The sequence below is a fragment of the Micromesistius poutassou genome, assembly GCF_964030765.1.
Source record: "Micromesistius poutassou genome assembly, chromosome: 16".
NCBI classification, from domain to species: Eukaryota; Metazoa; Chordata; class Actinopteri; order Gadiformes; family Gadidae; genus Micromesistius; species Micromesistius poutassou.
The window spans coordinates 1498176-1567981 of NC_140286.1; the positions used below are offsets into that span (position 1 = coordinate 1498176).

At 46.5% G+C, this 69806-nt stretch overlaps 7 protein-coding genes and 1 pseudogene across 11 annotated transcripts in view; 2 read left to right on the forward strand and 6 right to left on the reverse strand.

The window, feature by feature from the left end:
* The first annotated feature begins 11501 nt into the window (after positions 1–11501).
* LOC311361223 (relaxin-3 receptor 1 pseudogene) lies at positions 11502–13217 on the forward strand (annotated as a pseudogene). The gene is made up of 3 exons: positions 11502–11696; positions 11934–12371; positions 12561–13217. The product of its transcript is annotated as a relaxin-3 receptor 1 pseudogene (transcript).
* Positions 13218–17188: 3971 nt separating this feature from the next.
* On the reverse strand, positions 17189–25435 carry sirt6 (sirtuin 6). The gene is made up of 8 exons (XM_084481539.1): positions 25258–25435; positions 24865–24992; positions 22745–22927; positions 21673–21732; positions 21263–21358; positions 19600–19680; positions 18972–19095; positions 17189–18233 (listed from the first exon to the last, which is right to left on the reverse strand). Exons 1-8 carry the CDS (start codon positions 25321–25323, stop codon positions 17850–17852), a joined length of 1122 nt encoding a protein of 373 aa, XP_084337665.1. The 5' UTR covers positions 25324–25435; the 3' UTR covers positions 17189–17849.
* Positions 25436–25744: 309 nt separating this feature from the next.
* Positions 25745–29678, reverse strand: LOC311360421 (ubiquitin-conjugating enzyme E2 R1-like). The gene is made up of 5 exons (XM_084480498.1): positions 28966–29678; positions 28765–28851; positions 28489–28586; positions 28262–28396; positions 25745–27545 (listed from the first exon to the last, which is right to left on the reverse strand). Exons 1-5 carry the CDS (start codon positions 29149–29151, stop codon positions 27335–27337), a joined length of 717 nt encoding a protein of 238 aa, XP_084336624.1. The 5' UTR covers positions 29152–29678; the 3' UTR covers positions 25745–27334.
* A 585-nt stretch (positions 29679–30263) lies between these two features.
* cactin lies at positions 30264–37464 on the forward strand. The gene is made up of 10 exons (XM_084481597.1): positions 30264–30673; positions 30818–31445; positions 31564–31659; positions 32233–32378; positions 33060–33222; positions 33583–33697; positions 34178–34370; positions 34842–34970; positions 35536–35936; positions 36777–37464. Exons 1-10 carry the CDS (start codon positions 30357–30359, stop codon positions 37265–37267), a joined length of 2679 nt encoding a protein of 892 aa, XP_084337723.1. The 5' UTR covers positions 30264–30356; the 3' UTR covers positions 37268–37464.
* A 74-nt stretch (positions 37465–37538) lies between these two features.
* sema4e (semaphorin 4e) lies at positions 37539–46417 on the reverse strand. Of its 2 annotated transcripts, XM_084480408.1 has the most exons (16): positions 46101–46191; positions 44873–44926; positions 44602–44741; positions 43954–44099; positions 43039–43101; positions 42441–42539; positions 42216–42315; positions 41963–42073; positions 41345–41496; positions 40615–40793; positions 39975–40131; positions 39501–39723; positions 39280–39395; positions 38980–39140; positions 38705–38757; positions 37539–38598 (listed from the first exon to the last, which is right to left on the reverse strand). In XM_084480408.1, exons 3-16 carry the CDS (start codon positions 44711–44713, stop codon positions 38006–38008), a joined length of 2265 nt encoding a protein of 754 aa, XP_084336534.1. In that variant the 5' UTR covers positions 44714–44741; positions 44873–44926; positions 46101–46191; the 3' UTR covers positions 37539–38005. The 2 variants fall into 2 exon arrangements, with proteins under 2 accessions (XP_084336534.1, XP_084336533.1); XM_084480407.1 differs by lacking the exon at positions 46101–46191 and adding an exon at positions 46279–46417 and having other exon boundaries at positions 44602–44926.
* Positions 46418–47641: 1224 nt separating this feature from the next.
* On the reverse strand, positions 47642–52808 carry stap2a (signal transducing adaptor family member 2a; the record flags this gene model as incomplete). Of its 2 annotated transcripts, none has more annotated exons than XM_084480903.1 (11): positions 47642–48227; positions 48629–48760; positions 48905–49000; positions 49382–49484; positions 49785–49854; positions 49989–50120; positions 50805–50956; positions 51385–51441; positions 51609–51728; positions 51820–51891; positions 52686–52808. In XM_084480903.1, 11 exons carry the CDS (start codon positions 52791–52793, stop codon positions 48172–48174), a joined length of 1098 nt encoding a protein of 365 aa, XP_084337029.1. In that variant the 3' UTR covers positions 47642–48171. The 2 variants fall into 2 exon arrangements, with proteins under 2 accessions (XP_084337029.1, XP_084337028.1); XM_084480902.1 differs by having other exon boundaries at positions 47642–48253; positions 48625–48760; positions 52686–52793.
* Positions 52809–53232: 424 nt separating this feature from the next.
* LOC311360986 (endophilin-A2-like) lies at positions 53233–65883 on the reverse strand. Of its 2 annotated transcripts, XR_014638529.1 has the most exons (9): positions 65694–65883; positions 62070–62138; positions 61436–61652; positions 60580–60713; positions 59172–59330; positions 57962–58065; positions 57442–57575; positions 55785–56058; positions 53233–53654 (listed from the first exon to the last, which is right to left on the reverse strand). XR_014638529.1 is itself a non-coding variant. In XM_084481150.1 (8 exons), the coding sequence occupies exons 1-8, from the start codon at positions 65736–65738 to the stop codon at positions 55871–55873; spliced, it is 1050 nt and encodes a 349-aa protein (XP_084337276.1). In that variant the 5' UTR covers positions 65739–65883; the 3' UTR covers positions 55651–55870. The 2 variants fall into 2 exon arrangements, 1 of the variants encoding a protein (XP_084337276.1); XM_084481150.1 differs by lacking the exon at positions 53233–53654 and having other exon boundaries at positions 55651–56058.
* A 2097-nt stretch (positions 65884–67980) lies between these two features.
* LOC311361061 (nuclear receptor ROR-beta-like) overlaps positions 67981–69806 on the reverse strand; it is a 9709-nt gene continuing 7883 nt past the window's right edge. The window contains exon 10 of the mRNA XM_084481237.1: positions 67981–69311. Coding sequence (XP_084337363.1) covers positions 69129–69311 — 183 coding nt within the window. The 3' untranslated portion in view covers positions 67981–69128. The remainder of the gene's footprint in view (positions 69312–69806) is intronic.

The following is a 69806-nucleotide window of genomic DNA, read 5'->3' on the forward strand; positions in this document are numbered from 1 at the left end:
TGGCCGATTACCCAAATTTGAATATGCTATGCGTCAACATTGATGTCGCAGATTGCCTCTCATGTCTAGATGCTGCAGGCTGGAGTGAAGTCGTCCCATGTTGACTGTGAGCTCTACAGACCTTTCGGCTCTGTAGGTGAACCACAGCGGGACGAGGAAGGGTCGGTGATGGCCTTGAAGCCGGTCAGCACGAGGTGCTCAAAGGTCTCCATAACCACGGCGGTCAGGGCGGCTCTAAGGCTCTTGACCCACGGCCTTTGGGAGAGCGGATGGGGGTAGATGTTGTGAGGCCGGCAGGTATCCCTGCATTCAACCAGGGAGTTGTTACAGGCGTCCGTCGACACTGGAGACAGCCGGTCCAGCTAGGTTAGACGTCTTGAAGGATTTTTAAACGTCTACGTCGACAATGTCAGTGTTTCCGTTTTAATTTGCGCTCTATTAAACAATTTAGTCAACAAAACAAAACTATTAAGAGGTGTTTACAGGAATACACGCCAGCCTCATGCCTACATGAACTAGACAACAGTTTCATTTAGGGAAACCTTGCGGTGTGCTTAACATAGGCCTAAAGATAGTCATAGGGCCTATATCTTGTTGCACTTTGGAATTTCGAATCTTTCGAAATAACAATATAGATAGCATAGGTCAACTCCCAAGCAATTAAGCCTATTACAATGACAATAATATTGTGCTTCCTGATGCAGATAAGCGTTTTACTGCGTCCCCAAATCAGTGAACAGAAAAAGAACACTGAATAATGAAACTGTAACTGAGTTCCAGGAATTCCTGGCGCAGCCATTTTGGAATATGAAAAAATGAAATAATAACACAAAATATGTAATTAGCCTATGTTTATTTTATTTTATTGTTATTATTTGATGTATTCTTTTATTTGTGTAAGCTCTCGACGCTAATCACATCCTATGGTCAAATGCTTCACAAACCTTGCGTCCGCCATCCATTACAATTGCTTTAGGCCTACACCAAACAAATAAAGTGAATGTAAATAAAGTTAATAACATAATGTATATGTTATTTTAAGAGTGGAGCTAGAGTAAAATGGGGTGCTACTAAACTAGAATAATAATCCTTTGGTGTAATAATTGTGTGCATTAGTGCACGCGTAGCCCAAAGTGCTGCTGCTGCTGATGATGATGATGACTTTCCGACCTTTCCAATTTCCTGTAATGCGAGGTTGATGTCAGTGCAGGGGTGGAAACAGATTTAAGTGTATCGGGGTAATTGTTAGGTTTATTTCCGAAGGGTCCTGCTTTCCTTGGAAAAGAGCTCAGTGATTGGTGGCGATGTGATGATGATAGCAGTGTGTTTCCTTTCTCCAACAGCAACTAGAACAGAGCTGTGATTCACACTTTTGTTTTTCTGCTCTGTTCTTTTCTGTTGAATGGCTTAATTTTTGCAGGATCGATGAGTACTGATTATATGTTTGAGAACATGACATAATGGCTCGCTCTTTATGGTGCATGAATGGCGCCCTGATGGTTTGGATAAGGTCCTGACTGATAAGGCGTGATACAGCACGTTCCCTCGAGTCAGGGGAATACGGCTGGGACACTTTATTCTGTTATTATTGCACGTGTTATGTTACGGTTTGCTGAGAATTGTAATCGCAAATTGATTTTTAATATTTGTATGATTGTGTGTTGTTGTTTGCTCTGGTTTTGAATTATTGACCCACCAAAGGGTCGATGGTCATTGTGTTATGTTTTCTATTCCAATTTATTTTTTTAAGTGAAATTATTAGCTACAAATTGTGAAAACTTCCTTACCTTATATTTGCAAGGTACAATATGTTATCATATGAGTGATATATACAAACATATAAATAATATGATGTGTCATACTTTTTATGTATTCCAATCTACATCCTGTGAATAAACAAATCGTAAAGCACGTAGGATGCATCATCCAGTATCTGTTGTCTGATTGAGCCATAAAGCTGATTGCTGAACGCCATTGGACGGACATCAGCAGGGTTGAGTTGACAATAATGTGATAATGAATTTCAACTTTGTCCCTTGAAGCAAACCTTGGTGTGCCCGGACATGTTCACATGTGCATCGCCTGGACTAAAGACTCACACAGGAATACCTACGCTCCACTTGGGAATCTGTACGAACAAACCATTGGTTGGATTCTTTCAGACTTTTTACTCTTTTTTTTTTGTTGTTGTTGTGATACTGGAATAATGACACAGGCCACAGACATGGTAGGCTAACTTTTGCTATTGGAATTGTTAATAAATAAATCAAGTTATTCAAAGTATCGTTATTTTTCGTCCGCTCTAAACGATTGATTGTCACGTAGCGGAACCTGAAGACGGCATTATGAGAGAGCTTACCGTTACCTGGGGCGCTGCTCTGTGCGTCCCCACTCTCTCTCTCTCTGTTCCAGGTGACCGAGGAGGCTGACCTGATGAACCTGCTGCTTAGCAATACACACCAAACCCCCGGTTGCCACAGCAACCACCCATGGACAATTACGGCCCACGAGGTTTGTACATTTTTGATTTGGGAGCCGCACGAACACACACTCACAGCTATGTCACTCACGGGAGTTGTCAAAGCCATTACAGTGCTGCAATCAGTGGCCGTTTCATGGCCTACATATCATAATGACCTGACCTTGACTTGATCGGTCATTTTTCCCCCCCCAAATGATTGTGTTTGAAAATGGATTGTGTGTCGTCTGAGATTATCTTGGCTTTGACATTGTATCCATGGAAACAACTGCTCTGACTGAGAGAGGCCTAGGACAAATGGGGGTTGAACCCAAGTAATAGAGGACCGGACTCAGTAGTCATTATTTCCCTAAAGGTGACATATTATACCACCAGGTGTGAGTGTGATTAGCCGTTACAAGCCGTTTTTGAAAATCTGCCCCTTCTGACATCACAAGTGGGCGTGTCCACCTAGATGTGTGCTGGGATAGACCGGCCTACCAGCCTACCCGGTGGACCGTAGCAAACGGTGCTCATCTATCCGTCACACGTCACAGGTGGACGTAATTCTTCTGCATCGAGTCGGAATCGTTCTAGAGAGAATCGCGATGCATCGAAGAATCGATTATTTTTCCCACCCCTAGCAAGCATGCAGTGTTTACTAATGACATCCACCCCCCACCCCCCCCCCACCTCCAACCCCCCCACCAGCACCTGCACCCCGGCGATGACTTCCTGGAGTCCCTGCTGGGCAGCTGCGGCGGCGGCTGCGGCGGCGGCTGCGGCGGCGGCGGTGGCGGCGGCGGTGGCGGCTGCGGCGGCGGCGGCGGTGGCGGCGGCGGTGGTGGCGGCGGCGGCGGCGGCAGTGAGGGCGTGTCCTCAGCCCCAGCCTCCCCGCTGTGGTCCCCCTCCGCCAGCGACAGCGGCATCAGCGACAGCCACCCCTGGGACCTGCTGGACAGCAGCCCCCGCCCGCCCTCCAGCCCGCTGGGCTTCACCACCTCTTACCAGACCGGGCTGCCCCCCCCCCACCACCAGGCCCCCCGCATGGCTGTCCCCGCCCCCCCCATCTGGGGGGGCGGGGCCCCAGATGTCTCTATCGATCTAGGTGAGAGAGAGAGAGAGAGAGAGAGAGAGAGAGAGAGAGAGAGAACTCATTTGAGCCTTTTTGTTTTTTTGTTCTCACGGTGCAAAACTTCCAGACAAAAAAGGGCTTTGAGGATGTGTTGAATAGCAAGATACAAAATCCATCAGCCAACAGCCATGGACATCCATTCACAGGGTATTCACAGGGTATTCACAGGGTTCATGAGGCAGGCCTTGGTGTAAACTTGATGAATGCTTGATTAAAAGCAGGGCTTTATAGTGAACTGACTTCCGCTGCTAAAAACCTGTTTTAAGGTCCCTATTATTCGCTGTTTCACAGAATTTCTGAAAGGAAGTTTTCCAAGTGGCATTCTAGAAAGGTTTCCATTGATACAGGCTTTTGAAATCAGCCCATTCTCAAGGGGATAGTTATTGGCGGACAGGATGTTATGTGTGTTTACAGAATAAAAACTAACTGCAGGGATAGTATAGCTGGCATATATAGCATATAGCATACATTCATAGTATAGTTTATCCCAGTGGGAGCGCAACCATACCCCCTGCAGTGTTAATGCCAGGCTCTGAAGCTACCAGCTGAGTTAATGACAGAGACTCCTTACTAAGACCCACTAAGAAAACGTTATTTTCTTACAGGGTGCATGGAACCAGATGACCTCAGAGAGAAGTTTGGGATCGCCTACTATCTCACTGCTCCTCCCGCCTCAATGCAGCCCACCAACCACACGCCTACCGTCAAAGATCTGCTGCTCACTAACCTCGGACAGAGGGTAATGAGAGAGAGAGAGAGAGAGAGAGAGAGAGAGAGAGAGAGAGAGAGAGAGAAATAGGTTATTACTCTATATTACATTTTAATATAGAGAGAGAGAGCGAGCACGTGAGAGAGTGCATGTGGGAGAGTGCATGTGAAAGAGAGAGAAAGTGCACGTGTGAGAGAGATAAAGGGATAACGGCGGTTTGTTATGTTCATCTGGTCCAACAGTCTCAGCAGGACTCCCAGCATTCCTTGCAGGGGTTAGTTCTTGATGACGATGAGAAGAAGCTCCTGGCCAAAGAAGGAGTCAACCTTTCCAACAAGCTCCCCCTGTCCAAGGTAAGGCTCACCCACACACCTGTAAACACCCCCCCCCCCCCCCCCCCCACTAACACATAAACACACATACAAACATGCACGCAAAAATATACACACGCGCACGGAGGCACGCATGCACACATGCGCACACACACACACACACACACACACACACACATACACAAAGACACACACACTCACCCACCGACGCATACACACACCCACAAACACACACAGACACCTGAAAACATACACACACACACCCACACACACACACACACACGTAAACACACGCACACACACACACAAACATTAACAGAAGTGCATGCAGGCACTCATGCACACACACACACACACACACACACACACACACACACACACACACACACACACACACACAGTCACAGTCATACTCCTTTTTTTGATAGCTAATCTTTCATCTCTCCCCCCCCCACTCCTCCTCCTACCCTGTCCTCCTACGTTGAAGCTGGAGGAGAGGGTGTTGAAGAAGATCCGGAGGAAGATTCGTAACAAGCGCTCGGCTCAGGAGAGTCGGCAGAAGAAGAGGGAGTACATCGACAGCCTGGAGGGAAGGTAGGAGTCTGGCCGCGCTGACGTCTGACGTCGTACCCGCTCTCAGCTCACGGCAAAGGGGTCTTTCCACAGCCGTGTTTCAATAGGCCATGTGACCCGAGGTAGACTTAAAGGGCTTTGAAGTTGCATGATGACATGATGAGTTCAATCAAGACAGAGACTTCTGTGCCATTGCTGATTGGTTTTGTGAGGCCAGCTTTGGCTCATATGAACGTATCATATGAGTAGGTAATGTAGTGAATACCGATTCATAATTCGTCATCATGCAATCAATTTTAACGATATTACGACACAAAATCAAAATGATGTTTATGATATATCTACAGATATATAGATATCTATAGATATACAGCGCAGTCCATTCAAAGTGCTACAGAAGACGACAAATAAAGATACATCAAATATGCATCGTCTGAATACTTACAAGGACCACACCTCATCAAGTTATGTTCATCTTCCCAAGGACGTCCCTGAAGTGCACCACCAGACACCAGACACTTTAAAGCCAAGGATAAAACACTGTAGTACAAAAAAACAAACTAGTAGTCGTCTACTGAAAAGCAGGAAGACAAAAGACCTGAGAGAAGTGGGAAACAATACAGGAGCCGCGGGCCGCACCCATGCAGGAACTGTGCAGAAATCATCCATAGGAGCAGAACAATGCCGGCTGTCTCTGGGGTTATACAGAGGGGTTATACGGCTGGGGGGCTGGGGGCTGGCGGCTGGGGGCTGGGGGCTTGGGAGCTGGGGAGCTGGGGGCTGGGGAGCTGGGGGCTGGGGGCTAGGGGGCTGGAGGCTGGGGGGCTGGGGGCTAGGGGGCTAGGGGGCTGGGAGGCTGGGGGGCTGGGGGGCTGGGGGGGCTGGAGGGCTGGGGGCTGGAGTGATGTACTCAGAGCTGTTGAGTGAGAACACTCTTGACCGCCCAGTGACATGGGCTTTATAGAACAATGTGTGCACTGACACTTGTACTGACACTGAAACAGCCCTCAATTGACTCCACCGGTCAAGGACGGAGCCACCTGCTTCGAGTTCAGGTTGAGCCCCTCAGCGTGTGGCCAAAGTGGCAGGTTGTTAGTGGCCTCTTAGAAAACAACTTCATAGCTCACAACAACAACAACAACAACAACAACAACAACAACAACAACAACAACAACAACAACTCAAAACCCACAAGTGCCAAGTTCTAATGATGTGTCCTTGGTTCTCCCTTGGTTACCCCCCCCCCCCCCTCTCTCTCTCTCTCTCTCTCTCTCTCTCTCTCTCTCTCTCTCTCTCTCTCTCTCTCTCTCTCTCTCTCTCTCTCTCTCTCTCTCTCTCTCTCTCTCTCTCTCTCTCTCCCCGTCTGTGTATCCAGGATGTCAGCCTGCAGTGAATACAACTTGGATCTCCAGAGGAAGATCCGTCAACTGGAGCATAGCAACAAGTAAGACTTTGGCCATAGCAACCACGGTAGCCAGACATAGTACTGCCTCTGTGTAAGGTCACGCAGTAGAGAAAACTATAATAAAGCAGAGCTGACATCCATGACTTCCACGTCCAGATATGGGACGTACAGGAGAAGACGTCAGGCATTTTGATCAAGGACGCCTACAAGAAGGCTGCATTAATTTGGGGATTTGAACCGAGAACCTTTTGGGCCAGATGTGGAACACTGTCCACTAAACCTTCCTATTCCTCGTCTTGCCGTTGGACTCACTTTAATATTCGTTTTCACATATTTTGCAGTTTAGTGTGAATAGTGTCGTGGTTTGTCCCTTTTTTGTAAGTTGAAGAAGAAAAAGAGGAAATAAAAGGCAATGCAAATCACGTAGTTACCAAAGACACCTGCAACTCATGTCTTTCCTGTGCTTTGCGTCACGCCATTAAAACTGCATATTCCCGGGGACGACCGCGCTCCACTGAAGTGGAGCAGGTTGTGAAGACGGGGCTTCCAGCAAAGCCCGGCAGGCTTTGAGACATTTTTTTTTTCGTTGTGTTCCTTAAAAATAATGAGATGGTAACAAAGGGACTCCAAAAAAAAATCCTTATTCTGACTCAAACCCCCCCCCTCTCCCAAAAAATAAAGTCTCTGAACTATCTCCACCTGTTTGTTCCTCCCTGTGCCGGCCGGCTGACAGCGCCCTACTGGATCAGCTCAGCAGGCTCCAGGACCTGGTAGGAACCAGTAGTCCTAGGAGAGGACCTCTGACAGGCACCTGCCTCCTGGTGAGGCCTTCACACGCTTCCAGACAATTCCGTTAATGCGATTTGCGCTCCCGGACGGGGCAGGGCATGCGTCATCGTTTTTCGACCGCAGCGTATGAATTATAACGGAGCCTCTTGATATCAAATCCAATTTTCCCCTTTCTGCCCACTACCACCTTGTGGGGGACTAGGTGCTGCTTCTCTCCTTCTCCCTCCTCCTGTCTGTGAGTCTGCAGCCCTACAGCTCCAGCCAACGCAGAGTCTACGCAGACGTCAAAGGTCTGGATGCATAGATAAACTCCTTTAATGAGACAGCTGATGGACACACGCAGAGGCACTGTGGCCTATAGGCCTCTCATAGGCATGCTCGTATCACACGTACACACATACACTGGTGTGCATACACACACACACACTCACACACACACACACCGGCATGCATTCACACACGCATGCACACGCACACACACTCACATATATATATATATATATATATATATATATATATATATGCAGCCAGACACACACAGACCACACACGCATACACAAACACACACCAACACACGTGCATTCAAACACACACACACACACACACACAGACCACACACACACACACACGATAAGACACACACACACACACACACCAGGCAGGCACGATAAGACACACACACACACTCTCTCTCACACACACACACACACACACACACACACACACACACACACACACACACACACACACACACACACACACACACACGGTCTAACTCTCCCCTCCCACCCTCTCCCCAGTGCCCTCTCGCACCCTGCTGTCGGCGGCTGACTCAGTGGAGGGCTATCTGTCCACGGGGGTGGAGGCTCCGGCCAGCCTGATGGAGAAGCTGTGGGGGCGGCCAGACATCTTGTCAAACCATGATCAGGAAGACAATCACAAAGCCGCCCCCTGATCTCGGTGTCTGTCGTCGTCCCGTCCCCCCCTCCTTGTGAACGTGAACAGAGAGGACAGTGTGTCTGAGGACGGTGAATCTGAGAGGACGGTGAATCTGAGGACGCTGTCAGGAGCGGAGGTGACGAGACGAGACGGCCCCGGGCATCCCATTGAGAGATTAACAGGGTACCACAGACACAGCTGACGCAACAACCGCTCACTGACTCACAGAGTGGATATCGTTTGAAATCACTGGATATAATTTGGCATTAACATGCACAGATGTAATATCTGAACGATTTGGGTTGGGTTGGGTGATACTCGACTGCAAAGAAAGAAAAAAAAAAAAAAACCATCGCTGCCTTAATGTGAACGCCGCTTTGCGCGAATGTAAGTTGCCCGGTTACCAGATGCATGCAAGGTCACGGCCCGGATGCTGGCAGGCTTTCTGATGAAGGTCACCGGACTCATCCCCCCTGCAGGTTGGCCTAACGCACACGGTGACCTGACTGGGTGAGCTTCAGCTTTCCTCGATATGTCAACGAAGCCACAGTGAAAAAAAGAATTCACCGGAGACTTTCCCCATTTGATTCACATTCAGGTCAAACCGAATTGACTACGATAAATAGACACATAGGCATTTTGATGTTTCATTTTGATGTGCCTTGTTTTGGTGAACCATTCTGCATTCATTTACAATTCCACAAATTAAAACTAAACAGATGATGATATATGTGATGAATGATGATGGTTAATGCGGTGGATTTTGTTGTGGTTATCGCCATGGTTATTGTTATCGCATGAGCGTGTACCAGCATGAAGGAACGTGAAAGGGGGCACAGCTAGAACCAAACCTTTCAGAAGAGCGCTTTGTGTCTGTTTACCTCTGTCACCAACTCCATCCTGTGTTTCAAACAAGAAGTCTCGCCGGTGGGAGTCTGTCCTAGATTCTATTCAAGCGTCGCAGGAAGGAACCCATCACATCGTTCCTGTCCTACATTCATGGAAGCTCATCACATCAGAGATGGGAGATGTGTGTGTACCGGTGAGATTGTTTGTACATCTAAAACCATATCCTTCTCTGCAGACCGTGACCTTGGGTTCAGAACATTGATTGGTAAATGTCGTAGTTATGCACGTTCCAACATGAAGATAAGAACATGGACCGATCTTCATTTATCTCGGCCTCACGTTGGAGATAACGTGGGACGCACCGGATTGGAATATGTGTGATGATAGGTGTGACATTTAATGATAACAAGATTGATGTTTGAAATAAATGAAAGTGAAAATGAAATGAAATTTGCATTCTTTTTTTTTGCCTGGACTGAAATTTTCCGCAAATTCCCTTCTCTCCCATAGGACATGTGTGCGTCTCACACAGTACTAGATCAAAGGCAAATTCTCTCTAGACAGGTGCCCTCAAAGGAAAATAAATGTTAATTTGACCTCCAAAGCTTAACGGATATCGACACGTTATGAGCTCATCTTAAAAACACCCAGCACCTTGAGGATTAGGAGCTGAATCACTGAAAAGCCTGCGATGGCTGTTATGTTGCAGTTAAAGATTTTAAAACACCATAAGAATATGAATCACTTCATTCCCTCCCCCAGAGGCTAAAGAAACCTAGAATTCCTAATTACAGGTGAGTTGCAGCGAGTAATCCATTCCTCTACTTCGCTGTTCATATTGACTTAATTGGTGGGACCTCGACCTGTTGGCTTGGCCAGGTTAATTCTACCCGCGGGTTAATTCTACCGACGTGACGTACATTTAGCGTGACGATCTAGGATAATCCACCGTTGTGTATATATTCTACAGATCATTATTTTACCTGATCCCTGACTACTTCTAACACTGGTTTCACAATCGTTACGAATGAATAAACAATTGATAATGCCTTGTTGATCAAAAAGTATTATTGATTATATTGAATATGATTTTAAAAAATCCAATATTGATCCATAATACAGATTATCTTGAATAGTTTCAAATCAAACCATACCATATTTGCACATATCAGGATCTCTACGTTTTTAAAATAAGATTGTGCAACTATGGGAACAGTAAAGGATGGCCCTGGGAGATATAATCACATGCGGAGGACCGTCGTGTCGGTGGATGCAGACCATTCTCAATGAAACACACACAAGTTTTCAGATGCATTGTGGGTCTTCTCTGAATGTCTTTCCTGCCTGTTTAAGAAGGGGAATGAGGAAATGGAGAGGTGCAGCGGGTTCAAGGAGATCCCTCTCAACATATAAACATACAACAACTGTATAATGTGTTTTACCAACAACAAAAAAGACAACCCTATATGGAATCTGCCTTCTCTCTCTCTCTCTCTCTCTCTCTCTCTCTCTCTCTCTCGTGCAGAGAGAGAGAGAGAGAGAGAGAGAGAGAGAGAGCACATGGTCGCTCTCCCTCTCTATATTCTCTAAATCTCTAAAATCTCTAAATTTAATATAAAGTAATAACCTATAGCTCTTGTCCTCTCTCTCTCTCTCTCTCTCTCTCTCTCTCTCTCTCTGAAAACATGCTCATGAAGGTCAGCATACATCGGCTTATTAGATATATTCCACACAAATAGGCATGCATTTCCCTTTAGCAATGATGTTATGCTAATACAAACTCTCTGCAATAACGGCTTATGCTAAAACAAATATAGGCCTATACGTTATCATTTTTTTTTTCTTTTTTAAAGCAATACTTTAATGAATATGCTGCGTGTCAAAATTGAAAATGGAAATGAGAAGAGGAATAACCCCGCCAGGTGGTGGAGGGCTGCTGGTGGTGCTCTGAACAGCGCGCTGACTGACACCGGCCGGGTATAAAACGCGGGCGGCAGAGCTCTGTCGCATCAGTATATAGGAGACGCGCAGCTGCCCGCCAGTCCGACGCGTCCAACCCGCCGGCCGTGTGAAGACGCTGCGATGTGAATAACCTAATAATAATAATAATAATAATAATAATAATAATAATAATAATAATAACGACTCATTTTGATCAGTGTCAAGGCTTCATTCTTCAACCACCGAGACAATGCAAGACAGACTAAGTGCTTCTCAATGCCCGCTCGTCATCAGTGCGAGGAGGACGACAAGGGGAGAATAACGACCTGGTGGTAACTTACTTATACAAGAGAGGAAACGTCCACTTCCCGATGGACGTGAATAACCGCAGCGCACTGTTCCTGCCGGACCTCGGTCTGTGCGGCGGGGACGATGAGTACTTCGACAGCCCGCGGAAGGTCAACGGCTCGGGGGTCGCGGAGCAAAACTTTTCACTCAACTGCTGGCTGCAATTTCTCTCCAAAGAGACTTCGTTGGACTTACACGGGGACAGTGCAAATTTGGTGGTAGGTATCGGAACCCCGAGTAGGGTTACATACGACTGGGACCTGTAGCTAAAAGTCTTTAATCAAATAAAAAGGGGTCAAACCAGCTAAACATTAAATTACTTGGAATACATCTACCCATGGACCGTAAAATGGCGTGTATATGCTACAAGCATGATAAATATATCTTTTTTTTTCATTCATTATTTTCATAAACGTATTTATCTTATTTTTATTTGCGGGTGTGTCCCCGGACAGGTGCGCGTGCTGATCGCGCTCGTGTACCTCGTGGTGTGCGTGCTCGGGCTCGTGGGCAACCTGCTGGCCATGTTCCTGCTGCGCTCGCGCCGCAGCAGCCACTCGTCCATCGACTGCCTGGTGATCAGCCTGGCGCTCACGGACCTGCAGTTCGTGCTCACCTTGCCCTTCTGGGCCGTGGACACGGCGCTGGACTTCCGCTGGCCGTTCGGCCGGATCATGTGCAAGATCGTGAGCTCCGTCAGCACGCTCAACATGTACGCCAGCGTGTTCTTCCTCACGGCCATGAGCGTGACCCGCTACCACCACCTCGTCCACTCCATGAAGATGGGCAGCCCCGGCAGGGCGGCGGCGCGCGCCCGCTGGGCCAGCGTGGCCATCTGGCTGGTGTCGCTCGTGGCCACGCTCCCGCACGCGCTCTACTCCACCACGGTGCAGGCAGGTCGAAAAAACAAACAAAAAAAAAAAAAATGCATCCGTTAACTCATTTAAAAAAAAAAAAAACACGTCCCCGCACTTGTATCTGACTATGAAAAAAAATAAAGCGACAAAAAAAACGGGAAAAAAATCCTGCAAAATAATAATACAGAATAATAACAAATCGTGTTACGTGTCGCTCGCTCACAGGTGTCGGCGGACGACGAGCTGTGCTTGGTGCGCTTCTCCAACTCGGAGCCGGGCTACTGGGACCCGCAGGTGATGCTGGGGCTCTACCAGACCCAGAAGGTGCTGCTGGGCTTCGTGGGCCCCCTGGTGGTCATCAGCGTGTGCTACCTGCTCCTGCTGCGCTTCGTCCTCAGCCGCCGCGCGGTGGTGGGGGGCGGCGGCGGCGGCGGCGAGGGGGCTGGGGGTGGCCCCGCCAACAACAACAACAACAACAACAAGCGGACGGACCACGAGAGGAGCCACAGCCTGCGGCAGTCCAAGGTCACCCGCTCCGTCACGGTGGTGGTGCTGGCCTTCTTCCTGTGCTGGCTGCCCAACCAGGCGCTGACGCTGTGGGGGGTGCTCATCAAGTTCGACCTGGTGCCCTTCAGCAAGGCCTTCTACAACGCCCAGGCGTACGCCTTCCCGCTCACCGTGTGCCTGGCCCACACCAACAGCTGCCTGAACCCCGTGCTGTACTGCCTGAGCCGCCAGGAGTACCGCGCCGGCCTCAAGGAGCTGCTGGTGCGCACCTCCCGCTCCCTGCGCCGCGTCTGCCACCGGGCCCTCAGGGGCCGGCGGGTGGGCGAGGCCGCGGGGGGGAGGGGGGCGGGGATACCGCCGCCGCCGTGGTCCTAGAAATGCACAACGACATGATGAGAGACATGATCCGCTTGGTGTGCATGCGTGTGTGTGTGTGTGTGTGTGTGTGTGTGTGTGACACTGTGTGTGTGTGTGTGTGTACACGTGTGTGTGTGTGTGTGTGTGTGTGTGTGTGTGACACTGTGTGTGTGTGTGTGTGTGTGTGTGTGTGTGTGTGTGTGTGTGTGTGCGACCGAACGAGACGTGCAGCAGACAGATCCGTTATGCTCCGTCTCTGTTCATTGTTAAACAGAGCTGCTGTTTTTTAAGACCCGGTTAAAAAGAAAAAGGGGTCTTTATTGTCCACCGTTTCCATGTACAAATCCCCCCCGCCGTGGCACTGTGTGTGTGTGTGTGTGCGTGTGTGTGTGTGTGTGTGTGTGACACTGTGTATGATGGCTGGTTTAATCAGCCTCACCATTCTGATTGGACTCTGGGGCTGGGGGAGGCTGCACGCCTGTTGCACATGAACCAATCAGTGGGCGACAGGTTAAAGCAGTCACCTCCACGCGCACTCAGGGAGAGCTCTCCTGCTTCATTATCTCTTCATTATCTCCAACTAACAATAAACTAACAATTTGCCAGCACCACCACCCCCACCCATGTGTCACAATGGCCGTTGTGTAGCACATGTCCACGCCACACTCCACCTACGTGACGTGATTTTTTGGGCTCCTCCAGATCAAGGGAACACAGTGGTGGGGTTAAAGACAAAAGTTTATTGTTACGGTTGTAGACAATGAAGAGATAATGACGCAGGAGAGCTCTCCCTAAATGTGTGTGGGGATGGCTGGTTTAACCTGTCGCCCTGTCACTGATTACTCTGAATGCATCAGGTGTGCAGCCTCCCCTCAGACCTCAGAGGCCAATCAGACTCCACCAAGCGTGAGGCTGATTGAGCCAGCCATCGTCCGCACACTCTCCTCCACACTAACCCCCATTTGGAAAGAAAATACATCTTTCCAACTCGACGGCGGGAAACAGCAACTCCTGAGATGAAGGCCTGTTGTGCTACAGTGTTGTGCTCTACATGTTAATGTGTTTCTGTGTAGCTCAGCATTCAGAGCATGGCCTGAACACTAGCAGGGTCAGGGCAGATACCGCCCCGGGCATATGTGTATCCACTGATGGTAAGATGTGACAGATGCTCTGGAAAATATGGTCAAATATAGTTTCAGTTGTACGATGATTTTTGTTAAATAAGTATGATTGGAGACGAAATATTTTCCTCACGTGTTAATAATGAACTCATGGGGAAACTAATTTTGTTCAGTCAGGATTTCTCGCTGAATATTGTGGCTTTCATTTCTCTTAATATCTGATTTGAATTGTATTGTTATTATGCTACTGTCCTGTGTACCTCAATTTCAAATGTTTACCATGAGATGCGTTATTTTCATATCACAGGGCTGGTAATTTTCTCTTTTAAAACCTGATCACATTCATTCGTCACCATTCTAATAAGATACAACAAGGAAGATATTAAACACTGGAACCATGCCCAAAAAACAGGATTATTCTGCCATTATCTCTGAACCCCCATTGTGGTTGAAACCCGAGGGCAGTTTATAAAGAATAAAAATGGGGCCCAAATTGCTTCCACGGTCCCTAAAGCAAATAAAACCAGAAAGGTCAACATGTCCGGCGATAGGGAAACAATGGCTTCCTTGAAATCAATGATTTTGTGACGCCGCAATATAGTGAATCAGGTCATCTGAGGAAGATCTGGATCTGGTGTTATTTGGCCGTCCACAGATAGCATCATGGACGTGCAAACGATTTGTCGCACATAAAGTAGACCAGAGTCCACCCCACCCCCCTGGCAGTAATCCGTCGTGCTGCTAATAACTGGATAGGGGGTCCGGGGGCTCTCTGGTCACAGACACTGATATCCACTGGTTTCTCCTCTTCTCTTTGTTGGTGGCCAGCGTGGTTTTGAAACAATATTGTAACCAAGGGAACTGTAGCCATAACTCCTTAACTGATGGTTAACTGGGTGGGGAAACAGGACTGAGTAAACAGATGCCATTGTTATTCTAAACTAGTAGTAGGATCGCCTTCGTTGAACGTTTTACCGAAGTACTAATTAAAAGTATTTTTTTCATCACATTCATTATCATTATGCTAATCTCGAATAAAATGTGTTGAGGACCCAATTTTAGTTTCATGATTTCCTCTTACTGATATAAGACGTTTTATGCACTTTTTTTTCCACCCAATTCCTTCTCAACCATGGCCGAGATAACCCGCACTACGAATCTCGTGGATGTGGAAATACCAGAGACCTCAGAGAACCCGACGCAGTCTAGTCTTTTCACCAAATGGGAGCTTTATGCAAGCTTGACCCATATGGACCCATACGACGACATATCCAAAATCTGCGCGTTTGAGCGTTAATTAAAAAATTTTAAAAAATAGGCGGAGCAAGATACCTACTGCTCGTTTTACACCTAACGCAATTTTTAGCTACTGGGGGACCATAGGCAGGCTATGGGAACTCATATTAATGTTAGAAAACCTCATAAAGTGAACATTTCATGCCATGGGACCTTTAAGTGTAAGATAAAGGCAGTGAAGTCAAATCATCCCATTTATATCCGAAGGGAGATATCTCTGTGGAATTGGGCTTGGGCTAAAGTGAAGTCCCCCTATTATATTTCCCTCCAGTAAAACATCACCTGAAATTGTACCCAGCTATACTTGCATCCTCACTCTTCTGTATGCTTTGCATTAGATTGAGACTGTTTCACACATTCATAGATTGAGATCTGTTTCACACATTTTCCCCGTCTAAGTTCAGGAGGTGTTGTATGGTATGCACACAACAGATAAAGAGCCCATTAAAAGCATCCATGGGCAAACGTCAAACAAACACCTTTAGATGAATACGGAAAAATAACAAATAAGTCTAACACGTACCCACGCAGCCTTCTCAAGGCAACAGCCAGACGCCTGTAATTGGCTCCTTTGCTCTACCAGAATATACTCCACCGAAGTGTCATGCAGTTATAAGTCATGGGTGATAATATCCCTGCTGTAATATCACACTGTTCACACAGTTGAGTACCGTGCAAAAATCCATGGAAAATCACAGAATTATTACATAAAGAATGTGAACACATGAGAAGTGAGAAGAAATGTGTCATACAATATCTGTATAGTATAACCTATTATTCCCATGTACCCCAAGGGGAAAACCTTTAATCTAATCTTAACCTTTAAATGATTTGTATTTTTTAAATCTATTTATCTGAAAATCTTTCAACATGAGGATGTCTGCAGTAAAAACGCAAAGGTGCCTCTAGCCCAAACTGAACTGCATTTGAACTGCCTCTATTCAGTGATCATAGGCATTTTGTTATTTTCTCCATTCAGAAGTCCTGATTGGATTCTACGTGAAGAACAACCTGTAAGTGTTCTTACAGGTTGGGACATTAAGTCATTAACTTCAAAGATTTAATTTGAATTGAGTGTTAATACCAGTGTGTTTCAATTTCAGGGACAAAAATCAAGAGTGAAATGATGAGACTGAGGTCAAGAATGTTTGGGGTGGATGTGGTGATGTGTCAGATATATTTGTATACAATCCCCACTGGGAGAGTCAACTCCATCTCATAGTGACATCTTGAAACCAATACCAACGTCCTTAGAGCCATGATGAGAACACCGACTTGCTTGAGCACAATGTACATTCTGTATGTACAGAACTAAGCCACGAGAGATCCACCTCTATGTCCGACTGAATCCTTTTTCCCCCTGCGTCGTACTGCAGACCTTCAGCGGATGCAGACATTGTGACCACAAACTTCTGAAGGCAGGTAATATACACTCATAAGGCTCTGCTACTTCATGCTGGAGGCATGTATTGAATTTTGAATGTGAACATTGTTATTTGACATGGGGAAAGGTTATCACATTTCATCATAAAAAGATCAGACCACGCCGTGAATCGTATTCAAGAAGTACTTTTATCCTGAGGCACGTGTAATAAAAAAAGGTTTCAAGGGGACCAGTTAACAGACAACAAAAGACTGTTTCCATAACAAGTACACACGGATAAAAAAATAAATGTCATTCACAATACAATAAAACATTCAAATTCTAACTAAATATACAAGGAAAACCTGCTCAAAGCACAGGTTGAGCTGACGTTACTCACTACGTTTCTTCATGCTACCCCTGGTTTGAAGCACAAAAGATGATGTACTTCATCATTAGCAAGTCGTTTGTGACAGAGACGCAGGCAACCATAAACCCTCAACCATTGGCATTGGACAAGTGTTCTACCCAAAAGGCTCTTTAAGACCTGTAGCTTTGTAATGCAACCATCAAGGCCTTCGGGGCACTTAGTGCAAAGCTCTGCCTTTCGCTTTTGTAAATTAACTGGTTTGTTATGACCTTGGTTTGTGAAGCCTCTGTATAATTGTGTGAGATTGTTTACACTTCCACTCGTGTCCAAGGTTATTCTAGGGCTGTTGCAACAACCAAAAGGAAACGTGAACAGTGTGCTCGATGTAAAAACAATACAAAGAAAGTCTTTTTCCCCTCGGAGGAGAGCTCATCAGTGGCACCATTTCCTGTTGGACCCTCTTGTTAAAAGCATATTTAAGGACAGATAAAAAAAAGTGGCTATTTCCCATCTTTTGTCCCCGGCGGAGACTCTGCTTTCTCCTTCTTCACACCGACGGCAAACTCTTCCTCTTCCTCCCCGTTCGTAGCTGGTGCCGCCCGTCGTTTCCTCTGCTCCTTCTTCTTCTTCTTCCCCTCCTTTTTCACCTCCTCCTCCTCCTCCTCCTCCACCTCGTCCTTGACCCCCTGCGTCGCCTCCTCTTTCTTTGCCGAGACCCTGCAGGGTGCCGGGAGGCGGCGGCCGAGCGGATCGGCTTTGGCCACCGCGAAGCTCTCGCACACCGTCGGCCCCTCCCACTTCGGAATGTCCAATCCCAGCGCCTCCATCAGCTGTTTCATGACCTCGTCCACGTAGCCATGGATACGGAGGTTAGCGTGCTTATCCTGACGACGGCGACAACAACAACAGAGCAAAAGCATGGGACAAAGACCAATCCCTGTATTCAGATATCTGTGTTATGAATGGAGAATCTGTAGGAGAGGACACGATGTTGAATCCGTATGTAGGCCGTATGTAGTCAGAGTAGTATGACCAATCACGATTGAGCCGGTGAACGGTCCGTGTGGAGAGTCATCGAGGCGGAACATATTGGCCCGAGATGCAGTCTCAGACCCTCCATCGACTGACACGCTTCTTTTCAAGAAGCTCTCAACAGGTGTGTGAGACGTCTCTTCAACTTCAACTCCAGTTGAAGTTGAAGAGACGTCTCACACACCTGTTGACAGCTCACAAACCTGAGCCATCTCTAGGCGCCGATCTGTTAGAAACGTTACCTGCACAACATCCAATTGGAGACGTTTAACGCCGCGTTCACAATGCACACGTCTCTGTCGACGGATGGGGGGCTTTTTTTGACATATCCATGCGTTTTCCCGGGTTGTATCACAAAGGCGATTTCATTGGACACTGTATTCGCGTATATATTTGCATAACGCGATCTGATTAGCCCGAAAAGTTGAACATTTCTCTAACTTTTTTTTGACGCAACGGCCACGGAGCCGACGGGATCGGACGACGGGACCCACAATGCATTTCGAGATTTGAGATCCGTCGACGGGCGCGTGCAGTGTGAACGCGCGGCGTGACACGAGGTCCGGGGGGAGCGGGAGTCTTCCACTCACGTGTTTGGTGGCCTGCAGGTTGACCACCGCCAGCCGGCCGGCCTTCTTCTTGGTGAGCAGTGGCAGATCTCCGCTGGGCTTGATCTGCAGCGAGGTGCCCAGGGTCAAGGCCAGGTCCGCCTGCCTGGGGGAGAGGAGGTGGAGGAGGCGGTGATGGTGTTAGTAGTACGACGTCCAGGCCACGGATCAGAGGGGTCGCGGTGGCCTGGTACCAGGGAGCCACTACGGGCCGACCCAGAGTAAGATTCATTCTCTGCTGACGACTGATTAAAAAAAAACACGAATGGATGGACCCTGCGGCAAAAGCAATTAATGTCAACCATATTCGTATTCATATTTTATGAATTGTGAATGTGTGATTGGAATGTCATTTTTTTACTTTGTTCCCACACTGTCATGTACATTACAATTAACACACACACACACACTACACCTATCAACATGCTTACACTTACTACAAAGGGACCACAATGGAAATAAGCCCATGGGCTTTCTTGTGTCATCCTTTTGACCTGACGTACATTTGTACGCTTACCTTTGTACATGTGTCAATAAAGAATTTCAATCAATCAATCAATCAACTTTGCACCATCTCCCCATATAGCCGGCCTCCGTGCCTCCCCCGTACCTGCTGGCGGCCTCAGCTCTGGTCAGGTCTTTGATGGGAAGGGCCTCTTCCCAGTCCAGTATGGTGCTGATCAGCTTCCCCCTATTAAAACAAGGCAGCAGTGCTCAGGCTGGTTGACTCTACAGCCCCCGCACGCACGCACGCACGCACACACACACACACACACACACGGGGTCGGGAACCTTTTCAGAACATCTCTTGAAATTGTTCAAGGAGTTAAAAGAAGAGTTTATATGCTACTAATTAATTGCAAATTAGACATGGCAATTAAGGCTTGGACAAATTCTACTTTGTCATATTCCCTTTTCTGGCATTCCGTTAGCTCATCTTAGATGGAATGGTATGAGGGGTAACAGATGTGGAATTTTACCCTGAATCACCCTGGCTTTGTGACTCATGTCTAAGAATAATGTCTAAGAATCTAAGAGGTATTTTTTCTCGGAAAGACATTGAACAGAATGTTTTGGCAAAATGTAATTCCATTCTTGCAGCCCTGAAAGGGGGGCCCGGCGTGGCCCAGGAGCAGAGGCCTCAGGAACCCTTGGCTAGACGGCATTCATTCCCATACTTGGACTGGGACTGGCCTTACGTTCACCCTACCTCATCAAGGTGGAACATATTGCAGGGTATCTAAAGGTTTCAGCAAGTCAAACTTTTTAAGACCTTTTTAATACCACCTTGAATGAAATTTAAGACCTAAAGCACGCGATGGTGGGGGGGGATCCCGCTGTATTACAACCCAAGCATAGCATGTGTGTCACTCAATGAGACTCAAAGTTGACTTTTTGTCTGTTTATTGAACATAAAGTGATACTCAGTGCTCTCTGGTTCAAAAGCTGTAAGTACAAGTGCAGTTTAACGGCACGTTTCCGACCAAGTATCTAGCAAGAAAGAAGCCTCTCTACGTGTCCTTCCCGAAAAGTCCCGCAAGAAAAATAAAAAAATGCTGGTCCTGCCCCGACAAATTTAAGACCTTGAGTTACAGTATTTAAGACCAGCATATGACATTTTTTAACTAATTTAAATTATAATTTAATATAAATTTTAAATTTAGAAACATGAATTTAAGACTTTTTAAGGATGCGCGGACACCCTGATATTGGCCCGTGATGCAGTCTCAGAGCCTCATCGACTGACACGCTTCTTTTCAAGAAGCTCTCAACAGGTGTGTGTGAGACGTGTGAGTCTCACACACACCTGCTGTGTGTTTATCCAATATGTTCACAAACCTGAGCCATCTCTAGGCGCCGATCTGTTAGAAACGTTCCCTGCACATGTAACATCCGATTGGAGACGTTTAACGCCGCGTTCTTCACACCGCACACGTCTCTGTCGACGGATGGGGGGCTTCTAGACGTATCCATGCGTTTTCCCGGGGTTGCATCACAAAGGCGATTTCATTGGACAGTGTACTTGCGTATATTTGCATGACACGATCCGATTGGCCGACGGATCCGTCGCCGCCCGAAAAAAGTCGAAAAATTCTAACTTTTTGACGCAAGGCAACGAGGGACGTCCGACAGAACGGACGACGGACCCCACAATGCATTGCGAGAGCGCCCCCCCCCCCCCCCCCCGCAAAGTCAATGAGATCCATCGACGGACGCATGCAGTGTGAATCAGGTCTGAGGGGGGGGGGGGGGTGGGGGGGCTGTGTGTTTACCGGCAGGCGCGGAGCCCCCTGGAGCGGACCACGTCACAGTAGCGCCCGGTGGGCTTCAGGCCCATCACGCCGATCACCTTCTCCCTCACATACTGCCTGCAAACCACACGTTGTACACATTTACTTCTCATTTCACCAGTTAAAGTACATTAGTATGTGTCATTTTGGCGGTGGCTTTTAAGCTTAAGTGTTATAAGCATGGGTAAAAGGCACAAATAAAGCATATTGTTTGTTTGTTTCTAAATATCTGGGTCACTGTTGTGTGTGTGTGTGGGTGTGTGTGTGTGTGGGTGCGCGCGTGTGTGTGTGTGTGTGTGTGTGTGTGTGTGTGTGTGTGTGTGTGTGTGTGTGTGTGTGTGTGTGTGTGTGTGTGTGTGTGTGTGTGTGTGTGTGTGTGTGTGTGTGTGTACCTGCCGCATTTCTCGCAGTCTTCGACAAACATGTTTCCGTGCAGCTCCGACAAGGAATCCCTGGAACCAAAGAGGTGAGAGATCCAGAACACACGATCTTCTCTCCCATTCAAGCATGCGGGGGGATTCAAATGGCCTCGTCTAATCAACCTGGCAACATTGTGGCCAGACCCTTACTACCATACCCGCTGCCAATTATTTTTGCTTTCACAGGAATCCAGCGAGGTGATAAGGACCTGAGAGATATTTTCAGACTGGGCTTGGCAGACCCCAAAATCCTGATGGATTAAAAAAAAAATGCACACACGAAAAAATTAAATTGGCCACTTTGCAAAGAGGTTTAAACCCCCGATGCAAATGTCTCTAAGCTGAATTAAAATCCTTTAATTTGTTTCTTATGTGTGGTCCTGAGGTGTGATATCTTAAGCAGGGGCTCTTTGAGTACATTTTGGCCTAACCCCAGTCACCACCACAATAAACAGGTTATATAACCAAACCACCAATGTTTTCCTGTAGCGAACCCAGTGCGACACATTTGTATTTACCAAATACTAATTTCTTTAGCGATTTTAGAAATGTATTCAACAATGTGTTTTGTGCTAGGACCAGTAATCACGTCAGAATAAAATATGTTATCCAATCAATGTTGTAAATCAATTCCTATGCCAATGACTCCATTCATTAGAGAGCTTCACCATATACCCATCTCTCCTGGGGATTGGTTGCATGGAGGCACAACTGTGTTTTCTATGCTTCGAACTCACTGTGTGGCGATCACGGCATCGTTAAAACTGTATATAACTCCTAAAGTGAAAAGACAACATGCTTAACACAAGAGACTAGCCACGGATCACCCCGCTGGCTCTCTCTCTCTCTCTCTCTCTCTCTCTCTCTCTCTCTCTCTCTCTCTCTCTCTCTCTCTCTCTCTCTCTCTCTCTCTCTCTCTCACTCTCTCTCTCTCTCTCTCTCTCTCTCTCTCTCTCTCTCTCTCTCTCTCTCTCTCTCTCTCTCTCTCTCTCTCTCTCTCTCTCTCTCTCTCTCTCTCTCCACCTGGCCGGCGGGCCGTAGTCACCTGGGGAAGCCGGACCTCACGTGCAGCCCGTCCACGTTCTGGCTAACGAGGTACTTGAGGATTCCGGCCTTGTAGAGCCCCAGGAGGGCCATGTGCGTCAGGCTGGGCCGCGCGTCCTCGAACGTGGTATCGAACTTGGGCGTCTCGCCTCTCTCCTCCATGGTCCACACGCCCTTTGGCCCCCTGGAAGACGGACACGGCGCACATCAAAGCTTAATGAGGCTCCTCTGCAGGACAAAAAAAAAAAAACGGATGAAGGAAAACGCGAGTACGAGAAAATAGTACAAAACTGCATCAGGGAGCGTTCCGTCTCCATAGTTAATGTGTTAGGATGAATCATGAATTATGTAAAGGAGTCGTGTCTGAGTGAGGTATTGATTTATTTTTAATGAAGCAAGGCGGGCGAGTCAGAACAATGCTCCACATTAGAGCGATAACCACCACGAGAGATTACCATGAGCTGTTATTTGCACCGTCCTCGTTGCTGCTGTAACCCAGCACATTTCCCCACTGTGGGACAAATAAAGGATTATCTTATCTCTTATCTCATGAGAGTAGATTCTATCTATTGATTGTTCATTAAAATATTCAAGAAACTATAATTTAAAAAAGATCTTGGGGACATGCAGGACTGTTTATAAGAAAATCATCATGAACATTTAAATCATGTGAACAGACCAAATTACAGCCACAAAGCTGTTCATAATAAATCGGTTTATTGATTTATTTGATTTCTGCAATTTCAAACTTCAACTCAGATGCAATTATTAGATAAATAACTTTATAAAGCCGTACATGGAGCTACTGGGTGAGCATGACCAGTGGGGAAGCTCAGCAACCCTGATGACACACAGCTCTGTTGTACGTCCACACAAGTCTCTACTGTAAAGGTTTTTAAAAACGATCACGACCCGTCTGCCCGACCAGCAGCGAGGCTGAGGTTGGATCAAAAGAGAGCCCTATCGATACAGTAATACATGTAATTTATAATGTGCTTTTCACCACAGAAGAAGAAATATATAATACTGAATGCCTGTGAAGGTCTTGTGGGACGGATTTGATCAATGGCTAAGATATGTTGGATTTGATCCATTTTAAATAAAAGACAGATGTTACATAGTTATACATTTCAATTAAATATTAGCATGAATAACAATCAATACTTAAAACTGTTAATTAGCTTAATATTAGGCCTAATTATTTCACGCCAACTATTCATATATCTGCATTCATTATAAATTAATACTAACTACAAAACGGTGTATCAGCATATGATGTCAGGCAGATTTAGCATCAATATGCAGATAATAGAGAATAAATCATAAATTATTCCTATTTTGCCTCCATCTCCGTACAAAGGGACAAAAAACGCTGAAAACGAAATAAAGTAAGGATAGAAGAAAAACAGACTCTTAGATAGCAGTCTAGAATCCAGAAAAGCATGACCAGACAAATTGTCCCATATTTCAATCGACTGAAAACTACATATATAATATGCTACTAGATATGATAACTAGAGATAACTAGATAGGACTAATGGTCATGCTCATCGCAGTCTATATGGTGAGCCTCTGTCACCCTCCTATGTGTAATATAATGTAATATATATTATATAATATAATATATAAAGTGGTACTGCAATCATTACAATCATATTAAAAGCCATAGGAGCTCACAGAAAACCAAACATGTGCTATTTAGCTGGCAGCTGGTGCTGGGTGAACTGCCTGCGATGAAGTAAACCGTCTGAACATGTGATGTTTACCTGAGGTCCGCCTGCGGTGCATGAGACCATGTGAACATGTGATGTTTACCTGAGGTCCGCCTGTGATGCATGAGACCATGTGAACATGTGATGTTTACCTGAGGTTCGCCTGCGATACATGAGACCATGTGAACATGTGATGTTTACCTGAGGTCCGCTTGCGGTGCATGAGACCATGTGAACATGTGATGTTTACCTGAGGTCCGCTTGCGGTGCATGAGACCATGTGAACATGTGATGTTTACCTGAGGTCCGCTTGCGGTGCATGAGACCATGTGAACATGTGATGTTTACCTGAGGTCCGCATGTGATACATGAGACCATGTGAACATGTGAACATGGTGACGGGGGTTACCTGAAGTCCGGGATCCCAGAGGCGGTGCTGATCCCTGCTCCAGAGTGCACTACGAGGAACTGACACTCCTTTATCATCTCTGTCAGGCTCTTAACCTTCTCTTTCAGCTCCTCCGGACTATCAAATTTCTTTTAGCACACAGTAGACAGAGGGCGGCAGAAAAAGAAAAGAAACGAAAAGAGAACGACACGAACCGAGCGTTAGACAACATTGGACAAAAGAGAGCTACACAGAACTGTAACGTTAACCGCTTAAAAACCTTTTAATTAACTAACGTGATCAACTGAACATGCATTGTCAAATGAACACACCTAGGGTTAATTGTGAGCCATTAAAGCCAGTGAAACAAGTAGTTGCAGTAGCAGCACCATCACAGTGTAGTGGAGAGGTTACCTCGGGCAGTCCGCAGACCCCTTTGTCCGCGTAGGGCGAGAGCCCCGCCGCGTAGTTCACAGACATGCTCGGGGAGGATTATTATTCTCTGTGTATCACTGTCGATCACTGTTGATAGTGCTTTCTGTTTACAACAGCAAAGTATTCCCTCCTCAAAACTCAACTCTAGTTTTCTTGGCGTTTGAATGACGTCATTTTAAGGCGACGATCCCGTGTGTCTTCTTGTGCTTTTGTATTCGGCTCACATGCGCCGCCGGGAGGACTTAGAGGGGAGGCTTGTGTTTAGATATATGCGGACGGTGGTCATGTTAAAAATATTGTATTTCATGGGGAACACATTGAGCCTAGGTTTCGCAAATCGCATCCCTGGATGCGATTTGATTCATGCACAGGCTGCTAAGTTCTTATTTATCTTAATTCAGCTGCAGCTTAAACCATTTTAAGCCAAATATCATACGAATGAAATAAATGAATTGCGATTCTTTTTAATATATTCCTTTATTTTTTTTAAATAGCCAAAATACACAAAAAAACAAGTAAATAAAATTGACCATCCATACATATGTGTGCATATCAGTTTTGGTTATCTTCTGAAGCCGAAGACCACCCAAAGACCGTCTTAGTTTGATGATTAGACCTGTCCTGAGCAAAAGTCTAATTTGAGTAAATAAAAAAAAACAACCAAAACGATATTGCAGATGCAGAATAAACACGATGAATAACCAAACACTCTAAAACTCCAATCGCCTCCTTTTCTCTGCATCAACCATCAGTGCAGAAAAATAAGTCATTAAAAACAAAATGGTCAGTTTCGGCCTTTATCCACTAGCTTTGTTGACCCTGATACACCATTATTTAAATGACAGCTTTTCTGTACAAACCCTTTCCCTAGTGAATCCATTCACCTACGCATGTTATTCTAAGACATTAAGAGGGAATAACAGGATGACCAAAAAGGTGACGAAAAATTAAGCTCAAGAGAAAAAGTGGACATCAACAGCAAACAAAAGGTTCAAAAAGTAATCAATGGTTTTCAGGCTCTCTTTCAAATGGCTTCTCCGGGCTTCGTACAGAAGACCACTCCGCTGGACGTCAGAGATTATGTCCCTGGTAGGCTGGGCAACTACAGAATTAAAAAGATCCTTTGAATAACATAACCCCACACTTATTAAAAACTAAAAAGATGACACGCATCAAAAATATATCATAAGAGGATGACTATAGAATTCTGTTACGAAGCTCTAAACGCTAAGCGAATAATAATTTGAGCGTGGGTCAATCGTCCAAATGTAAAAATAACGAGCTGTCAAGATGTGTTGTTGAAAAACACTTTTCCCCAAAGTGTTTGGGAAAAAGTAATCATCAGAACTCTGACCCCCCCCCCCCTCACTAGAGGAGACGAGAGACGGACCATCATCTTAGAAAAGTGAGCGTTTGACGCGGTTTACAGTGCATCACTCCAAACACAGGGGCTACAAAAAACAAACCAACAGACGGTTGAAGTCGTGCCTCTTTCGTAAGTCAACAGTGGCCAACTGTGACTTGTGCCCTATGCAGACAGCAGTGCAAGGCCCAGTGGCAAATAGGAGGAGATAAAGACCGGAGGAAAGGAGGCAGACTGGACCAGATTGTTAAGTGTATGCACCAGTGCAAAGGCTGGGAGATTTTGACCAAGGATTTGCATTAACAAAAATAAATATTTAGAGATTTAAATTAAACCTCAAGACTAAACCCCTGTCAATTTTTTTTTTGGGAGGTGGATGTTGCCTTAGAAGATATAGGTGACTTTTAAATTGGTTGCAATATTGCCAGGACCGGTTTAAACTCAGGGTTTGTCTTGGTACAAATCTTAACAGATCAGGCCCTCCCCTCGTTCATGACGTCAACTCTGGTCTCTACAAAAAAAACCGGAGACACCAGCAAAACAGATTCCATGATGGGAGGGGGGGGGTTCAAAACCGGTCTTCCTTTTATACCCATTTCTAGCAAGGAGCAAAGGGGGCAGGAGTTAAGCTTGATGGGGGAGGGGAGGGGAGGGGAGAGTGGTTGGGGGGGAGGGAGCGGGAGACCAAGCACGTCATGACTCCTCGTTGCCTGAGTCGTCTTCGTCATAGCAACAGTCATCGTCCTGGTCCTCCAGGTCCTCGTCGTCATAGTAATCGTCGTAGAAGAGGTCAGAGCCCTCGTCGGCGGGGGACGCGCGTGTGCGGACGCAGTACTCCGCCAGAGTGGTGGGCACCTTCACGCCGTCCCGCTCTGCCTCCGCCTTGGTCGCCAGCACCTGTTTTCTGAGGCGTGGGCGGGGGGGGGGGGGGGGGGGGAGAGAAAAAAATAATAATAAACATACAAAAAAATGGCAGATCCATTCACTTGCCACGCCATGACCGTCCTGTTGGCGAAATTTTTAATCCTTTAATCCTATGGCCACGCCAATATCCCGAAAAGACACGCCCGCCTCTATTTCTGATTGCTTCATTTCATACGCGCTTTTACTGGCTTGATATTAGCTGTTATGGTTAGGGTTAGGTTTAGGGGTTAGGGTTAGGTTTAGGGGTAGGGGTAGGGGTTAGGGTTAGGTTTAGGGGTTATGGTTAGGGTTAGGTTTAGGGGTTATGGTTAGGTTTAGGGGTTATGGTTAGGGTTAGGTTTAGGGGTTATGGTTAGGGTTAGGTTTAGGGGTTAGGGGCTATGGTTAGGGTTAGGTTTAGGGGTTATGGTTAGGGGTTAGGGCTCTTTTGTGACGCTCTCGAATGCTCACAGCGAGGGTACCGTAGCGTCCCGTTGAGTTGCATGCAACCCAGCCAATCACAGACAGAGTAGGGCGGGTCTTGACGTGGCCATAGTAGGAAAAAAAATATTGCGTCCTGTTGAGGCAGGTTCGTCCAGGGACCCACCAAATGTGTATGTCATTTTGAAAACGACCATTATTATTATATTATTATTATATTATTATGCAACTCTCAATGTGCACTGGGGGTAGGCGTTAGACAGGGCAGTGTTTTACCTAATGATCTCTGCGTATTCCCGGTCCTTGCCCTTGCTGTCCCTCCACTTGCGGTACATGACGGAGGCGTCCACGTTGGCCGGCGAGAATGTGTTGGGCTCATTCAGCAGTGAAATCACACTCAGCAAGATGGTTCTGAGGACACGAGACGATCGCACAGGTTCAGTTCAACGGTAGTTGTGCGTATCGTAACGTAAAGGACGGAGAGAGCCGGAGGACATCCTTACCTGACGTTTTGGGTGGGGTTCCATCTCTCAGAGGGCAGCTCCCCACTCTGAGGGTCGTCTATCGGAGGGTGAAGGATGGAGATGCACACATCGCCATTCTACAAGGGAGGGAGTTTGCGTCAAACTACTGTTAATTTATGGCCACTGTACTTAAATGACTCACATACTTGAATAGGCATCATTGCCCTGTTGATAAGAGAGTGAAACGTTAATCATCATTTTGGTACAATTACAATAATTATATTAAAAAAACTAAAGCATGACACATAGGTTCACCTCATAGATGTTAGGATGCCACATCTTAGTAAGAAACCGGAACGCAGGTGGGGAATAGGGATAGTCAATTGGGAACTTGAGCCTAGCCTGGGAAAAAAAAACACCAATACAAATTTAAAAACACACAACAAACGTAGAAGAGAATTAAACGCAAGAGCAATTTCAGTTGAGTGGACTATATATGTTCAACGTGAACCATACCTTAAAATAACCGCCTTCATAGTGTGTGTTGGGAGGTCCAAAAATAGCTACTTCCCAGTTGTACAGGTCTGCCTCGTCTACCAGTGTGATTCTGAATCCCTCGACAGGCTCTTCCTGGAGACTTTTCATTTCCAGCATGAGGGCTTTCTGAGAGCTGGCTACGTGCGTGGGAGCGTGCTGTGCCATCACTGTACGACTAACCTGGGCGGCGAAATGATCTGCCCCGAGCAAAACCCTTATGTGGCAACCGAGAAAACACGTCCTTTGTTTACAAGAGCCCGACACAGAACAGGCCAAACCTGAACAAGCTGCGCTTGTGGGAAAGACAAACGCCCTTTCCCCCCACACAAAAATGAACACCAATCACGACACAAATCAAACTATTAAATCGTCACCAAGGGACCAAACCATTGTGACCGAATCGCGGAGCAGCAGCACTGGACCACCGACCTGGAAAGACAGCTGCGGATAAGCTTTAAATCTAACGATAGCGTCCGGCTAATGGGAGCTAACAGGCTCTCTCCCGTGTCGCTCAGCTGAACCCGAGGGTCCAATATTCGCACGGCCGGCTTTCGGAATGACTGTCAGACCAGCGGAATCGCTGTGACTATATGTTGACTTGGAATCAAAACGATGATCCAAGTTGTCGAGGTCAAAAATAAATAGGTGTCCGACCAACAACTGGGTGAATGAAGAATGTTTCTGAAAGGAATCCCCTCTCCCTTCAAAACAGTCCACGGGGCGCACTGCATGCCGGGAGTTGGAGTTCGATTGTACAAAACAACCGTATACCTTTTTTTCCGACACTTTCTAAAGTTAATTATAATAACATAACATTGAGGTATGCGCCAATTATACGTATTTTTTAATCTATTTTTTTTTTAATGAATTTGTCAAATGTAAGTTAATGTATAATGGGAGGTTTAAGAACTACATGTGCTACTTCCTGTCATTATGACAACGAAATGTTGTTTGTTTCTTAAAAAACCTGTTTCCTTTCAAAACGAAGTCTACAGATTTGAAAAATAAAAAACATGCCCAACTTAACTAGAGGGGCTTCGCTCATAACCGATTAGCACAAAATAATTATAAAATAAAAAGTAACTCTTTGCTTTTTGATGACGCATATATTGCGCGACTACTATGCGAAAGTCCCTACGATAGCGTTTCCATTCGCCTGAGCATTAAAGCACAAATTCAATAACTTAGAAAATAATTTATAAATAAAAATATGGATTACATGCTGTTTCAACTCAATCCACCTTTATTGAACCAATTGCCAAAATGTAACAACATTCTCATCACAACAAAACATTTCCCCACGCAGTAGCAAAGGGTCCTATATACGCGACGGAGAAACAAGCGGGACCTAATAATAAGAAATCTTCGCCATGGAGTCGAAGAGGAGACGTCGCTCTCGGTCCAGATCTCCGAGTCGGAACCGAGAATCCAAGAACCGAACCAGACACAGCAGATCCCGATCCGCCGAGAGGAGAAGCGAGGTACGCGCTGCTCGCTCCGCGGAGCGGAAGCGACCCGTCCGGCGGAGCGGCCGGTCCGGGAGCCGAGGCTCCCCGAGCACCCGCGGGTCACCACCGCCGCGTCGCCAGTTGCCCAAACACAGAGGCCGCTCTGGATCCAGGAGCGACTCGGAGAGCGATAAACAAGCCAAGAGGCGATTTAAAAGCAGATCAAGGGATCGATCCGGGTAAATATGCTTTTTTTTTTGCAATGCATGTATTTATATATATAAACAAAAAAAAACAACTTTCCAGAAACATACTTTGTCTACACTACAGGGAAAGCTCAATCACTTGTATGCAATTAACGTCAAATGTGATTTATGTTCCAGTTCTGATTCGGATGAGCAAACGTCACGAAGACCAAAGAAAAAAGGGGACCGACGAGAAGCAAAAAGAGAAATAAAGAGGGAGAGGTCTCAATCCGGTTCGGATTCAAGCGTGGACAACAGGGAACGGAGAAAACGGAGGAGTCCCAGTAAAGGCAGCCCCGCCAGAGACCGACGCAAGCGAGAGGTGGAGAAGGAAAGGCCGAGGAGCAGCAGTAGAGATCTCGATATTAGACGAGACAGAGACAGACTCCCAGAGGTAAAACAACGCAGTGTTGACAGGGAGCATGGCGGCAGGGAGAGAAGCCGAGCGAAGGGTGACGAAGACCGGCGGAGGCAGCAGCGCTCTGCGTCCGGCGGGTCCTCGGACAGCTCCGGGTCAGATCGCAAGGGCCGCAAACGCTCGCCAGCAGCCAAGCACGAAGACAAGGAGGAAACCAAAAAACAGAAAGACATGCTGAAAGCCCTGGAGACGCCCGAGGAGAAGAGGGCCAGGAGGCTGGCTAAGAAGGAGGCAAAGGAAAGGAAAAAGAGAGAGAAGATGGGCTGGAGCGAGGAGTATATGGGATACACCAACGCAGACAACCCCTTTGGGGACAACAACTTGCTCGGTACCTTCAAGTGGCAAAAGGTGAGTGCAAGAACAGCAACATCAGCAACAACAGGGTTGTCAACATTACATGTTGGATAATGCGACGTGTCGTTTTATTGGCTGTTGAGCGTTGTTTTGTTGTCTTGCACATCTCCAGGCCTTGGAGATGAAGGGCATTGGTCACCTTGGAGAGAAGCAGCTGAAGGACAGGAACAAACAGATCCAAGAAGATAACCGCAGAGAGCTTCAGAAGGTAACGTTGGCCTGGAGTTCCTACGTCGATATCCACACGCGGCACTGATTGTCCACAGAATGTACGTCTCTTGTTCAAAATGTTATTTAACCACAGAGCACAATGCTTCTCAAAGTAATGAGTTTATTTCAATTTCAACTCATTACGGGGTGATATAGATATGTTACTTGAAACTGCCACAGCGTTTGTCATGAGAGATGCAGCAAAACAAATCTTTGATTGGCCTATGCTACGGTATATTCTCGTTTATTTAGGATTTTGCGTTACTAAAACTCTCGAGGCATCTAAAAACGTCATTCTGATTCACAAGCCCTATCGGCATATATTGTAAATGGTCAACCACGCAGGGCGACAGCCAGCTCGTCAGGAGCAGTCAGGGTGAGGGCGTCTCGCTCAGGGACACTCATCTTAGGAGGAGCCGGGGATCGAACCAGCAAGCTTGCGGTTACCAGCCGACCCGCTCTACCTCCTGAGCTAATGCCGCCACATCGTCTTCTGTATTGTAGAATATCTCAAATGTGTGCATTGAGAAACCAAAGTAACCCCGGGGAACCCCTTCTCCTGTTCATGAAGGTCAAGCAGCTGCGTCTGGAGCGGGAGCGGGAGAAGGCCATGAGGGAGACGGAGCTGGAGGTGCTGCAGCGGGAGAAGGAGGCGGAGCACTTCAAGACCTGGGCTGAACAGGAGGACAACTTCCACCTGCACCAGGCCAAGCTACGGTCAGTGTGCACCGGCACCGTCACTCGTCCCCCCGCTCCTACCTCGGGGCTTTCACTTTAGAACCAGCAGCTGGATTGAAGTCATATGCAGTATGACTGTTTCTGTATGAAGTCAACGTGTTATAATGGATACAAATAAGATGCAATAACATTAAACCATTATGTTATTACCAACTGTCACCATGTTACTAACTTGAGATATATTGCATATCCTTACTAATGCTAATATTATTCAGCAAATTTTCTTTGAAAATCTTGGTCATCCAACTCTGCGACCAATCAATTGGTTGATAGGGGAAAAAAATCTAAAATAATCGAGATTAATCGAATGGACCACAGTGCATTGTACACTGGACAATGCCAGTGGCTTTCAGAACCACTCTTGGTCGGAGTATATAATAACGAGTGTCACATCGTAGTAAATAGACGCGTCGTAGTAAAAAAACACCCCGTTGGAAGATTCAAATTTAGGTATTGTTCTGTGTTTAACAAAACGGGTCCCAATGCGTGGCGCCGCATTCGTGCTACGGTGCCAAATTTTGGATATGTTCACACTCAAAGCCATCGACTAAACACACCTAACCAAACTTTGTCCGACTAATGAGAGTTCGGTCGGACAAAGTGCGTGTCTACCAGCCGTCCAGAACTTCACAGCCCTCACTTTTTTTTTTTTCTCTCCAGATCCAAGATCCGTATCCGGGACGGGCGCGCCAAGCCCATCGACCTGCTGGCCAAGTACATCAGCGCCGAGGACGACGACCTGGCCGTGGAGATGCACGAGCCGTACACCTTCCTCAACGGCCTCACCGTCACCGACATGGACGACCTGCTGGAGGACATCAAGGTGTGTGTGTGTGTGTGCGTGTGCGTGTGCGTGTGCGCGTGCGTGCGTGCGTGCGTGCGCGCGCGCGCAGACAGAGATAAAGATAGTGATGGTAAGAGAGGGACAGAGAGACTGAGTGAGGGTGACAAGGGAATAGATGAATGAATGAATCTATGTATGCTTCAAGTATCTTAGCCAGCTTCTGTGTTTACCTTTACAGTCAGTGTGGATGTTTGAATTGCCCCTCACAGCCCATGATCCACTTGCATACATTGACATTACATTGCATACATTGATACTGTGTGTGTGTGTGTGTGTGTGTTTCTGTCATTGGTGGTGATGCGTTATACTTATTTTTGGAACCACCCGTTGACCTTCTAGGTTTACATGGAGCTGGAGCAGGGGAAGAACGTGGACTTCTGGAGAGACATGACCATCATCACTGAAGACGAGATCATCAAACTGAGGAAGCTGGAGGCTTCTGGGAAAGGACCAGGTACAGGATATCTGACAAGACGCATGTCAACTAAAACATTATGTTTTTTAAACGTTATGATTCTAAATGGAAAATTCTAAATGTGACTCTAAATGTATTATATTTATGATCTCTGAACGCTTTCCTTGCTTTACCATTGTGAGATGTATTCAAACTGGTTATCATCTTGCATTATTATTTGACTAATTCTGATCAAGTCTGCCTCTGACAGTGAGGGTCCTTAAAGGTCCCATGACACGCCACCAGGTGGGAGTGTGATTAGCCGTTACAAGCCGTTTTGAAAATCTGCCTCTTGTGACATCACAAGTGGGCGTGTGTGACGGATAGATGAGCAACGTTTTGCTACAGTGCTACAGATGAGCCCGATTTTCGTAAATGGCTAATCACACTCAACGCCTGGTGGCATTTCATGGGACCTTTTAAATCCGGACACACTGTCACAATGATGTGCACCTTCTGCATTTTCTGCATTGTTTCCAGTGGACCGCCGCGACGGCATCAACACCTCGGTGACCATCGACGTGCAGATGGTGTTCAAGGGGAAGACGTACAGCCAGCTGCAGGCCATGAACATGAACATAGACTCCAAGATCCGCCAGGGCGGCTCCAACCTGGACATCGGCTACTGGGAGAGCCTGCTGCAGCAGGTCCGCGTGTTCATGGCCAGGGCCAGGTACGTGTTTTGGTGTAGCGATTGACCGCCTTATCGGCCGGCCGATGTTTGCGTTTTTTTGGCGTGCATCGTTCGCCGATTACTTATTTTATTTTTTTCCCTGGCATGATTTACAGACAGTTAATTTACAATAAAGTTTCATTTTTTAAATTGAGACTTGTAACATTCGTTACCATCATTGTGTCGTTTCTATGATGTGAATTGAGGGAGCAAAAGCAGCATCGGCTCCAAATATCGGCTCAAGAAAATCGGCAGCCCGTTATCGGTCGTCGGCTAAGGCTGAGAAATCGTTATCGGCATCGGCCCTAAAACATCCATATGGGTCGATCCCTAGTTTGGTGTCCCGCAGTGTGGCTGTGTAGTTCACACGTAGGTCCCATGTGGAGATGAATGGAAAGTATGTATTATTATCTAAATTGTGGATGACGATAATGGTCTTTTTTTTTTAAATGATTTTTGGTTCTGTTTTAGGTTGCGGGAGAGGCACCAGGACGTCCTGCGGCAGAAGCTCTTCAAACTGAAACAGGAACAAGGAGTGGAAAGTGAGCCGCTGTTCCCCATCATCAAGGAGGAGCCGGAGCTGGAAGAGGAGGCGGCTACGTATGTCACACACGCACACGCACACGCACACGCACACACAAACTCATATATTATTAGCTGCATTATGCAATGTGCTTATGCAATGTGCTTATGCAATGTGCTTATCATGTGCTTATGCAAAATCTGCACTGTAACTTCTCTACTGCAGCTATTTACTCTGTAAAAATGATCCAAACTAGAAAGTTTATCATGGATAAAATGCGTCAATCCATACAGGAAATGTTTCTCTATAAATGGTTTTAAACAGCCATAACTGTAGCTACAACTCCAGCCACTAGAGGCTGCTAACGGACAAGGACAACCACCAGCCCTACCCAGTGGACCGTAGCGTCGCTCATTCATCCGTCCTCACACATTTAAGGGTGGACACGCCCACCTGTGATGTCATAAGAGACCGATTTTTTTAAAAACGGCTTGTAGCGGCTAATCACACTCACACCTGGTGGCGTGTCATGGGACCTTTTTTAAATGATGTGACGGTAAATAACATATATCCAAAAGCCTTTTCTGACTTCTCTTCTCCTGTGTTTTGTGCGCCGCCCTTTTTGTGTGTCTCGTGGAGCAGCAGTGGGCGGAGAGGCGTAGAGGCAGCGGGCTCCGCATCCCCCTCCTCGCCCACCGCCGCCGGGCCCAGCACGGACGCCGCCGCCGCCGCCGCGGGGGAGTCGGATGACGACAACGACGATGATGAGGAGGCGGGGCCCTCCGGGGAGGGCCCGAAGAAGGACGGGGGGGACGAGAAGGAGGGCGAGGGGGAGGAGGGGGAGAAGGAGGGCGAGGGGGAGAAGGAGGAGGCGGTGCTGACGGAGGAGGACCTGATCCAGCAGAGCCAGGCGGAGTACGACTCGGGCCGCTACAGCCCCGCGCTGCTCAGCACCTCGGAGCTGCCGCTGGACGCCCACGCCATCACGGCCGACGAGAACCAGCAGAGGCTGCGCCTGGCCCGCACGCGGCTGCAGGTCACCGGTAAGACGGGACGCGCACGCACGCACACACGCACGCACGCACCGCTAGAACATACTTCTACTCACGCTTCTATCCACGACTTTAAGTAGTTAGCTGCCTGTCTGTGTCTTCAGAGGAGCAGGTAGGGGTCAGGCACCTCACTGGACTACCTCCTGGTCCCAAGCTAGGGATGTGAATAACTCAAACTTTTCATGGTCGAATAATCAGTGGGTGGTATGAACGAATAATCGATTATTCGACGTGTGTGCCGACGTTCACAAAGGCAGCCATGGATCATCGGCAAGAAATCACTTAATATCTTAAACGCAAAAAAAAAAAACTTTAACAGTGATCAGTGTTTGTGTTGTAATAGTGCTACAGAACCAACATCCGTTCCGTCCGTTAATTCTTGTTTATTTGAATGGGGAAAAAATGTTAACGGTCCAAAAAAATCGACTTTGACCCTCAGGAACGAATAATCTCATAATCGAATATTCTGACCCATCCCTATCCCAAGCCAGGCCTTCTTACTGAATGTCTTATTTGTTTTTAGCCTGTTTACTATCTGAGGCCATTTATTATTAATGAATCCGTCTTATTAATATTCCAAGAGCTTCTACATTTTCCTAGCACAAACAAAGGAGCTAAAAAAATACATTTTATTGTGTAACTTTTACTAGTTCTAAGTTTTACTAACTAACTTTACTCGACAGTTTAACTTCTACTTACAATATATCCTACGTCAGTGTTGTAGGATACATTTGTACAGTTCACGTGCTTCCATGCCGTTGTGTGTTAGCCTGTACCGCCCTCACCCCTCACCCCCCACCCTGTACCTTTTTTTTTTTTTTTCGTTCTCAGGGGACGTGGGCGAGAGCGCCGAGGACGCGTTCGTCCGCCGCGCCAAGCAGGGCATGGGCAACGACGAGGCCCAGTTCAGCGTGGAGCTGCCCCTCACGGGCAAGATGTACCTGTGGGCCGACAAGTACCGGCCCCGCAAGCCCCGCTTCTTCAACAGGGTGCACACGGGCTTCGAGTGGAACAAGTACAACCAGACCCATTACGACTTCGACAACCCGCCGCCCAAGATCGTCCAGGGCTACAAGTTCAACATCTTCTACCCGGACCTGATCAACAAGCGCTCCACGCCGCAGTACTTCCTGGAGCCCAGTCCCGACAACAAGGACTTTGGGATCCTGCGGTTCCACGCGGGCCCGCCCTACGAGGACATAGCGTTCAAGATCGTCAACAGGGAGTGGGAGTACTCCCACCGTCACGGCTTCCGCTGTCAGTTTGCCAACGGGATCTTCCAGCTGTGGTTCCACTTTAAGCGATACCGCTACAGGAGATAGGCCGGGCCGAGGCTGCCACTCTTCGTGTTTACACACACACCAGCCAGCCGTCGTTCCCCCTCGGTGTTTATCGATTCACTTTTATTCCTTAGCAGCTGGAGGCTGTTTAAAATAAACTGCCAGTAATGTCTAACCATTTTGAAATTACTGTTTTGAAAAGTTGTTTTTTTATTGTACCCCTTCAAAATGATTGATTAAAGATGGTTCTTTTGCACCGGTTCGCTTTATTTCGTGCTCTGTCACAGGATGGAACGGAAGAGATTATTTTTGCTACTGCAAAAACCACAGACTGATTGTGTATGCGTCTATGGTGACAGACCATCTGTCTCATTGCAGCACAGTCTGAATTCTTTGCAAGCCAGATCTTGTGTCACACCACAAGGATGAAGTATTTTCTATTCAGCAAAGCAAATGCTCCTATATATCCTACAAAATACTCCCAGTGTAACACTAGCCACACATTTAAATGTCAAACGATAGCTGTAGGCCTGGGCAATTCTTTCAATTTACAAGTGGCAGGGAATTTTCAAAAGTAAAAGAAGGAAATGGCAGTTATACAAAGCACATATGTACAATCAATTACAGTCCTAAAATAAATCTCATCATATCCAACAATACTACACGAGTTAATAAAAATAAACATTCCAGGAGTAAAAGAAGGAAGGTATCCTTTACTCTATCGCGAGCACAATAAAAAAAATAAAAAAAAGTCGTTGCTCACAAGTGGGATTAAGGCATTCATATTTCAGACTCGTCGCCTATGAACTGCTTGGGTTCGTCCGTGTGAAGGACAACGTTTTCCCCATTCCTGGCGCCGCTGCGGCCCTGTCCAGAGTGTTTCTTGCCGGCCTCCAGCGCCGCGTGCTGGGCCGAGTCGTACCCGGACTCTTCCCCGCTCCCGTCGGCTTTGCTCCGGCAAGGAAGCGCCAGGTGGCCTCTGAGGAAGTTCCAGACGAGGAGCCCCGCGAGGAGCACCACCAGCACCCCCACCGCCGCCTGCAGCCCGGCCACGGACGCGCCGTCCTGCCGGGCCTGGGGGCTCAGCGGGCCCCCCTCCCCGGCGACCAGCGTGACCTGGTAGTCGGCCACCACGCTGCGGTAGCCGCCGGCGTCGGAGCGCTCCAGGGACGAGCAGCGGTAGCGGCCGGCGTGGCGGGCCGAGGCGTTGGAGATGAGCAGGGCGTCGGGCAGGACCTGGAAGTGGTCCGACGACGGCGGCAGGGGGAGGCTGTCCCGCTGCCAGCTGACCTCGGCCAGGTTGGACGGCGGCGGGCACGCCAGGCGCAGGTTGCTCCTCAGCCAGATGGACTCGTTGACGGGCGTCGCCGTGCCTGATGGGGGGGGGGGGGATCAGAGCGGTAGTAGATTAAAGCGGCCGCAGTGGTTCCTTTCGGCACCCGTGACCCGTTGACTGAGGCCTCCGAATGGTTCACTCACCGGCGGCCGGACACAGAGCAGCGTCTCCGTTCTTCACGCTCTGGATCAGTTCACTGGAGGAACCAAAGACAAGTTCAAGAGGTGTGAGTGACACAAGCGGGCGGGGAGCGACCAAGGGACCGATCCATCGCTGCCCGAAAGGTTTAAATTTTTAAACTTTTTGACGCAGGGCAACGGAGCCAACAGAACGGACGGACCCACAATGCATTTCGAAGTCAATGAGATGAGTTGACGGACGGATGTAGCGTGAGTGTAGAGTCAGTGTGGTGTCCTACCGTTGTCCTACAGGGAGATGAGCGACACATTGAGCCGTGGTCGTGTCCCAGCCGCAGTAGGGGTCCCTGGCGAGGACACAGTCCAAGCAGGACAGAGACCGCCCACAGGTGGCGAGTGGGATCTGCACCGCTCCGGACACAGAGCCTGCATACAGATGGTGCTGCACACACACACACACACACACACACACACACACACACACACACGTACCACACAGACACTATGAAATATCTGAAAATGTAGCAAGAGCAGCCGATATTTTTTTAACAATTTAAGTATTAAGGGAACACGTGCTTTACCTTGGCCTCAGACAATTTGAGGACTTTGATTGGCTCTCGGGAGGGGAACAGCTGCACCTCCTCTATGATAAACATCTTCCCATCGTAGTTCACGGCCTTCACCAGAGTGCCGCTCTCTACACAAACAGACAAAAAGGTCGATTTGCATTGGTCACTCGCTCCGCGGTATCTAAAGCTCGCTGTGGCCCCGACACACGAACAACCAAAGTCATCCCCCCCACCTGTGCCAATGAACGCCACGTGGTACCGCTGGCCGTCCAAGGCCTCCACGCGGGTCACCACGATGCGCGAGAACGCAGCGCCTCTCTGAACCAGCAGGGGGCCGCCTCCCGCTGGCAGGACGGCCTGGTCCATGAGCGGCCTGTCTTTGACGAACTGAAGCGTCCGGTCCGGGAGGTCCAGCGTCTGAGTGATGCCCTGTTTACGAGCCTCATTGTCTATACACTGGGAGGGGGGGGGAGAAGGCCAGTCAGGGATCCCGCCGTACTACTTGTGAAAAAGCACACGTTTCAACGGCCAACAAAGACGCACACGCGCACGTGCATGTACACACACACACACAACACACACACACACAGAACACACACACACACACAGAACACACACACACACACACACACACACAGAACACACACACACACACACACACACACACACACACACACAGGGTAGTAATGTGTGGGGGGCAGACTCACAGCCCCGGGCCGGGGAGAGGGGACGTCTCCGCTGTACATGACCCACTTCACGTAGGACGTCTCCACGGGCAACGGGTTCTTGTACTTCCCCTTGGTGAACAGGGCGCTGATGTCGGCCACGCGGTACGCGCACACCGCCGTCAGCGCTGGGGAGTGCCTGCAACGCACCGGACGTTACACGCCAGGGATCCACCCGTATCATCAGCCTTATAGCCGATGACCGATACGCTGATTTTCTTGAGCCGATATTTTGGAGCCGATGCTGCTTTTGCAGCACCACGATTTACATCATAGAAATGACACAATGATGGTAACAAATGTTACAAGTCTCTATTTTAAAAAAGGCACATTTATTGAGCTGTCTGTAAATCATGCCGGGGAAAAAAAAGAAAAAAAAGAATAATAATAATAAAAAAAAAGAAAATGGCCAAAAAAAAATCGTCCGATGCTGATACACGTAAAAAAACGCAAATATCGGGCGATAATATCAGCCGGCCGATATATATCGGTGGATCACTATTACACATGGATCAGACACCCAGGTTAACCAGGCCTTCCCCCCCGCTCCACCCACACTCCATCCTCCCCCCCTCCCTCCCTCCCTCCCTCCTTCCCTCCCGTCCTGTCACGCCCGACTCACGGCTGCTGGGTGAAGACGGCGTAGAAGAGGCACGCGCCCCAGGGCTCCCCGGGGCCGCAGGACAGGAACGTGTCCTGGACGGTGAAGGGCAGCTTGGACCCCGGCACGGGGCAGTCCACCCGGGCCTTCAGGAACGACGTCCACTTCTTCTGGAGGGTCCTCTGGCCCCCCAGGTCCCCCTGAGAGCAGAGAGCAGAGAGCACGTCGGACAGGGGCAGAGAGCACGTAGGACAAAAACTTTAAAAGGGGAAGTGGCTGAACGCTGAGGTTCTGAGGAAGTGCTGCTTAACCGACGGGGGGGGGGGGGGTGTCGATACCGTGTTCGTGAATAGCGTCATTGCTGAATTTGTGTTTGTCTGAAATACACGTAACCTAAAAGCGGCGATTACGAGCCCTCAGCCTTTGACTTTGTTAGCTTAGCTCTAGGCTCTCTGATTCGTTTTTTTCTGAGCATGTTTTTTGTTTTTAAAGCATCAATATTATTAATATATTATGTTTAAATATTTTGCACGTGAACTGACTCCCATTTTTACTTAAAAACTAGCTGGAAAGTTAACGATCGGATTGGAATAAATCAAACCCTGCGCAGGAAAAAACAAGTGCCATGTGAAGGTGCATGTCACCACAGTCACAGAAGCTTCTAAGAGAAGCAGAAGAAGACCTCAACATTGGTTTGATGTGGTGGCGAGTCAGGGTTTGCGAATCTCGTCGCAAGCTGTGCGAAACATACCTTACAGACGCGTGCAACGCGGGAAACCACCAGTTTGCTGTAAGAGTCGTACTCCAGCGCGGCCTCGTTGAAGAACAGGTACACCTTGTCGTCGTCACCATCGCTGCTGTTGTGGCTCTCCGGCATCTGGGCCATGGAGATGAAGTTGGGCTCTGTGGGGGAAGACCAGAGGAAGACCCCCCCCGAAATGGGACGACACCCAGGCTCAGTCAGAACACACGAATACTAATCAAAGTCAAAAAAATAATAAAAAAATAAAAAAAGTCAAAGCCAGCTTTTATTGTCAATTCCAAAATATCTGCAAGGAAAAAAAAAAAAAAGAGGAATCTGAATTTTGTTTATCTCCGACTCACGGTGCAATAAGGAGAAAATTATAAATTATAAAATGAGGTCAAATAGAACGAGTAATATTTACAATAAATAATTCAAAATAGTGCAAAGTTAAGACCCAACGGTATATATATATATATATATATATATACAATAAAGTTTAAAAAAATTAAAATAAAGTAAATAGATCGAAATGTGCAATACGAGTTCTCAGGGGCAAATGGGAGGGGGGGGGGGGGGGGTTTCAGAGCTCCAACAGGGCTGCAGGTGGTCTGCGTGGGTATATACCGTTCAGCCAGTAGCTCTTGAACTCGGTGCGTATGGAGACAGCGGAGCTACGCATGACCACCGGCTCTGAGCCGAGGAAGTTCATGGAGGTGGCCGAATACAGGTCATCTCCTGGCAGGTTGGGGGAGAAAAGAGGAGCGAAAATGAAGATGATAACCATTGCTTAGTGTTAGGGTTAGTGAATGTGTCCTTCTTGAGGCATTGTACTTTCTTGGTGTTTTGGGCATTATTAGGTTAAAGTTCCTCCACTTACCGACCATGATGGAGGCGTAGGTCTGGAACGGGTCGAAGGGACACTTGCCTTTCCCGTCCTCCACCTTCTTCTCAAGAATGAGGCTTCCATCTTTGTAGGACTTCACAGAGGCAAGCAGCTCATGTTAGGCTTGTTTTGTTCATGTGATGACTTAATGATTATGATGAATGCTTATTGGGGGAAAAAAACAACAACATTGCATTTATCGACAATAATTTAGTTTACCATCACGTCACACTCTGGGTCAAAGGCATTGGTTCCACAGACATACATCCGTCCATCATTCATGGTGTGTAGGACCCGGATATAGTTCTTGCAGTGTACCTGTAAAACAATGCATGTTTAATGTTTTATTTAGACGTGAATCACAAAATATCGATCATTGAAAATGTAACACTTTCCAGATTTGAAAACACAGATGTGGTTCGGATTCAATGCAACCGTTTAGCATGACACTACTCAACCATGCAAACACTTGCTATTTATCCAGCATCTGTTGACGTGCTATTATACGTCTTCATCATATCATTCACCGGGTCGTGACGTTTCTCATTGTCACGCCATTGACACATTTGCTGTTATCAGATTCTAGCCTGCGGTGCATGTTGTTCATGCACGTCCATTCTCCTTCAATCCAATTCAGTACAGTGCTTCAAGACATGATATATCGGGTGACATGATTCAATGCTGATGAGTCACATCCATTCTTTTGCATCCTATCCTATTCTTTTCTCCTCCCCCCACTGCTTAAGCCTTCCTGATCCTGCAGAGTTAATGGTATTATATTAATATCCCAGACGAGCAGAGAGTTGACATAACTCACCTTGGCATCTTTTCCTTTTTTTATACATTCTGTTTGTTTGGCCTCAGGAACTTCCCATTTGACCTGCAGCGGAAACATTATATATATCATATCATACCATATCAAATCAGGCCGCACAATGTTGCCAAAACGTCCTTCTGCTCCCGTTTGTTTGTTGTTACGTGGCCAATGCCAAAGTAGATGTTTACCTTGGGTTAAAAGCTTAAAGTTAACAGGTACAGTGAGCACTGGAGCTGGCGTCGGTGGCTCACCTTGGAGTTACACCTTTTTCAAGGTATTCGACCCAAGTAAACTCACACTCGCCATTGGCTGAAGCTTTCAGAAGGAGCTTTTAGTAAATGTATTTCTACAGTCAACACAGTGTCGATAGGTAACCTTTACAGACACTTTGATACACTGTTACCGCTGCTAGGCGAGATTGTGGTCAGCCTTCACAAGCTTACAGATCCCCGCCTCCAGCAACATGACTTTCTGCAACACGCAACATCGTGTAAAAATTAATTTCACGCAAAAGTAAGTGAAACAGTTCACCCAGACTTGACCCCAGACTTTCGATATGAATCCACAGTCTAATTAGGGAGGAAACTGGCTGTCAAACAGATGGTGATTAAAATCATGGTTGGAAACAGAAGTAGTATCCAACACATTCAACCGAATAATAGTGCCGTCTTTCTAACATTTACCAAGAGATTCAAAAGTGAAATAAACCACCCCTCATTATATACACATAAACTTTCATTGCTCTAGGCCAAGAAAACATTCACGCTGGTACGTTTGAAAATTGGTCTGTCGCCCCACCAATTAGATGAGCTAGCTATCTGGCTGGCTGTGTCTGTATTGTGACTCGGGGGCAGGGTTGCGCCGCTACCGTTACGTCGTCAACAGCGGGGGGGGGGGGGGGGGGGGTGTTCTTACCGAAGCCTTCTTGTCTGAGATGTTGTCCAGGTCCAGGGCGTAGATGGCGTCGCGGGCCCCCAGCAGCAGCACCCCCAGGTCCTCTCGGAGCAGCATGGTGGAGTAGTTCCACACGCCCTCCTCGTGGAACAGCTGACCGTGGGCTTCTACAGAAGAGAGCTCCACCGGGTCAGGACCACACAGGCACGTGCTACGCAAACTCTGTTTTCACATAGAAGCCATTCTTTAGCATGTACGAGAGAAGACTGAAACTCAGGTGGGACTTTACCGGGAAGGATAGTGACGGTAAAGCATGTAAGTCGCTTTGGATAAAAGCGTCTGCTAAATTCCCCTAAATGTAAATGTGAAAATGTAAAAGCAGGACACTATTCTATTCCACCATTAATAAGCAGAGTTTATTGTATATAGCACTTTGCAAGGCACTCAGACATACATGATAGAATGTCACTGATCATCCACTACCACAAAAAAAGGATTAGGATTCAAAAGGAATATAAATAATAATAATAATAATAATAATAATAATAATACATTTTATTTAAAGCGCCTTTCATGTCACCCAAGGACACTGTACAGAAATGATTTAAAAAAATAGCATTAAACATCAAACAGTAAACATAAGCCTTGATATCATATTACAACACTCACTGTGGTAAGGTATAGTTTTGCGTGGTACACACTCCAGCGAGAAGGCGCACCCCGCCAGCGCCCAGGCCAGAGACATGAGCCATAAAAGCCTCAGGGCAAGAAGAGGATCCATCACAGCTCCGGTAGTTTCTTATTCACTGCTATTGAAAAAAAAAAAGGTCACTTTCTTCCCCCCCCCTCTTTCTTTGATTGTTAGGACTCTGTCATGACGTGGTTAAGACGGCACCAACTGGGCAGAACGAGTCAGCGATGACTGCGGGGTACAACTGACCCCTTCAACGGCCTCTTCCAGGAGGCTGTCCATGGCAAGACGGACGGCTCAGACCTATGGAACAAAGACAGGAAGATGAACCCAGATCGGACGAGGACTTAACACACACACACAACATGACACTAGAAGGTACTTTTCGATAGCAAAAAAAAAGAAAAAAAGAAGTGAAGAGGTATATAACACGTGATACCAGTTAAGAGTCGATTGAGAGACGGCGCACAGATGGTGAATAGAGGAAGAGAGCAGAGAGCAAGCCAGCCAGTGCAGTGCAGTGCAGTGCAGCGAGCTGAAGCTGCAGTAAGTCTGTCAGGGCCCATAGTGATGGTAATGTCGGGTCATGAATAGCATTCAGCGGGGCGCAGGGATGTCAACTTCAGTGCTCCTGCAGCCCCAAACACACAGCGCACAATAAAGACATTCACGGAGAAAAGGGAAAAGCCGGCGCCTGGAGAAGCAGAGCAGATTGCAGTAGCAGCTGCTGTCCTCTGAGGGGGGACACATTTACTCGGAGACAAATGGTTTAACGTGCAGAACGAATGCACTACTCTTATCCTTAAAACTTCATAAAAAATAAATAAAATAACTTATTATAGCACACATTCAAATAGTTGCGTCCTTGGACCACAATACGCGTGTCTGCGATAAGATAAACAAATAAAAACGGGGATGAGGGGTTTAGTCGGTTAAAGTATTCCCTAAGTGGCCTGTTTGTCTGTTTGCAGATGAGCTGCAACATGTCAAAGAATGCAGATGTTTCTCGTTTTTTTTTTGTTCTCCCCCGGGTGCTACAGAATGATCACTCAGCGCCCATCCCCGCCGTTTCCACACACACACACACACACACACACACACACACACACACACACACACACACACACACACACACACACACACACACACACACACACACACACACACACACACACACACACACACACACACACACACACACACACACACACACACACACACACACACTTTAAGAACAATGACCCGCCGGACTATGGGTCAGGGAGTAGACCCAGATACGCCTTTCTGGTCCAGTGTGTTGAGTGTGTGAGTGTGCACTAAATGATCAACAGGAATGTAACTTAACGAGTTATGTGTGTTTACTCGTTCACACAGACGATGCAATTGGAAGTAGGCTAGGATATAGATATCATGAAGTTGCATAGTTATATTTTGATATAGGCTATTGCTGATAGAGCGAGTTTAGTGAATGACTCACCTGTCGCCACTCCCAGGGAACAGTTTATTTTTGAAATACATCCCGACCACGGTTAACCGTCAATATTGAAATATTAACTCACAAACCGTAAAAACTTTCCCAAAAGTGTATCGCCCCTGGAAAAAAAAAGAACGAGGAGAACATAATAGAAAGAAGGTTAATGAGCTACGACGCCTACCTTTGACGTTGAAATGTGTCCACCTTGCACAACTTCCTTAAAGCAAAAGCAACGTAAACGACCCGCGTGCCCGAGGGATGGGCGCGTTGCCGCGTTCACAACAATATTAATACTCGGACCAACGTTATGGCAACCGAGCTGTAGGTGCTCGACCAGGGAAGTGGCTGTTAGACGATGTGGGTGTAGAATTAGAGCGGTCCGGAGGATAACTATCGCTCGCTATTATATAACTTTACACATATAGCTATATTAATATATATTTATATATATATATAGCTCGAAATAAAAGCGTCAATCAATTTAACTACACACAGTGATAACTGCCAACCACAACGCACATGCTCCAACAGAACTGACGCCTCCTACATGAGTACGGGGATGTCTACACGGGATTAGTTTGAGTATGACTAAAGGAATACAAATCCCATTGGTTATAATTGTATCTGAAAAAAAAACTATTGAAAAAAACTTATTAACTTAAATTAGTTCAACTACATTTCAAGATTGATTTAAACGTATGCTGTTTGAAGAGAGGTTATTGAGGTTGAATAATAATGAGATTGAAAAAAAATCTGTCCTCATTTCTGAGCTTTGATCCACATTGAAAATCAACAGCCTGACTACATGCAAAAAGGAATTTAATACCGATATCTAGCAATTAACTTTGCTCTGATAATGGCGAACACATTTGACACAACACATTCAATACATGTAGGCTACATATTTCACAAGAATCTGTCCAGAGAGGGAATTTACAACATCGATCTCTAACGACCTCTAGTGGTACAAAAATCCTGGCCCGTGTTCAATATTTTAGTTACTCATTAAATTGCTGATTAAACTGCAATAGGAGATAAGGAGGTAGAATGTTAAACACAATGTAACATTGCTGTCAAAGCCAAAATAGTTTTCAGTGGTCAGATTTGAACATTCTCTCCACACACAATGGCAATTGCATGTACACACAGCACATTCACAAAAAGGGTTTCCTTCCATAATTACACTTGTAAACATTTTCAATCGTGTAAGAGTGGCACTCAGAAAACCTCACACATATGTTACGGTGTTTTGTTTAAGCACCATACAACAGCACACACAATACCATAGCAATAAGGAATCACTTGAAAACCAGCACCCACTAAAACAGCACATTATTTCAGAGTCGGCAACGTGCTTTGACCATCGAATAAACGATACGGCAAGGGAAGCAACATTTTGCCGAGAGGGAACCAGGTCAAGCCAATGTGATCGTAATGCAGACAGACACCCACCAATCAGGTTCTGACTGGTGGATCTTTCATGCATCCCGTTTTGACTCTTCCGTGTCCATTAGTGTAGAAGCAGGGTTAATGAGCAGTTGGCAGACAGGTTGTGTTGTCAGACAGACACAATGGACGGGCTCAGTTAAGCGTGTCTGTGTCTATTTTGTACACATTTCTTTTCAGCAGAAAGTCATCTAGGTTCCTTGAATGTCGACGAGTGTAGACAAAACTGCGTACAAAAAAATGTGAGGTTAGTTCTTTCACAGACTAAACTGAATTATGGGTCTTTGATCCATAGTAATGGGCAGCACGTTGCACTGGTGTAAACTGGAGTCCTACTGAGATGGCAGTATCTTTGCCTTGTTCTTGTTCTGGTTCAACACGTCCTGTGCAAAGTCATTCCAATCCATCTCTGACACAGCCTATGAGCCTCCTCAGAAATGTTCTAAGACGCAGCATATGGGGTGATAAGGAGTCACTCCTTTCACGTGTTTTTTCCACCTCAGAAGGCACAAGATGAAGAGTCACACTGTACAGCTGTGGCTACAGGGTCCCGTGGCAGATCCAGGGTAGTTTGGCAGCGCGGAGTGTCGTCTGGCTCCTCGTGGTTGATGCTGGTGGAAACGGGGGATCACTCCTGGCTGGCTCGTCTCTTCTCCAGCTTCATTTTCAGTTCCTCGTTCAGAGCTGGTGGTGGAAGCACCAAAAAAGTACTACCATTATTTATTCATATTTTACCTCGTGCTTTCAAACCTAAACAGTTATTACGTTGAGAGTTATTATGTTGTTTCACTATTTGTTTTGGTTCACTGCATCATTTCAATCTGGACCTGTAGAACTAGTGTCATTTCGCCGTTTTGTTGGGATGATGTTTGATGTTGGATGTTCCTCCACGTCTTTTCCTATGTGTGTGTGTGTGTATGATGACTCTATACCAAACAAAATCTACCCCTGGGTACAAAAGTAAAGTAACTAAAGAACTTGAACTTTAAAATACAGCGTCAAACGAAAACCGGCCCACAACAAAGACACGCTCCGTACGTGACGTGTACGAAGAGCATCGTGCAGGCAAAGGGGGAAACACCTACATTGTGCGAGAGGCGAGGGGGACAGGATGAGTCTCCTCATGGGGTTGGTGGGGGAGGACGGCACCGCCGCCGCCGTCAGGATGCGGCGGTCGGGGGCGGGGGAGCGGGGCAGCGGTTTACTGGACAACCGATCTGGAGCCAGGGAGGGGGGGGAAGACAGAAAGGTGGAGCTGGTCAGAGGCGTGCCCAGACTCCTTCAGTGGGGGGGTTTGCCCTACTGGAAGTGGCACACAGTCACACATGGAGGGGGGGGGGGGGGGTGAAGCTAGGGGATACCTTGTTTAGGGGGGAGGGCCGGGGCCCTGGGCAGGGGGCTGGACGGGGCGGTGTGGAGCATCCTCTCTCCGTTCTCGTCGTTGGAGGAAACATACGCTGTTGACGACGAGAGAAAGAACCCAACTCATTGGTCTTGTTGTTATGAGTTGCGAGCACCGTAACATTGTGATACTACTGTAAAGGAAAAAAAAAATAAGAAGAGGGCCCTAGTATTTCAGGACTCCAAAGAACAATACTGGTCTGGTTGATTAAACCGTTTCTTCTGGCTTCACTAAACCTCTGTTACAAAGACAATTAGTCTAAATCGTATTGTCTTCTTTGTACAAGTCTGCCAAATAGCATTTAGCGTGAGCACAACCTCGCCACAAAGGTAAACAAACACTTCAATCTTTTGGAACCGATGCCAAAAGCGCCGCCAAAAGTGTCGGCAGACCGGCACGGCCTCCTCTAAGGAGCGCAGTAGCGCGCGGAGCTCACTGATGTTCTCCTCGTAGGGCTCCTCCAGGAGGAAGGGCTGCAGGGTCCCCGCCGTCTTCTCCACCAGGGCGTCGATGACCTCGTGGAGCGAGGAGCAGGGAATCTACGAACAAGACACACAGTCACACGCGGGGGTGGGTCCTCTTCTTACATACCGGCAGGCAGACTCGGACGTATTTTCATTGCTGTAATGTGATCAAATATGTTATATACGTATATTACAGTACGTATAGTACAGCATGTATATAGCATATAGGTGAAAGAGATTTGGCTTTTGCAAAGCTACAACCATCAAGCTCATGGTTAAGGAAGCTAAATGAATTCTCCCCTGTGGGGAGAATGTGGGTCACGGGGGGGGGGGGGGGTTGAATGGGGGGGGGGGGGGTGAATGTGATGCACTCACTGGGTTCTCTACATCTATGATATAGCCTCCCTGCTCCCTCTGGGTCACTCGGTAATGCCGAAACACCGACCTGTGTGTGTGTGAGGAAACACAGACAAAGAACCAATCAAACCAACAGAGGAAGTACACGATGCGTGGCGGTGGCGGTGGCGGTGTCATGCGTCCCCTCCCCCCCCCCATCCCCCCCCCCCCCGGCGGCGGTACCCGTTGAGGTCCTGCCGCGTGGTGACAGCCAGGGAGCAGCCGTCCCTGCCCGGGCGCAGCAGCATGTTGCCGCAGTCCGGGTGGCGTTCCAGCAGCACCTCCGCCTCCGTGCGGGACACCGGCCGGAAGCACCTGTGCATGCACGCGCACGCACGCACGCACGCACGTGCAGGGAACGCACACGCGTACACAGACACACACGCATAGACACACACACGGAGGGAACGCACACACGTAGACACACGCAGGGAACGCACACGCGTAGACACACGCACACGCAGGGAACACACATGCGTACACACACGCACACGCAGGGAACGCACACACGCATACACAGACACACACGCACACACACACACGCACACACACGGAACGCACACGCATACACAGACACACACACACGCACACACACGGAACGCACACGCATACACAGACACACACACATAGACACACAGACACAGACACACACACGCGCACACACACATGCACACGCATAAATACACACACACAGAGACACACAGACACAGACAGGCACACGCACAGACGCACAGACAGACAGTCATAGATACAGACACACACACGCACACACACACACCCACACACAATATTAAAGAAAATGTGTGCTGTACAACCTAGTGTACCTCATAACAATGAGAGAGACGAGGTTAGCACACTTTGTATAATATTTACTATTGCACACTAGTCAAAAGAAGTTTGAATTAAAGATACACAGCGCGGTTTAAAAAAATAAACACGGGCGCTTGAAGAAACGGACAAAACATCCGAAACATGCGCTAGGCTACAACGGCTACTCACGCCGGGATCTCCCCCACTAAGGGGACCGAGAGCGGCGAGGGAGGGGCGCGCGTGGGCGTGCGCGCTCTGCGTCGCGACCGCTCCTTGTCCACCACCTCCTTAAGCATCTGCAGCTGGCCGGGCAGCAGAGTGAGGCATGCTGGGACATTGAGCTGCAGTCAAGAGGAAAGAGGGGATGTGGAGGATGTGTGATTGAGTACGACACTTCACTTTAGGTTATTGTCGTCTGTGAAGAAGAGTGCAAGTCAGAATCTTGAGGTTTTTCGGTAGATTTAGGGGCTCGGATATCCGTCACTGATCCTCGTGTGTTCCCTGTTAGCTTCATTCCAGAGGCCCCTAAGGTCCCATGTGTGGCCCTTACGGAAACAACAACCTAAACTTAACACCCGATTGTTACATGCGCCCATGTCTAATCCACCACCGAGTATCTCTATGTGAGCCTGAGGTAGACAAGTGTGTTTAGCAAACAGACAAGGGTGAGACTGCATGTGTGTGTGAGTGAAGATAATCCAGGCCTGGGGGGATGTGTGTGTGTGTGTGTGTGTGTGTGTGTGTGTGTGTGTGTGTGATTTTTACTTACATCTACTACAGAGTAGAGGAACCCTTTCCAAAGCTCCCTTGACTCCAAGTTGGGTGCCTGGAAAATAACACAGCAGATAAGACCAGGGAGATACTTACTAAAACTATTTACTGTCATGTTAGAAGGTGTGTGTGTGTGTGTGTGTGTGTGTGTGTGTGTGTGTGTGTGTGTGTGTGTGTGTGTGTGTGTGTGTGTGTGTGTGTGTGTGTGACAGCACACGTTACCGTGATTTTGGTCTCCCCGTCCTTCATGCGCAGAATGAGCCGTGCGGCCTCCAGGTTCCTGTCTCGGCTACAGTCGTCCCTCAGAGACACGAAACCGCTGAGGTCCAACCGCTCTACGTACTGAAAGACACCGACAAACACACACATAATGGATGACTTATCTCAACCACAGGTGAGGGTAAACGATGTCACCTTAACGGGCCAAACTCACGTGAGTGTCTTTGGCATTGTTGAAGAAAAACATGGCGTTCCCGCATAGACTGCTCCACAGTCGCCTGGATGCCTAATAATGAGAATATAACATAAGGCACACTTTCGTTCCACATCTGACGTCAATAGGGCTGGGCTCATTGTCTTTGTCTCTTGCCCATCTACTGTCCCAGGAGAGAAATAGGAACTGAGCCTCAGCTGCGTTCAATCTGTGGCCAGGGATCACTACCCCCACCTGCACCTGAGCCAGGCTCCATTAGCTGCTGTGGTCAAATGGCATGTGGCTCTAACCCATCCCTATAAAAGCACATTCGCTTCCCCTTGCGTATTTTTCGATGCCAATGTTAACTGTTAATTACTTTATTCACAATTCGATTCCAAATCCTTGATTTAGCTGCAGCCAGTCGGGTTAAGTTGTGTGAGCTTGTATTTATTACATTTGAATCGGTAATTAACAGAATAGTATATAGCATATCGTGTATGCAGGTTATTTATATTATACAAAATACATTTCAATGCAGTCCTGAGGCTGACTCACTGCTCATATGTTTAGCTAGGATTGAATGAGATGCGACGCGCAGTGCTATTCTGTCAACACACGGCATTCTACAATGACTCATTCATTCATTGATAACGCAGCACGAAGCGAAATGAATGAAGTTGATAAACGAACTATGACGCAATGTATAAAAAGACCACCGCGACACATTTATTTGCATCGCCTTCCCTAGCCCATTGGAGCACAATAAGGAAGTTGACAGCTCCTTATAGAATAGAGAGGGATTAGCCGGGTTGCGTTTTAGCGTCTAGACGCAGACTGACCACCCGGCAACAATCTGACACTTTACCTGTAAATGGCATGCCTACCTTCTCCTTGGGTCCTCGTTTCTCCAAATAACCTTCATAGTAGCACGGCGGTAGCTGCGCCCGGGTGCCTCCCGCAGCCGAGCGCTGCTTGACGGGTGCAACCGCCATGAGTGTCTCTGGCTGGGCACCGACCGAGGACAAAGGGGCGCTAAGTAATTCTGTGAGTGACACGCCTTCCCCCGATGAGATATTGCCATGGAAATACCCCCCAGCTCAGCTGTCTGCTGTACCTCCCTACCCCGGTCATGGAAGTGGTACCATGGAAAGGAGAAATATTGTGGAGGGAAGTATTGTGTGTGTTTAGGGAAGAATGCATGCTAATGAGAGGAATTAGGAAATTGGATTTTCAATGAATTTAGGTATGATGTATTAAAATCTAAAATATGTAGTAGACTAATATTTAAAAGGTAATATTTAAAAATGTCATAACATAAAATGTAGGTATTTACGCAACGGTGTCCAACACACAAATCCAACAATTGTTTATGCATTCTAGATTCGAGATTTCTTTACAGATTACACCAAAAAACTTTTTTTTTTTTTTTAAACGTATCCATCATTTATTTTATAAAGAAAAAAGGAGCATCCATTCACCTCGACATAGCAATAGACAACATTTCAGGTTAAACATTATGCAGGATAACGGGGATAATCCGTTTATCCAAAAAAAAAATAATAATAATCGGGGATAATCCTGCTTTTATTCTTCCCACAGTCTCACAATCACAACAATGTGATATCGCATTGGACATCCCCAAAAAGCAATCATGAAGACACATGCATGGCACAAAAAAAAAAAATACATACACAGAAAATATTATTTATATCCAACATATTAACATAAAGCTATATGGTCTGATAATACTTATTTCATAAAAAACACTGCATCCTAGACGTCTGTTTTGATGCAACGGGCTGGCCCATCATAGGAAAATCATCACGACAGCCACCACTACAGAACTCCTAATCCTTCACCGACGGCAGCACACACACACACACACACACACACACACACACACACACACACACACACACACACACACACACACACACACACACACACACACACACACACACACACACACACACACACACACACAAATGATATAACGTGAGCACTGTGCGATGTGAAATCATTCATCATCAATGTTTTACCATGCTTGCTTTACAGCGCAACCTAAACTATGCTCACACACCCCCGCCCTCCTTTACCCTCCTAACCGGTTTCTGACGTGACCCTTAACGAGGCGGGCTGTCGCCACACCTGGTCACCACGCTGGTCGATGACTCACAACAGCACACAGCCGGAGAAGTCTGTGGCCGTCAAAATGCAACGCACATACAAATGACCCACAAAACTGCATGCATGCAGCCCCACTGTTTATGTGTGTGCTACTGTAAGTGGAACGATTAAGAGTGATGGCTCAGAGAAAGAGGTTATTGGGGGGGGGGGGGGGGGGGGGGTTGGGGGGGGGCCTAAGAGGAGACAGGGGTGCAGCAGGGGCAGGTGGTAAATAGAGAAGAGTCCGGAGAGGAGGAGGGGGGCGGGGCAATAATCCACTGTTGTCTGCCCTTCCTCTTTATAAAGACCCGTCTGTTCCACTTCCAGTTTAGAGGGGAGATGAGATGGGAGCGCAGCTGCTTTCATAACAGAGATGCCGATAGGAGAAAGTTCACCCAGAGCAGATAGTTACTAGTTCTTGGTTGCTCCCTAACAGGCTTAAATGTTAGTAAAACCTGAGGCGCTCCTTTAAGAATGTACACAATGGGGAGGGGGGGAGCGGAGGTCTAGGTTCTCTGGCTAGGAGCATGCCCGCAACTTGTCTAATGAATTTTCCATTCAACGCCAAAGCATAGTTTTACATAGCGACAGGGTTCGCCCCGTGTAATTACCGTCCATAATAGTATAGACAAGCTCACAGTGAGGTTATCGGTAAACAATGGGGACGAGGCCCCACAAGGATTTGTCAGCGATACTGCCAGCAGTACCATCTCTAAGCCTCGGAAAACACCAGTTAGGGCTGTGTTTATGGCTTTTAGTATTCTTCTGAAGAACCGGCAGTTAGTGTTATTGGTTTTTAGTAAGATAGTACAAATGTGAGATAAAAGGGGGGGGGGGGGTTGATTAAAGTAAATTATACAGCAGCAGTTTCATTCCTGTACCTGAAGAGATTTCAAGTTTCCATTGAAACGATATGTTTACAAGGTCCTGCTTAATGCAATTCAATTCGACACACAAAAGAGGTTTGATACGACAACTTGCAGATTATACTAAACAAATATTCAACTATGTGTGTGTGTGTGTGTGTGTGTGTGTGTGTGTGTGTGTGTGTGTGTGTGTGTGTGTGTGTGTTAGTATGTGGAGATTGCAGTCAAACAATAATCCTGGTACGAGTCTCAAGGCAGATGGTGACGGAAAAGCTCGCTGCTGGCGACGTTCAGAACGCAGAAAGTGTCCCCTTATTATCAAGAGGCCGGAGCCACCATGTAGGAAAAGTACGCCCCCTACGGGCGAGTTTAATTAAGGCCGTTCCCAACTGAACCTGCTGTGTGCACTGCTAGATGGCAGCAAAGTATAAGACATCTAGATTGCCGGCAGAGAGATAGGAAATAAAGTAAAACTTAACGTAGTAAGATAATGTTCATAATCATTTATGAGAGCCATTTGTGTGGTGAACAATTGATAAACAGAGAATGGAGTCAATATATATATTTTTTGTTTCCCTTAAACAATGCAATTGTCAGTATAAAGTACTCGCACTTTTTAACAAACAGATTAGCCCTTCTTCGTCAGCTCCGACTCGTGCAGGAAGTACTTTGACAGCGAGAATGTGAGAGCGACGTGAGCACGCTCACAAATTGTGCTTTCCCTTTTGTAATTTGACTTGTTTTTCAAATCCCACCCATCTTTATTTGTCCATATATATATATATATATATATATATATATATATATATATATATATATATATATATATATATATATATAGCTAGTTATTAGTAAGCCAAGAAAAAAACTAGCATTTGCCTTTATGGAGATCTTTTTCTAAAAAGAAAATTCCCGTGACAGAATGCCCCTTTAAACGATTGAATGTCTCACATCATCATAATCACCCGCATCACTTCCTCCTCCTCTTCTTCCTCTTCCTCCTCCTCCTCCTCCTCCCCCTCCTGCTCAGTCCGTCTTCAGTGGCTCAGCGGCACCACCACCTCGACGTAGTTGTTGGGGAAGAAGCCCACCAGGCCGTGTACGGTGCCCTCGAACCAGTTCTCGTCGATGCGGCTGGTCAGGGTGATGAGGTCGCCCTCGCGGAAGCTCAGCTCGCCGGGGTTCTCGGCCTCAAAGTCGTACAGAGCCTTACAGCTGGGCTCCGCTGGGGGAGGGGGAGGGGGAGAGAGAGAGAGAGAGAGACAGAGAGAGAGAGAGAGAGACATTTTCAATAGAAGACATTTTGTGCGGAACAAGGTGGGATTAGGAGAGAGAGAGAGAGAGAGAGAGAGAGAAGAGAGCGAGAGAGAGAGCGAGAGAGAGAGAGAGAGAGAGAGAGAGAGAGACATTTTCAATAGAAAATGGAGAATAGAGAGAGAGAGAAAGAGAGAGAGAGGGAGAGAGAAAGGAAAGGTGAAAGGAGATTGACGAGATTGGTAGAAATGCCCTTTAAACAAGATTAGTTCATCTAATCACACGGGATTGGGTTTATGTGCGACGTGTTAGCGGGTGCCGTTTACGTCGTGCACGTCAAAGAACAATCGAGACCACTGAGCTTCCACGCAGCAGGGAGGCTCAAGCGTTAGTCACTGGCGATCCAAGCAGGAGCCCCGTTTTAGGCCATTTTCCTTCCGTCTCTTTCCATTAACACATACAAAGAAAACGGTGCATTAATTCTCTGTCGGAGGGCCCGGAGGTTCATCAGTGAGTGAGTTATCAGAAGTACATCAAAGCAGCAGTCACTATGAATAAACTCCATCGGACGAGAATGAAATGCGGTTAGATTTAGACTTCCCAGTTCCTACTTCATGTACAGTTAGTCGTCGACCGTCATTTAGTTAGTCCACTGTTAGAACCCAACAGATACACAGGAGTTACAAAAAGGCATTAGTCAACACCATCAACACCATCCAACTGAGTTATCACACCAGTCCGGCACCAGTCCGGCACCAGTCAGGCACCCTCCCACAGTGGTGGGGGCTGTGCTTAACGGTGCCATCGCTAGCCAACACACTCACGCCTTCTGTTCTTGAACGAGGGTCCCCGGAAGGACGGACCTGGACATTGGCAGTATGAGGTTTATTTAGATTGAGGACAATTTCATTACAAAAAAAAAAAAAAAATCAACAATAACTACAACGAAAGAATACACTAAAAACACACACAATACGAGTAGTGGAAATTTAAAGTCAGAGTTTAAATGGAGAGTGAAAGAAACGTAATGTCCGCAGCACTGCTTAAGCTCCCATATTAATTGAATGAATAATTCACAGCAACGTTTCGACCCTATTGGGTCTTCTTCAGGCAAAATTATAATTTTGCCTTTATATTTATGCTTATATTTATATTTATTTTATGCCATTTATACTACTTTATTTGTCCTGCACACCTGGCCAGAAGGTGGGATGTGCATTGCACACAGCTCCTTTTTTTGTACTTAAAGAGTATAAATGTAAACATTACGGACAGTCGCGTGCGGCGGCAGCAGTAAACAGACGACTGTGGCCGCCGGTTCAAGTTCATTCACACGCACACGTCGGAGTCTCACCGGCGGAGTACGACGGCGGGTTGGCCGCGGGAGCCGCGTAGCCTCTGTTGGCCTGCTCGGGCTCTCCGTAGTCCACGGTGGGCTTGGGCTTGGGGGTGTACTCCCGCCTGGGCCTGGACTGGGCCTCCGTCACCCTGACAACACACGGGGGTTTAAAAAAAACAGCAGTGAGAAACCCTCGATGAGACGCGCAGTGCAAACAGTTCCCCGGGGTGTGCCGGCGGGATTGGGGAAAAGAGTTGATTGGAAAAAGAGTTGGCTCCGATTTATTGGGGTCTGAGTCAATGATAGGAATACGTTTTTTTTTACAACCGTGGAGGAGTAGATTACAGCATACGTAGCATCAAAAACCAGGAGCCATGGGGGGGGGGGGGGGGAAAAGCCAATGGGTTTATTTCTTGCCGTTTTAAAAACACAGTAATGACCTTTATTATTCGCTGGGCTCAACTGTTACCGTCCTAAGTGTATCCGAAGCGTCCTATCGATTACTAATCCTCACTGAGCTACCGACAGTGCCCACCTTTGTCCCAGCTTCTCGTACAGCTCTTCCAGAATCTGCACGGCCTGCCGGTGATACTGCACCTGGGACTCCACCAGGGAGGACAGCTGGCTCACCTGCTCCACCTGGACGGACACACACACACACACACACACACACACACACACACACACACACACACACACACACACACACACACACACACACACACACACACACACACACACACACACACACACACACACACACACACACACCCCTTAAATGTGACTCATACACCCGCCGCATTTGTGTAGATCAGGTGATCTGTCAACGAATGCAGGAACCTAGGTGAAGACTAAAAATAGGCCACTGTATAAACCACCACAAAAGACAGGTTGGACTAGTTTGCCGGAGCAAGTTAATGGAAAAAAACCTGTGCCGTCATGGAGACCTGACACACAGCTCGTTGAACCTTCTGACTGTCGTGCCAAGTTGTTATGTATACAGCAGGACAGCAGCTAATGACATGCCTCTAGAGAAATACCAATGAGCTCCGGTCATAGACCCTGTAACCGGCCGCTGTGTAATTATGGACTGGGGAGGTCTTAGGTGAGTCTGGCCAGTTCTAGAAACGCACACAGAAACTACTACAGAGGTTCAATATGATAGTGTGATAGAATCATTAACATTGTGAAGTGGGTATTCACTGTGAACATAAATCAAGTTTTGATTATTCATTGGACGATCTGAAACGAATGCGTCGCAGTCACATAACACTAAGCTTACTGATAACTGAAACCATTCAACCACGTGAATACCAGAAAGCCACCCTGTTCGTACATGACACTGGACATAGCACGTAACAACGTGGGAACTCCTAAGGCACTTCTGTATTCACATGGGAAACATGAGTGCTTATGGCACGAGGAGTTTTACTTGATTCTTCGCTGAAGACACACAGTTTAATCAGTGCAGATGAATTTACTATAACTAACTAGTGTTATGCTCCCGGTCAGTTTCTGCGACAGGGCGTGACATCAGGGGAATCACTCGGTTGCGAATGCTTTGCTGTTATTGTAATTAAGTGACGAGCTCAGTATCACGTATCGACGTTTATAGGTTTATTGTTATCACGTGATCTTTTCCACCTTATTAAGGAGATAAGGTCAGTATCACGTATTGACGTAATAATGGTCTCCTATAAACACCATACGTTATTTTCCTTCTGTTGGGTGCAGATCCCACTTACGTCCGTCTCCAGCAGGTTGTGCATGGAGACCTCCGCCAGCTCTTTGGACTCGTGGAACTTCTCCAGGGCCTGTCTGAACTCCTCGTCCGGGATCTTCCCTTGCCGCTTCTTCTTGTAGTCCAGGTCCAGCCGGCGGCCCTCCAGCTTCTTCAGGTGGTGCTGCAGATTTGAGAGAGGTTAGCATCGACAGACAGACAGACAGACAGAGTCCAAGTAATGACAAAACGTGAAAATGAAGATCTTTGGTGATGGGGCTGTGCGATATGGACAAAATCTTCTCTCACGATATGGGTCATTTCATAGCTTGATAACAATATATATATACACAGTATATATCATGTAATAGTACACTTTCTGTAAATTCTATGAACAAAATGTCTACCCAGAATAACAACATGCCGCTTGACTATTTTTTTTATAATCCTTTCAACTAAATACTAATTAAAGCGTTCTCTTTTCTCCTCTTATTTGGAAATTATGTTGCGCAGAACGGTCACAAATTAGGGAGAAAAAAATAAAGGATATCAGACATATAAAAAAAACGAAATAAATATTATAGTAAAAATCACAGTTACAAGAAATCTGAATTCTCCAATAGTGCAGCAAATAACGATAACGATATGGAAATAAACAGTAAACATCACTCAGTTTCAGAAAACTTTAGTGCTGGAGATTCAGTACTTTTATTGCATCGTCGTTCTGTGTGAGCGTTATAATGAGCGATGTTGTATATAAAAAAGACGCCACACACCCTGGGATTATACTGAGCTTAACCCTCACCCTAACCCGGACACGGACGTCCGAATGAACCGCTGCTCCGACGGAGCCCCACCCATCCACATACACCGTAGCGTTATACTGAGAAGCCCTACCCACTCTAGGACGCCATCATCCAAATGTACGGCTGTCCAGAACAAAGCTTCACATACCCGGACCCTAAAGACCCCTTCAACTCGTTTGAGACTTGCTGTTCTTTAAAAAGGTCCCATGACATGCCACCAGGTGTGAGTGTGATTAGCCGTTACAAGCCGTTTAATCACACTCACACCTGGTGGTACAATATGTCACCTTTAAAAAAAAAAATTAACAAAAAATAAATCACATCTTTTGACTCTGGTTCTGCCTCAGACTGTTCTGTCTCATGCTCCTCCGTGTTTGTTTCTGTATTTGTCGCGTAGGTGTAGTGAACGTAAGCAGTAAGCAGCAAAGTAAAGTGTTTCTCTCGTCCCCCGATATATATATATATATATATATATATATATATATCATATCGCACAGCCCTATTTGGTGACCATTTATTTTCTCTGCCAAGGATTTTTCATCATTGTACATCAATTTTGGGAATTTAACACATTATCAAAAGTCTTAAGTTAGCGGTTTGCAGCATTTAATGGAGGACTATTTTCACCTGGATGTCTTTGATGTCCTTGTCAGCGATGGCCTGCAGAGGATCAATAAAGTTCTGTTTGACGTCGATATCCAGCGAATCCTTCACTTCTGCCAGCCTCTTCATTGACTCGCCGACGTCCAAGAGCGCCCCCCCTGCATAGTACAAATAAAACACACATGAACAGGCGTGCGCACGCGCGCGCACGCACACACACACACACACACACACACACACACACACACACACACACACACACACACACACACACACACACACACACACACACACACACACACACACACTTCTGACATTATGTTAAACAGGCTAATGCGTTGCATTTTAATGACGTGCATTGGCACAGTAAGCAAAGTTAGTGATGACAAACCCCGTTCTGCAAGGCCGGCCTCACCCTGAGATGCGGCTTGTTTATGTAATGTATATAAATACATTTAAGCTGGACTAATGGGTCCTACCATTAATACTAATCCCCTTGGACCAAACCAAAACATGACTTGCGTTTATCCCCACTCTGAAAATGTTTATATTCCAAAAAAAAAAACGATGTTAAGTCCCTTCTCTATGCAAAGGCGCCAAACCTCCAAACTTTCCTTCTCCGCTTATTTCATTCTTCAATAGTCTAGGGAAGGATAGACTAGCGGTGAGGGTGTTAGTCTTCCAGCTGAAAAGGTTTTGAGCTCAAGCCCTAACCTCCACAGACTCCCAGTGAACCTCCTTCAGTACGACCTAAAATGCTCCTCCCTTAATGAGCATGAGTAGCAATGAGTATGGGACTCATTGCTACTCATGCTCATTAAGGGAGGAGCATTTTACTTCACTGCCAGTGGCGCTTTGTGAGTGTGGGCTCCCTCCCTACCAAAGTTAGTGTCGTCGCCCATCTCCCGTCCAAACTTGACCATGCTCTCCCCCAGGAGGCCCTCCGACTGTGGGTAGCCGGGGCTGTTCACCTGCCCGCGGATCTTGGACACCGTGTTGAGCATGGTCAGCTTGGCTCTGGCGGTGGGGTTGGGCTGGAGGTACTCGGAGGTTTTGGCGATGACATCCAGCACTGCTCTGCTGGTGATGTCCGCTTTCTGGTGGGATGGGGTAAGGGGGTGGCGGGGGGAGGGGAGACATTAGATTCACCTTTAGTCTTTGAGCATACCTACAAGTGAGACTAAGAAACAATGAAAAGTGAAAGAAATTGTCAGAGCTGCAACAGAAATCAGAACTTAAGTTGTGATTTATTTTTTAAATAATAAAGTAATGCATAACAGTTTGCAACAGAGATGGTAAATTCCAAGAAAGTACATCTCAACAAAGTGGGAATATTTAGTGGGTCCATTTGCAACATTGTCACCAGAGGTAGCGCTGTGTGTGTGTGTGTGTGTGTGTGTGTGTGTGTGTGTGTGTGTGTGTGTGTGTGTGTGTGTGTGTGTGTGTGTGTGTGTGTGTGTGTGTGTGTGTGTGTGTGTGTGTGTGTGTGTGTGTGTGTGTGTGCGCGCACTCACCCTCTCGAGGTCCTTGAAGTCCTCATCGAGTTTGGTTCCCTCAGCACCTCCAACTTTCTCACTGACCAACTAATGATGACAGAAAAGAGCATATTATTTTTATTTGCTAGAGATACAAAAACAATTTAATCTGAAAGTATTCCACAAAAAAAAAAAAAAAAACCTGGCAGGCCTGCATTCATGAATATCTTGACTATCCTGCAAGTTCATCCGTTCCCAGAGGGTTTCCATTCATGGAAATTCATGCTTTCCACTAGAGGCAGCCATGGTTCTATCGGGTCGGGAGAAAACCAGAGGACTTTCCTACACTAAAGCACCACTGAAAAGATTCACAAACTAAACTAAAAAACAATCACTGAACTTTCAGATCTTCAGTGCATTCACTATATTACTGATTAGACCTCACCACACCTGACACCATGCCCTGCATCTCTTATAGGGATCATGAGCAAACGTTTGATTGCTTTGGCCACAGAGCAACACGGACCGACTTCACTGTAAGCCCATTGTTATTGGCTGGAGAGCTGCAACTGTTAGCTCCGCACGCACACGCACACACACACACACACACACACACACACACACACACACACACACACACACACACACACACACACACACACACACACGATGGTTAGTTGATGGAAACACACGGGTTGGTTCCGAAACTCAAAGCAGGTGTTGCTCTGGGTTGACTAACTACTGAGCCACGTGGAGTCTGAGGCCCCTCACACAGAACCTCCAGCTGTAATGTGCATTGTGACCTCCAGCTGTAATGTGGAGATGTCTACCGGAGATCATGGTCCAAATATTTACAAAGCGAAAATGTGCGAATGGAAAGACGCCATTTCAAGAAAAATGTGGCGTGGTAAATTCTGAAAGAAGCCACATCTCTTAATATGGATTGCAGTGGAATACATCAGTCTAGAATAAAGTAAAATAAGCCTAAACACTGTTTAAGTTTTAATAGTCTTGTCAAATATTACAACAAAAGGATAAATAGTGGACACCGAGTGTGGACTCACTGGTTTCTCTATTGGATTGGATGTATCCATGGCTCAAGATATAGCCTGTGGTTGGATTAATAGCTTGGCCAGTGAATTTTATTTTAATTAAAAGGGAATACAATTGTACACGGTGGACCTAATCCTAATCTCACCAACATGATTGAGATGTGTGCAGAACCGTCGTTAGCGCAATACTGTTCCAATGGATACTAGCAAACAACCTGTACAGCAACATAGCACATAGAAAACGTATGCAAATGAAGACAAAGGGCGCAATCCATTTTGAAACAATCCAGGCATCTGGAATCTGGTCTGGGTGGATGAATAGCAGAGATTCCACCTGGCACTTTGTCACTCCCGACATAAAATGTGTGTGGAGTGACAACTCTAAGGCGGGATAGAGAGAAGCATGGCAGCAAAGCATATCAATACATTTGTAAATCCCACATAGCTGTATATAATGTTATGAACCACATACAGGCTTTGATCATGTAAATGAAGATGTTGCTCCAGCCATGACATATTGTTACCTTAACTTGGTTCTCCTTCCTTCACTTTGACTTACTACAGTCCCTTATTGTTGTAGATTGTCAGATTATGCCACACACCCAGGTTACTTAATCATACTCCATATGACACATTGATTTAGTTGGAATCAAGATAACACATTCAACGCCAATGTCAAACTACACCAAACTGGAAAGAGGAAGGAAATCGATACAAAAAAACTCAAAGTAGATTAGATAGTAACTTTGTTGGGAAATGGCATCATCATCATCATCAGAGGAAAATAGTTAGAATCCCCTCCATTTCAGAAAACTACTTCCAGAAAGTATTCCAGACTAAAACAACAGTCTGAAGAGAGGACAATAGTCCATGAAGTCCTTAATGAAACACAACAGTCTAAACAGACTAACTAATAGTCCATAATGTCCTTAATGAAACACAACAGTCTAAAGAGAGGACAATAGTCCATGATGTCCCTAATGAAACACGTCTAAAGAGAGGACAATAGTCCATAATGTCCCTAATGAAACACGTCTAAAGAGAGGACAATAGTCCATAATGTCCTTAATGAAACACAGCAGTCTAAAGAGAGGAAAATAGTCCATAATGTCCTTAATGAAACACAACAGTCTAAAGAGAGGACAATAGTCCATAATGAAACACAACAGTCTAAAGAGAGGACAATAGTCCATAATGAAACACAACAGTCTAAAGAGAGGACAATAGTCCATAATGAAACACAGCAGTCTAAAGAGAGGACAATAGTCCATAATGTCCTTAATGAAACACAACAGTCTAAAGAGAGGACAATAGTCCATAATGTCCTTAATGAAACACAACAGTCTAAAGAGAGGACAATAGTCCATAATGTCCTTAATGAAACACAACAGCCTAAAGGGAGGACAATAGTCCATAATGTCCTTAATGAAACACAACAGTCTAAAGAGAGGACAATAGTCCATGATGTCCTTAATGAAACACAACAGTCTAAAGAGAGGACAATAGTCCATAATGTCCTTAATGAAACACAACAGTCTAAAGAGAGGACAATAGTCCATAATGTCCTTAATGAAACACAACAGTCTAAAGAGAGGACAATAGTCCATGAAGTCCCTAATGAAACACAAGTCTAAAGAGAGGACAATAGTCCATAATGTCCTTAATGAAACACAACAGTCTAAAGAGGACAATAGTCCATAATGTCCTTAATGAAACACAACAGTCAAAAGAGAGGACAATAGTCCATAATGTCCTCAATGAAACACAACAGTCAAAAGAGAGGACAATAGTCCATAATGTCCTTAATGAAACACAACAGTCTAAAGAGATGACAATAGTCCACAATGTCCTTAATGAAACACAACAGTCAAAAGAGAGGACAATAGTCCATAATGTCCTTAATGAAACACAACAGTCTAAAGAGGACAATAGTCCATAATGTCCTTAATGAAACACAAGTCTAAAGAGAGGACAATAGTCCATGATGTCCTTAATGAAACACAACAGTCTAAAGAGAGGACAATAGTCCATGATGTCCTTAATGAAACACAACAGTCTAAACAGACTAACTAATAGTCCATGATGTCCTTAGTGAAACCCGGCAGAGAGAGAGAGAGAGATCGGGGATGTTGATGAATTTACGCTTTCCAACACAAAGTCGTCACGTTTCTTGAAGCGACGTAAAGTAATAGAAAACACGAAAACGCACATTGTTGGTCCGAAGCAAAGTCATAATCCTCATGTTTGTTTACACTTTGTTAACACTACTTAGTGACAGTAGTGATGATGACAATGGGACCGAAAAGGCTATCATCTGACAGCTAGCACACAACTTTAGCATTATCTTGGTACACCACGATCCTGGTTAAGGCGTACTATCTATCTTAAATATATATATATATATGTGTGTGTGTTTAAGCCTGATTTAAATTCAATCACGTACCCTGAATGAAGTGCAAGAGTGCTTTTAGTTTAGTACACGTACACATACGATACGATGAACTCCACTAAAGACTCAAAACTTTCACCCCCTCGCTAGCCGCGACGCTAGCTCTGTTGCCAATGTATTAAAGCGTGATAAAGATCTTAACCCCTGGGTGTACTGTCTTACCTGGCTGGCTTTGTAAAACTGCTTCTTGAATCCGGCGACAGACATCCTCGATCGCCAAGTTGTTGCAAAAGCGAACTGTTGCGCGAAGAACTTTGAAAGTCTGAAACCAAGTTGTGCCTTCCCTTGACCACTGCCCTGTTTTTTACACGTCTTCAAACTTTGCACCGACAGTGCAGAACCAACCCGCCACCAGGCAGCCGCACTGTATTTCCTGGCAGAGTTTACACTGAGGAGGGGTGGCTCTGCTCTGCTGGGGTGATAAAGCAACCGTAGCTATTTAACGCTCACATCACCCTGATCACAGACATAAACAAATATTGACGTGTAAGCCACTTCTGCCAGCCAAGTAAAACCAAAACAAACGGCTTTATAACCTTTTAAAGTTTATAATGGCTTATAGACATTTGAATATCCCCATCTGGTCAGATAGGCCTACTGGTACTAGATTGTGAAGTAAATACTAGAATCTACTTCACAATCTAGTACTAGTAGGCCTATCTGACCAGGTCAGTAAGACCACTATATTCTTGCCATGGAGTCAGTCAACTATCTATTAACTAAATAGTGTTTCTAACCTATCTAGTAACTAGATAGTTGACCTCATGGCAAGAATATATAGACACATTTTGAGCACAGTAAAGACAGACATATCCTTGTTTCAAAACTTGTTTTTATTACATTCTTAAAACCCCATATAATGTATCTTATTGGACAACATATATTACAATATATATATTGAACTGTGTCGTGAGTTACACTGTGTCGGGAGTAGTAACATAAGGAAAGAGCAGGGAGGCAAATTTGGAATAGTCCATTATTTCAATATAAAGTAGATCACTAACTTGACAAGACAAAGACAAAGAGACAACAATTGTGAAAAGACTGACGAATGAAAATCACAGCAAAAAGACAACAAATCTGAATCATCAAATTAACCTTTGAGTCCTATGCAATTAATTTATTTTTCATGTAAAAGGTCATGTTACAATATTAGGATAAAAAGGAGGACTTTTGACACTTTGTGAGAACATTCACACAAACAGAGCAACCCTAATCACCACAGTTATACAGTTATGGGTCTCATCTTAGGTGCAAAGGTGTGTGAAAGGCTAGAAGACACTAGTGATATGGTCACCTCAGAGAGCATAGCTAGCCCCACCCCCCACCCCCCCCGCAGTCCCCCTCAAGTTCTGAAAACAAATGCTTCCGGGAGCGGTTCCAAATCCTTCTAGCAGCCAATGCGTTGTTATATAAACCGCACCTCTATGGCCAGCATCTGTATTCCATTAGTCATAAAGCTTGTTGTTGAAAGCAAACGTTTAAAGGGGACATATTATACCACCAGGTGTGAGTGTGATTAGCCATTGTAAGCCGTTTTGAAAATGGGCCTCTTCTGACATCACAGGTGGGCGTGTCCACCTAGATGTACGCTAGATAGATCAGTCTAGCGGCCTGCCCAGTGGACTGTAGCAAACGTTGCTCATCTTTCCGACATACATCTAGGTGTACATACCTCTATCACACTCACACCTGGTGGTATAACATGTCCCCTTTAGGAGGAGGTATTGTTGGAACTCTGCACAAATGCGTCACAAGCTGCTCGTACAGAAAAAGGTCTGTATGCGGCCTTTCTATGCATTCCAACGAACGTCAAGGGCAAGCCTAGCTCGGAGGGGCCGGTGGACAGGGGGGGGGGGGGGGGTGGGGGGGGGAGCTGCTGCCTCTGTCTGGCCACTGGGTCGTGCCCTGTGAGGAGAAGAGTGAATAAGTGCTTGGTGTTTCCACAACTATCGGATCCTAGGACTGAGGGAGAGGGGTACAGCAAATATACAAAAAGAACACAGTTCCAAACAGCGCCAATCATACCCATGAAGCCGGCCGTCGTCCGACCGGTAACCAGAGGCGCCCGACCCCAAAGACACGAACCACAACACATATTACCTGCTGGTTAGAAATATGCAAGGGGTACGGGGGGAAACCCCTGTGTTTCCCCCCACATGCTCGTACAACAAATTGTTCATGAATTCAAACTTTTGACCCGCCATCGCTCATCTCCTTCCACGTCCTCCTCTCATGGGAGCGGAGAGCCAACGCGGCGAGTGAAAGTTCAGGCAGCGGGATCACTGCAACGTCTTTTGCATTTGCGTGGGCAGAGCGGCTTCTCCCTGCCTTGCTGGACGAGAGATGAGTGTCCACTGTTGCACAACACCCACGTATCAACAGTAAACGACCTCCAACAGATGGGGGGGGGGGGGGGTCGTTTATTATGGTACGATGGAGAGGAGGGGGGGGGGGTGAGGAGAGGAGGGGAGGAGGGGTTGCCATGGAAACCTGAGAGAGCATGGTCAAAAAAGAATTGAGTGTTTTCCTGGAGTATCCGTCTCTCTCTCTCTCTCTCTCCGCTCCCGATTCCCTGAATCGTGTTCGCTCGCCTCGCCTCGCCTCTCACCCTCGTGTACTTTGCAACTCACGCGTGGATCGCTCACTTCAATAGAGTTATCTATTTACATTCTTATATTTAAAATATTTGTTTATAAATGTGTACATAAATTAGAGATAATTTGATCTGTTCCTGACTGAGTGGCATTTACAAGGGACGGGGGGAGTTGCGGGACTGAGGTTTCTCCTTGCATTACATCATGGGCCTACGACGGGCAGCACCAAACGCCATCTCAGAGTGGCTCTGTCGGTGTGTTGCGCGCGAGACAAGTGTAGATAATGAAAACAACTGGGACAGCCGGGGGCTGTGCCTTGTATAATACCTGCTTTACTTTCATCATATGAGGACAAAATACGTAATATACAAAATCAACGATCTTGGTCCCACTGAGATGGTCAGTATAATTATGTTATATCAAGAGAGAATGAATATGCATGTGTTTCCATACCCAGATGTATCGACGCACACACACACACACACACACACAAAAGAAAAAAAGACATAACTGGAATATAAAGACATTATATTCATACCGACCACCGCGGTTTCTGAAGAAGAATTATTTAGCACTCTGAACGCAGAGTGGCAAGTTTGTACATTCACTGTTTGGTTCTTGCTTGTGCACTGGTGCTTAAAACATGAGGTACATTCATGACCGTCATGATCCTGAGGACCAGCAGTCAGAAGAAAAAAAAAAATAAAGTGTTGTAGCTTCTAGCTTTTGAGCTTATTCAGGCTATGTGAGCTCACATTTCCACATCAGGGTGACGGCAATGCTACGGTACGAGAGGAGCATGGGCGCGTGTGCGGTCTGTAGTGTAAGGTGCTGCTGCTTTGCTGAGAAAAGTGGAGGACTAGCTTGGGATCATGAGACACCAAGTTTAAAAAGTTTAAAAAATCCTGGATTGTCTGAATATATGCTGGTTGTTGGGAGTCAACATCTTCACCCTACTCTCGCCTCCCCTCTGGTGTTACCTACTCTTGTTTTTTTTTCCCTACACTCTCCGTCCGTCTGTCTGGCTGGCGGTGGAGTCGGCGATCGACATTTCGCTGCCAAACACCTCCCGGTACAGAGGGGGGAAGCAGTAGGCGGTTTCGGGGTGTACCAAGCGGAAAAACTCCAGTTTGTCGTTGTGCCGGTTGCTGATTGACTTCATCAGGGGCAGCTTGGACACCATCTGCAAGGAGACAAAAGGTAAACACTTTGCTTGGTTGGGAGGTCCAACGTGCAATTTTCCATAGGGTAGTGGAGATTGGTCCCCATCGTTTACTACCCCCATTTAGTCACCTAGCAGATCCTAGTATCAGACTTACTAAAATAGTATTTTTTTAGATGCATGTGATTAAGGAGCAGAAAGATCAGACGCCTACAGGTTAGACTGCAGTGGGTGTGGTAGGGTTATGAACCTTCAACCATAACGGACCGATAACCTATCAACAAAACACTAACCACTGCGACTATCCTGCCCCTGTGGTTTACTGTGGAATTTTATCATCGGCCGCAAACTTTCCCCTTTGCAAGTGGCAACAATTCACATTCACACTGTATCTTAAATACATAAAGGACTTTAAATGTCACATTTGTCTTACGATCGGTATGGTTTGAATTTCTAATCTACACATACTTAACATATAAATGGATGGATGCATCATGTGTAACAAGTCAAATCCAA

Coding starts and splice junctions, on each gene's coding strand:
- sirt6 (XM_084481539.1), bottom strand. CDS start 25,323: ATGTCTGTGAACTACGCGGCGGGGCTCTCGCCCTACGCGGACAAAGGG. Junction 19,681..21,262: donor AGGGGGCTCCGCGCCTGCCG/GTAAACACACAG, acceptor TTGTTTTAATAG/GGGGAAGCTGATCAGCACCA. Junction 18,234..18,971: donor ACCTGCAGGCCACCAAACAC/GTGAGTGGAAGA, acceptor CGCCGTCGTCAG/GATAAGCACGCTAACCTCCG.
- LOC311360421 (XM_084480498.1), bottom strand. CDS start 29,151: ATGGCACAGCACGCTCCCACGCACGTAGCCAGCTCTCAGAAAGCCCTC. Junction 28,587..28,764: donor GGCATCCTAACATCTATGAG/GTGAACCTATGT, acceptor CCTCCCTTGTAG/AATGGCGATGTGTGCATCTC. Junction 28,397..28,488: donor AACCCCACCCAAAACGTCAG/GTAAGGATGTCC, acceptor TCGTGTCCTCAG/AACCATCTTGCTGAGTGTGA.
- cactin (XM_084481597.1), top strand. CDS start 30,357: ATGGAGTCGAAGAGGAGACGTCGCTCTCGGTCCAGATCTCCGAGTCGG. Junction 33,698..34,177: donor GGCTTCTGGGAAAGGACCAG/GTACAGGATATC, acceptor CATTGTTTCCAG/TGGACCGCCGCGACGGCATC. Junction 35,937..36,776: donor CACGCGGCTGCAGGTCACCG/GTAAGACGGGAC, acceptor TTTCGTTCTCAG/GGGACGTGGGCGAGAGCGCC.
- sema4e (XM_084480407.1), bottom strand. CDS start 44,713: ATGGATCCTCTTCTTGCCCTGAGGCTTTTATGGCTCATGTCTCTGGCC. Junction 42,540..43,038: donor AAAAAGGAAAAGATGCCAAG/GTGAGTTATGTC, acceptor ATTGTTTTACAG/GTACACTGCAAGAACTATAT. Junction 38,758..38,979: donor CATCTCCCTGTAGGACAACG/GTAGGACACCAC, acceptor TGGTTCCTCCAG/TGAACTGATCCAGAGCGTGA.
- LOC311360986 (XM_084481150.1), bottom strand. CDS start 65,738: ATGTCTGTCGCCGGATTCAAGAAGCAGTTTTACAAAGCCAGCCAG. Junction 61,653..62,069: donor ACTTCAAGGACCTCGAGAGG/GTGAGTGCGCGC, acceptor CCATCCCACCAG/AAAGCGGACATCACCAGCAG. Junction 58,066..59,171: donor ACAACCTGCTGGAGACGGAC/GTAAGTGGGATC, acceptor GTGTCCGTCCAG/GTGGAGCAGGTGAGCCAGCT.